The following is a 60,948-nucleotide window of genomic DNA, read 5'->3' as shown; positions in this document are numbered from 1 at the left end:
AACCTTCTGCTGCGGTGGAGGTTGCTGTGAGCTGAGACTGCGTCACTGCATTCCAGCCTGGGCAACAGAGTGAGACTCAGTCTCAGAAACACAAACCAAAACAAAACAAAACACAGACTGCTGAACCCCATCCTAGAGTTTCAAATCTGGTGGGTCTGGAATGAGGCCTGAGAATGTGCATTTCCAACAAGCTCCCAAGTGATGCTGATGCCACAGGTCCAGGCACCACACTTTAAAGATCACTGTTTATATGTAAGAATAAACTGAGAAAGGTCGACCATGTGACGTACTGCTTTGCTACAGTCCCAGAAGTTAAGCCTCACCCAGCAAAGATATGGGCTAGGGCTTCTTGAGACACAGCCTGGGCAATGGAGTGTGGGGGCTGGTGTCCTGCAGGTGAACCCACTTGTGAACCCAGAAGCCAGACTACAGCCAGGAGTCCATGAGTGTTCAGATCGGCTGATGCTTGGGTGGCGGGAAAACTTTTTGAAATACAAATTTAGGGTTTCCCCCTTTCCCACAATTCCTATTACTCTAGAAGCTGCCCTACCTGTGCTTCTCTCCCCCAACTCTCTCCATTCCAGGCCACAGCTAGAATAGCTCTGTTCTCATTGCATCAGGGAAGGGATGATGTAGTACAAGTGAAAGAAGAAGTCTATTCCCTGGCTTTCGTATATCTAAGTATGCAGGCAAGTTGGCTCATGACTGTATGGACAGGGCACCACACTCAGAAGGGCTCTGAGCCTGGGGTTTAATGCTCCTTGGTGACTGTCTGGATATTTTTAATACTTTAATCTTTGATTTTCTGTCTTGTAAAATCCAATGGGACAATGGCATGTGCTCCAGGGGCTTGGAGCCTTGGCTTTTCTTCAGTCCTGCCTCCCACTTCCTCCAGGAATGGGTTCTCTGCCACTCACTCCCCTGTTTCTGGGTGCCACAGGTCCTACCTCTCCTTGAGTCCTTCCATGCCTGTTAGTGGCCTTTTGGCCCCAGGCTGCTGGTGCCACAGCAATTCGGTAGACAATTCTGCAGAGTCTCTTGCCATTTCCAACCCAGGAGCTAAGCGTGTGCAAGCAGGAAGGTTGCGATCCCTTGGTGTTGCCTGCCTGTCCCGGGTTGGTGCTGTGGGTCCATGGGAAGGGGAGACTGATTTTGTAATCTCCAACCTGAAATTTTCATTGTTCACCAGTTTCAAAAATGGCATAGCTGGCCTGAAACAGCCTCAGGAAACCTCTGCATTTTAGAGTGGCAGTGACGTAACAAAGTGTCAGCAATAGCTCGACTGAGATTTTTCACTCTTCCTAGCATTGCATGGGAACAGAAGACTCATCCTTTTCACCTCAAAGAAGTAAAGAAATGAGCAGAGAGAGAGCTGGAACTAGGGAGCCTGGGGTCAGAGATGACTTAGCCAGACCAAAGGCAAAATAGAAAGAGGGATGCCTCAGGGGATGCCAGCATGGATAGATAGTGACTCAGACTAGGTGAACCCCACAAGTGTGTGCATGGTATAAATTCCATCTTGACAGATTAAGTTCTTGCTATCAGATGAAATGGGGGTTTGAAGTAGAAAATAAGTTGCATTATAGAAAAAGAAAGAATATTAAATTTCTTAGCCAGGCATGGTGGCTCATGCCTGTAAATCCCAGCACTTTGGGAAATTGAGACAGGCAGATTGCTTGAGTCCAGGAGTTTGAGACCAGCCTGGGCAATATGGCGAAACCCCGTCTCTACAAAAAATACAAAAATTAGCTGGGCGTGGTGGTGCCTGCTTGTAGTCCCAGCTACTTGGGAGGCTGAGGTGGGAGGATTGCTTCAGCCCAGGAGGTGGAGGCTGCAGTGAGCTGCAATCACACCACTGCACTCCAGTCTGGGTGACAGAGCGAAACTCTGTCTAAAAAAAATAATAATTTCTTGCTTCCTTTTTCATAGATTAAGGTTTGCAGCTGCCACACTTGCCGCCAAAATGGGAAGAGGAATTTGCATGTGTTAAGAGCATGCAAGAAAAGGAAACCTCTTACAGGCATGAGAGCTGGGAGAGATTGGTCAGACCTGGCAAGAAACCACTTTTCAGGGGACTTAAAAGAGGGCTCTAAAAGTCAGCCACAAAGGCCAAATTACCCTAGGGGTCAAGAAACATAAAGACTGAGGCTGGTCAGAGGAAGCCTACCAAAGAAGCAGTAAGTATGGACGCACAGCTTTCTTATAAGAGAGCTGTTTAAATTGCTCTTTAAAATATTTTGTTCTATTACAGACATATGTTCCTTTTGTACTTTATCTGGGAGAAAACTTTCCTTAAAGCCACGTAGATAAATGGTTGGGAAAAAAAAATGCTGGTTGCTAAGGGCAATGCCAGGACACAGGGGAAAAACATTTGATGAAAATTAACAAGAACTGAGTTTCAGAAAGACTGAAAAGAGCGAAGTGACCAAGAAGCCTGATTTTTATTGGAGAAGATTGATTTTTTCTTTTGATCAATATCTTCTAATTTTTTCTTTTTATTGATATCTTCTAATTTTTCTACAACAAACATGTTTTAGTTGTGCAATTTTTACAAGTAGAGAGACCTCCACAGTGCAGGGGGACTCATAGTGCTTGTGGTAAAGAGGCATTTATGATTCTAATCTCCCCTTCTCTGCATTTGAGAGAAAAGGAGGAAAAAAAGGAGGAAAAAAAAAAGAGAGACAAAAAACCATAGTTTCATTTTCTTCCTCATTAGCTGAATCCAGACATAAATGAAAGAACAAACATTTCCAGTGAGGAACCAGGAAGAAAGCAGAGGCAGGGAGGTCCCAGAGGGGACCAGCTCTTTAGAGGCCCAAAGCCTAATAGGAGTCCTCTCAAGGAGTTACTGCAGACTCAATAACAGCCTACCTGCAGGATGAACCACAGCAGGTTACTGTGCTTTTGGGATTGTACTGGTGGTGACAGGAGGTGCATTTTGTGACCAGACTAATTCCATGCCAATAAAAATTCTCATATAACCAAATATGTTCCAGATTGCAGTAAATAATACAAAGCTCAGATAAAACAGAAACCACTGCATTGAAAGTGCGGGAATGGTTCCCTGGAGCTGCCTGGAACTGGATTTGACTTATGGAAGGTTTTAACTTCTCCATTGGGTGCCAAACCAGCCATAAGAGAGAACTCCTGATATGAATGCAATGCATACCTGTGATAGATCAAAACAGAATAAGCCATTCCAAAAGCCGAAGCACCCAAGGAAAACCAAAAGAGAGAAGAGAAATACAGACTCAGAAGAAAAAAAAAAAAAGGCACTTGATGACTCAGAGTAGATAACTGATTTGTTCTTAGGAATCAGGTAGGGTGAAAAGAGGTTCTTCAGAAGGGGGTCAAATCCTGACTCATTTGAGAGTGTATGCCCTACTTGGCCAGGTGCCCTTCTGTATTGGGGTGGCCTCTATGCAAAAAGAACTGGATTCTGACTCTCAGAAGCTCATGTTTCCTCTCTGTCAGGGATCTTGTTTAGCTCATGATGGAAATTTTGTCCTCATCAGCATCAGTTTTCAAAATTCTACACACTGATACAAAATCAAGAGGGAGGGAAGAATCCCTTTGGGGTGTTTCTTATCATGAATCATCAGTCCCTTCCTAACTTTCCTGGGAATTTCGTCCACATACAGAGGTCCCATTGACTTCTGTGGTTCTTGTCAAAGCCAAATTCAAGAATGGAAAAGATGAGCTGGAGTCGATTTCATGTTTTGGACTCATCAGCTAAGTTCTGTTGCAGTTGGGGGTCAGAGCAGCTTAGCTTTAAGGAGGCAGAAATAGAAGAGCTTGCTATTCAAGTAGCTGGGGGTTTCCAGCCCTCTGATTGTAAATGGATTCGATGATTTATATGCAGACCATTGAGCAGGGGATGAATGAACAGCAGAGCTCTGCGGTGTCCTTTTTAAACATGCAGTTCAGCCTGTTTTGGTGGTAAATGTAAACATGTGCAACTAAAGGAAGTGCTGGTGTCAAAACGCCTTGCCAATTTTATTTTATTTTAATTCTACAACACACAAGGGAGGAACAGAGTTTAAGAAAGTTCACTCAAACCTGTGCAATCCAAATGCTTTCTAGAGACATAAAACATTGGGATTTTGAAAGACTTCTCTGACTTAAAGATTCAATAAGAAAAGTTATAGTTTTTTATTCACTTAGGCTAAAGCCTCTCTGTATAATATTGCTCACTCTTCCAGGAAGAGAATGGAGGAAAATTGACCATAGTATAATTATCAGAAATTCGTTCCTTGGAGGCATGAGTTGTTCCGTGTTATCTGTAAATAAGTCATAAGACTTTGCTTCATTCACTCATTCATTCATGGATTCACTTTGTTCATTCAAAGAACATCTATTAAGTCCCTTCCATGTACCAGGCACTGTGCTGGGCACAGGACATAAAAAATTAAATAAGATGGATTCAGTTTCATGTAAGGTAGAGTAAATAATATCTCTCCCACCAAATGCAGCTATAAAACCTGGATACATTAGGCAGATATTTAAGTACCATGAGAAGTAAATATTAGCAGGTAGATTGAGGAAAAGACCATAATTTGAAGTACCACTAAACTGATGGTGAGCTTATGACTTTTTTTTCTTCTGGTACTCCCTGGCCTAGATTTAAGGCAGCCTAAAACCTAGACGTGAGCATTGCCAAGAACAGAGAGAGAGCTCCAGGAAAACCTTTTAGTCCTGACATGAGGAGTGCAAAAGGAGTCTCCTAAATTTTCCATTTTCTTTTGTCCTTCTTTTTCTTTTTTCTAATCTCTCATGTCACCCAGCCTGTAATGGCCCATAGGCACCTAAAACTCAGGGAGAGGAACTTCCTTTCTGACTGGAAGAACTGTGGTTCCCAAAGGGTGGCGCAAATGCCTGTTGTTTTTTTCTCTATCCTCCCACCACTTGGCGCCTGTATTAAAGAGTCTGATTCTATTTTTGATGTTTGACTGCTGACAGCTTTCAAACCTCACCACTCCCCCTTCCCCTTTGGCCCCACATCTGGGCAGGCTGATGTAAGAGCTCAGATACTCCCTTGGCACTGGATGGAAGTTCAAACCATGTAAGCTCCAGCCCACATGCAGAAACTCTCACCCCAGCCTCGCCCGCTAGCCATCATAAAAACAAGCCAGTACTCTTTGTTGGCTCTCTCAAGCCATTTTCAGATCAACTTGGTGACTCTGCTTTCCCCAGAAAGCTTCATCATGTGAGTGATAAGCCTCTTCTTCCCCTCTTGTTGCATGTGTGGCATCATTGATCTCAATATCCAAACTAAATTTTGTTTTGGGGAGGGGCCCATTTCATTTTGGTTGAGTGACCACAACAACCCCAGACAAGGGCCCAGTTATGGGAAATGCAGAGCAGATTAGGCTCAAAATGGGACTTTTAGGCTTTAGGGAACCAGAATGTACCAGGGAGATCTCAGAGAGGAGACAGCTGGGAAAGTGACCCCATCGAGTTGTTTTAAAAACTTGAGGGTGGGTGCAGTGGCTCACACCTGTAATCTCAGCACTTCAGGAGGCTGAGCAGGGAGGATCCCTTGAGTCTAGGAGCTCGATACGAGCCTAGACAACATAGTGAGACCCTGTGCCTACAAAAATTATTAAAATTAACTGGGCATGGTGGCGTACATCTGTAGTCCCAGCTACTTGAGAGGCTGAGGTGGGAGGACTGCTTGAGTTCAGGAGTTCCCGGTTGCAGTGAGCTATGATCATGACATTGCACTCCAGCCTGGGTGAGACAGCAAGACCCTATCTCAGAAAAAGAAAAGACAAGAAAGAAAGAAAGAAGGAAAAAGAAAGAAAGAAAGACAGAGAGAGAGAGAGAAAGAAAGAAAGAAGAAAGAAAGAAAGAAAGAAAAGAAAGGAAGGAAAGAAAGAAAGGAAAGAAAGAAGAAAGAAAGAAAGAAAGAAAGAAAGAAAGAAAGAAAGAAAGAAAGAAAGAAAGAAAGAAAGAAAGAAAAAGAAAGAAAGAAAGAACAAATGAACGAACGAACTCGGGCTTATTCCCAAATGGTGCATGTGTAGATCTGACCATAAAAAGCGTATCTTTAGACTTTGAGAACTGTACAATGGGAGATACCATTACCCACGTGCCAGACTGGCCACTAGGTGGCATAAACATCAGCTGGATCTGCATTGCACTGCAAAGCCTTTGCAGACAGAACTGACATTGCAGCTGCAACCCACAGAAGGTTGGTCAGAACTTGGAGCTTGAAATCAGCTGGTTTGACTGATGGCTAAAGCAAAAATGTCAACATTCCATCTGATTTAAATAACACCAAGAGTCTCACAAGGTAATATTCAAAATGTCCAGGATGTGATCCAAAGTTATTCAGCATACAAAGAACCAAGAAAATATCAATTTACATGTGTTAAAATTCACAAACTGTACACTAAAAAAGTCAGTTTTACTGTATGTTAATTTAAAAAATGATGCCATTTCCTTGCAGGGAGTACACAATCTAGTTAGGGAGATAGAATCATAAATGAATAACAACATGATGTTTAATACCCTATGATGATTTAAAACAGAAACATGGATAGGATAATAATGCGGGAGCACAGAGGGATACCTAGCCCCGTCTGGGGAGTGGGGATCAGGAGATTGAGATTAGTTTCCAAGAAGAAAAGATGTTTTAGTTGATTCTGAAAGAACAAGTAGAAGAAGTTAGGTAAAGTGGAAGAAGGTATTCACACCTAAATAAGGGGCAGTCTGAGCAAAGATATCAAGAAAAGTAGAGGTGGGAAGTATAAACGGTTCTATTTTATTGGATTATTAGTTGACAGGCAGAGTGGCAGAAAAGATGGTGGATTTCCCAGGACCAGGTCATGGAAGGCTTCAGATACCATCTTATACCCCATTTAACCCTATTAGAAATCCTATTGGGAATAAATGCTTAGTTTTGTCAACATTAACACGATGGTCACAGCAAAATCATGGCACCCCTGTGGGCCTTGATCTCTTGTGGCAGAAACTATTGGTATGTACCAGCGTCTGTTTGGTCTTCCCTGTTTTGCAGCTTCCCTCGCAATGAGGTTGGCTGTGTGATCAATCCTGCCTATGGGTGTGAGGGAAAGTGCTGCATGCCATGCTCTGGGTTTAGATGTTAAGTGTCCAGGGTGCCTTTCCAGAACTCTGTTTCCCTTTCTCATTGACCTTAAAGGCCATGTGTTGAAGAGCCATGAGACAAGATGGAAGGAACCTGGATCACTGAGTCATCACTTGACTGACCAGGAACACCTATGAAGCGGTTTGCACAAGTGTGCAATAAACTATCCTCCTGTTAATCCACTGAGATTTCATACTTTGTTTTTTAATACGTTATAGCCCAGCTTATTTGACTAACAGTTTCTCCATCTCTTTATCAAGAGCATGAATACCCTTCCTCCAAAGTCTTTTCCAGCTCCATAAATCCAACTTATTCTAAGGAAGCCCTCCTCCAGTCAGCTGGCTCCTTCCTGGTGCCTTGCTCAGGCTTCTTGGGATCTGTCCTGCCTATGTTCTTCCTCTCCGGGATAGTTCTGTATCTTACCTTGGAGAAGGATCATGACAGCAGAGGCACTCAGGATTGGAAAGGTTCTCAAAGCTCACCTAGGCTACCTTACTTTCTAGTGCCTGAGTCACCTCTACAACATCCCTGCCAAGTGGTGGTCCAGGGTCTGGTTATTGAAAACCTCCAGTACCTGGAAACTCATTGCTTCGACCACACAAAAGTTCCTTCTTTCTCTATATTCTAAAAAGCACATTGCACTGCCCATAATGACTAACCCCCAATGGACTGTGCCTAAGTTCTCCCTATTTTATTTTTTAAATGAGTAAGTAGGGACTCCATTTAAACGAATGAGTAGTAATTGCACTTAGATATCTGAGCCTTTTTCTGACCTCTTCCCATTATGGTGACATTTTTTTTTTTTTCTTTACACAATGGCTGTTTCTGTGATGAATTTGTGTAGCCTGTATGTGAGTTGAGAAATTATCCTTATGTCCATCATCTCCATGTGCCCACTAGCGGAGAGCTCTTTCTTTGAGAAAATCTTGTCTGTAATGTCAAGGACAAAGTCTGATAATAAGTCATAGCTGTCCTGCAGTTCAAATCTTAGGAATCTTTAAGTCTCTATATGTCCACAGGGAATCTCTAAAACCACAAACGTCTTTAAAAGGTCAATATAATGAAAGAAGAAAACAAAAATGAATATCCTTACCTGGCTGGAAAGTTTTAACATGAAAGCTTTTTGTAGTGAGGGACTTTCTGATATAGAGGCTATTCAGTTCATAACGCTGGATAATCAAACACAAAACTACAAAAGGAAAAATTGACCAATTTGACACATCAAACTTTCAAATTTTACCTTGCAAAAAGACTGCTGAGAGCATGAAAATACAGACTGGAAGAAAACATTTGCAAACCACATATGACAGAGGACTAGTGTTTAGAATATATAAAGAACTCCCAAAACTAAACAGTAAGAGAAAAAAATCCAGTTAGAAAATGAGCAAAAGACATTAATATAGTTTGGATATTTTCTTCCACACATGTTGAAATGTAATTCCCAATGCTGGAAGTGGGGTCTGGTAGGAGGTGTTTGGATCATTGGGGCACATCCCTCATGGCTTGGTGCTGTCTTCATGACAGTAAGTTCCCACAAGATCTGGTCATTTAAAAGGTGTGTGGCACCTCCCCCAGCTTGCTCCTGCTTTTGCCATGTGAAGCGGCTGCTCCTGTTTTGCCTTCCACCATGACTGTAAGCTTCCTGAGGCCTCGCTAGAAGCTGATGCCAGAGCTATGCTTCCTGTACAGCCTGTAGAACCGTGAGCCAATTAAATCTCTTTTCTTCATAAATCACCCAGTCTCAGGCATTTCTTTAAAGCAATGAAAGAACGGCCTAATGCAGACATAAAGAGACATTTCACTGAATAGTGGCAAACAAGCCCATGAAAATCTCATCGTTAGCCATTAGAGAAATGCAAATTAAAACCAGGATGAAGTCTCCTCATAGTGCAGCTGCCATTACCGCTGCCCTCTGCCCTCCGGCCTGTCAGTCTACCTGCAGCATGAGCAGCCTGCACCTCTACAGCACATCGGTCACTGGCTCCCACAAAATCAAGTCCCAGCAGAGTGAGGTGACCTGAATCCTGGATAGGAAGCGCATCCAATACCAGCTAGTGGACATCTCCCAGGACAACGCCCTGAGGGATGAGACGCGAGTCTTTGTGGGCAACCCCCAGGCTGCCCCACCCCAGATTGTCAATGGGGACCACTACTGCGGGGACTTTGAGCTCTTCACGGAGGCTGTGGAACAAAACATGCTGTAGGAGTTCCTGAAACTGGCCTGAGTCAAGCTGGCCCACAGTGCCCCTGCTGGATTCCATCACCACACTCTACTTACAGCTCTCACCTGGCTATGAAGGACCTTGTGACCAACTCCCTGTCATTCCTAACTTGACCTTAGAGTCCCTCTCCACAACACAAACCATTTCTCCTCCCCCTTTCTAAATGTAGTCTCCTCTTCTCTATTCAAAGGCAACATTCCTTACCTACTAGTCTCAGAAGTTGTCTTATGCGACAGCCCCAAATGCTGGCACCTCTGTTGGTTCCATCAGCCAGAGCTTTGCCAAAAGCCCCACAATCCTTCTCCCAGGAGGACCCTAAGGACAATTAAATGTCCTGTTCCATTGGAAAACACACACACACACACACACACACACACACAACAAAAGAGAAAACCATGATGCAATATCACTACACACCTAGCAGAAGGGCTAAAGTATAAAGTAGTGACACCACCAAATGCTGGCAAGAATGTGGAGAAACTGGATCACTCATTCATTGCTAGTAGGGATATAAAATGGTACAGCTTACTCTGGAAAACAGTGTGGCAGGGTCTTAAAAAACTAAGCATGTACTCGTTATATAATTCCACTCAGAGACATTTATCTCAGGGAAATAAAAATGTATCTTCACAGAAGCGATCTGTATACAAATGTTTATAGCAGGTTTATTCTTAATAGCCCAAACCTGGAAACAATTCAGATGGTTAAACAAACTGTGGCATATCCATACCATGGAATACTGCTTAGCAATAAAAAGGAATGAACTATTGATAGGTGCAACGACCTGGATGAGTCTCCAGAAAATTATGCTGAGTGAACAAAGCTAATCCCTAAAGGTTGCTCATGGTATGATTATATTTATATAACATTCTTGAAATGACAAAATTATAGAAATGGAGAACAGATGAGAGCTTACCAGAGGATAAAGAGAACGTTGCAGTGGGTGGGGAAATGGGTGTGGTTATAAAAGACCCACAGGAGGAAAGGATCTTGTGGTGATGAAAATGTTCTGTATCTTGACGGTATCAAAGTCAATGTCCTGTTTGTGAAATTGTATTAGAATTTTGGAAGATATTAACACTGGGGGAAACACCACTGAGGGAAACTCTTTGTGTTATTTCTTACAACTGCATGTAGTTCTGCAACTATCTCAATATACAAAAATTAATTTTAAAAACACTCCCCTGCCGGGCACGGTGGCTCATGCCTGTAATCCCAGCACTTTGGGAGGTGGAGGCGGTGGGGGGGTGATCACCTGACGTCAGCAGTTTGAGACCAGCCTGGCCAACATAGTGAAACCCTGTCTCTACTAAAAATACAAAAATTAGCCGGATGCGTGGCGGGCGCCTGTAATCCCAGCTACTCGGGAGGCTGAGGCAGGAGAACCACTTGCACCCAGGAGAAGGAGGTTGCAGTGAGCCGAGATTACGCCATTGCATTCCAGCCTAGGCAACAAGAGCAAAATTGTCTCAAAACAACAACAAAACACTTTTCATACCTAGGTTGCAGCCCGTAGCAATTAAATTACAATGTCGGGAGAAGGAGCCAGACATCAGTATTTTTAAAAGATGTCCAGGTGATCCAACAGGCAGCAAATTTGGGAACCACTGAATTAGGCATCTCAGAAGCCTCTGAGATGTTTAAGAAGAGAAAGAAACAAAAGTCCTAAAGTTCTCTTTATAGAGATATCTTTGTAAAAAGGAACAACATAGATGCATCTTATTACATTTTGGCCACAGCGTCAGTCAGTATGAGGGAGAGGCCTTGGACATTTCTTATTCATCTGACTTCACTAATGGAAAACTTAAGCCTAAAAGCCAACATTACTAACTACTTTGCTACTGGAATAATTTACCAAAAATGTTTTACTTATTTATTTATTTATTTTTTTTTTGAGATGGAGTCTCACTCTATTGCTCAGGCTGGAGTGCAGTGGTGCAATCTCTGCTCACTGCAACCTCTGCCTCCCAGGTTCAAGCAATTCTCCTGCCTCAGCTTCCCCAGTACCTGGGATTACAGGTGCATGCCACCACACCCAGCTAATTTTTTCTTTTTTAAATTTTTAGTAGAGATGGGGTTTCACTATGTTGACCTCAATGCTGGTCTCAATCTCCTGACCTCAAATGATCCGCCTGCCTTGGCATCCCAAAGTGCTGGGATTACAGGCGTGAGCCACCACGCCTGGCCCCAAAAATGTCTTAAAAAAGCCATTTCATGAATAATGCAATTTCTTCCCCTTCATCTTCATCATAATACGGTAGATTTACAGTTTCACTTTCTGGGGTTTCAGCCAATGGTTGTCCAAAAATATTAAATGGAAAAATTCCAGAAATAATTAATAAGTTTTAAATTGTGCACGATTCTGAGTAGCATGATAAAATCTCACACCATCTGCTCCAGCCCACTTGAGATGAAAATCATCCCTTTGTCCAGCATATCCGTGTTGTATATGCTACCTTTTGTTTAGTCACTTAGTAGCCCTCTTGGTTATCAGATCAATAAAACATACAGTTCAGTACTATTCAGTTTCAGGCATCCACCAGGGGTCCTGGAATGTACTCTCCATAGATAAGAGGGCTACTGTAATCTTTATGAAATGTGGCCTGAGAGGCAAGCTATAAAAATGCTCCTAGGTGTTCCACAGCCTGCGTAAGGTGTTACAGGTGTGTTGTTCTGTTTTAAAAGTAACACTTCATCTACACCTGGCTGGCATTTCAGATCCCTTTAATATTCACTCCCTTATTTCCAAGAATTTTTTTTTCTTTTTTTTTTTTAACACAGGGTCTCTCACTCTGTCACCCAGGCTGGAGTGCAATGGCACAATCCTGGCTCACTGCAGCCTCATCCTCCAGGGCTCAGGTGATCCTCCCACCTCAGCCTCCTAAGTACCTGGGACTACAGGCGCATGCCACCACACCCAGCAAGTTTTTGGTATTTTTTTGTAGAGACAGGGTTTCACCGTGCTGCCCAGGCTAGTCTCAAACTCCTGGGCTCAAGCCATATGCCCTTTGGGGGCTCAGCCTCCCAAAACTCTGGGATTACAGGCGTGAACCATTGCGCCCAGCCCTTTCTAAGAAATTTCTTAGAGATCCTGCTTAAACTTGTTATAACGAGCAGCCCTCTTAGAACAAACTATAAAAAGAAAGGAGAGAGAGAGGGACTGAATCGTTTCTCTCATTAAACTTGTACCCAATTTGACCTTAACAGTGAGCGTGTCCCATTGCATTGTTGAGAAGATTTCAGAAGGTTCCTGAGTTGCATATTTTCAAGTATGATCATGCTCTATTTTTCAGTGTAAGCCTTCTCTTGGGATTTTTTCTTTTAAATTAAAAACATTGTTTAAAATGTGTTATCAGAGTAACATTAATGTAATGAGAAGAGGCAACCTTATCAGATAAGATAATCTGTTTTTCCTGAAGGATGCCATTATCATTGCATTAGGTTGTTTGCTCACAGAGACCTGTAGACACATAGATTAACCCTCACATCGTCTTCTTTCTCACCAAGCCAATTTTCTGTTTCATTTTCACCCTCCAAGAATCACAAGTACAGTAGCAGCTCCATGGGGACAAACAGAATAGGAAAGATTGAGTTATCTTTAATATTTGTTTTTGTTTTTTATTTCCAAGAAAATCTCTTTTAGAAAAGATGAAGTTGTCTTGTCCATATATGCCAGTGAATGCATGTAAATCCATTTACCATAGAGAAGAACACAATTCTTTTACTGTTAAAGCCAAATAGAAGAGTCAGTAGTCATGTCATCCAAGACAGAGGCTCTTCTGGCCTTCAATGTACAGAGACATGTAGCATTAAATTCAGTTAAGGGCAACCAATGAAAAACAAGCTACACGCAAAGATTACCTCTCACCCCATCATGCAAAGTTTCCATTCAGCAACATCTGGAGACTGCACAGCCCATTTGATTTAAATAGAAGACTCAGAGGCAGAAACCATATTCAGCCCAGATTCTTGGTGAACATAGCTTGTTGCTGAACCAATTCACTCTGCTTCTAATTCACAAATCTTCAGCCCTAAGTAGCCTCATTTGGTCCTTATGAGGCACAGAGCCCTTTCCCCACCTACGGCCTTTGCTCGGTCCATTCTTGCTGCCCGCATTGTGGCTCCCCTGGCTCTTGGCCTGCTGGCTCCCTCTCAGACTTCAGGTTTCAATTAAAATAACAGGCCTTCCCACTCCCCTTACTTCAGAGTTAGTCTCTGACTTGGCACTCTGTTGATTTCTGAGTCCTATTCCAGGGCTTGACATCTCATAGTTACTTGTTGAATTAATAAATGTTAACTCCAAAAACTAATAATAAATGCTTTCTCCCGTTAAAAAAGTAGATATTACACCATTTTTTAACAGAACAGTAGTGACAAATAACAATTGATCATCTTAGCTGGGTGTGGCAAGTATCAGCCACTTGGGAGGCTAAGGTGAGAGAATCACTTGAGCCCAGGAATTTGAGGCCACAGTGAGTTATAATCTTGCCACTGCATTCCAGCCTGGGCAACAGAGCGAGACCCTGTCTCTTAAAAAAAAAAAACAAAAAGAGTATATTTTAGTTAAACATACATATGCCTGTGATCATCAAATATCAAGACTGTAATGATTAGCTCAAGCCGTTGAGAAACAGAAGCTGCCTCCTAATGGTGACATGCAGGATGCTCAGGCAGAATTTTAAATGGGTGCCACATTGAATACCTGACCACTCTATTTCACAACGGTTCCTCCTCTGGATGCTTATATGCATTTATTATCTATTCCATTCACCCATCCAATAAGCACTACTACTGCTTTAAGACTCTTATGAACCTCCTCCACTAAAGTTTAAGCTTCTGGAGCCCAGGGACAACTCTTTTTAATAATAATGTCAAATACTATTGAGTATCTCCTACGTGCCAGTCATAATGTTATGTGTTTTCCTGTATTAATAATGTATGTGATGGAGCTTTGACTTAAACCCGGACAGAATGACAGCAGAGCCCGCAAACCTACACTTTTCTTAAACCTGGATCTGGGCTGGGCATGGTGGCTCACGCCTATAATCCCAGCTCTTTGGGAGGCCGAGGTGGGCAGATCACTTGAGGTCAGGAGTTTGAGACCAGCCTGGTGAAACCCCATCTCTACTAAAAATACAAAAATCAGCCGGGCATAGTGGCGAGTGCCTGTAATCCCAGCTACTCGCGAGGCCGAGGCATGAGAATCGCTTGAACCTGGGAGACGGAGGTTGCAGTGAGCTGAGATCGCACCACTGCACTTCAACCTGGGTGACTGAGACTCCGTTCTCAAAACAAAAACAAAAAACAAACAAACAAACAAAAAGCCTGGATCTGACACTTCTTAGCTGTTTGCATGACCTTTGGTGAGTTGCCTCAGTTTCCTCCTCTGTAAGGTAGGGAGGATAGAGTATCTAACTCAAAGATTGTTGTGAAGATTAAGAGAGTTGATACTTGTAAAATGCTTAGAATAGTTCCTGGCACACAATAGGTACTCATTAAATGTTTGTTGTTTGTTGTTGTTGTTGTTATTGTAACCATTATTGCTTATAGGAAAGTCCCTTGTCTGGGAAACCCTCAGTCCTGGTTTTAGCATGGAAAGTCCCATGGCCTTGATAAAAGTTCAAAACGGGTCCATATGGCAGGCGGAGGACAGAGAGTCAGCCTGGTGCTCTGGTGGTCACTCTCTACTGTCCTGCATCTTTTTCAGAGCTCACCTCTGAAAAACTGCCCCTTAACGCTTTGTAATTGCCACCCTCTCAGTATTTCAGGACACTGTACTACTTAGCCAACAGGGTGTACAGAAATCATATACCTTTTTCACACATTCTTCTATGTACTAAGCTTGTCCAACCCGCCTTATTCTGTTGTTGTTGTTGTTGTTCTGTTTTGTTTTGTTTTGTTTTGTTTTAGGCTTTTAGCAGCCTGAAGCCGTGGTTTTTAGTTTCTGTCTCTAATGAAGCTGAAAAGAGGGTTGAGGAAGGGGTTTTACTGGCCCAGCCAGAAACAGAAACTAAGAATCTGTGACTGTATTCAGTCTCTTTAACATCCCTGATTGTAGACCATCACTCTATTTTCCCCACTTCCTGTTAACTTTTATAACTATCTCTGAACTTTAAGACAACACTATTTTGTGTTTGCAAATAACTTGCTAAAACGTCTTTCCTAGCCGAATGAAACCCTAGCATCTAGTGCCCCCTGCTGCCCTTTCATAGGAAAGGCAAGAAGGATGAAAGTTTGATTCATTGACAGTAAAATTTCTACTTGTCGAGATTTCAATAGGAATCAGTATAAATATCATAAATTATATTCACGTTTCATCTTTTCTTTGAACCTACTCCTTGACTTAGTTTTTTGTCTTGCCTTTGCGAACATTCATTTTTGCTTAATTATATTTTTCTCATTTATATTTGCTTTCCTTGAATTTCCTTTTGGTTGTTGTGCTTTTGCGATTTGAACTTGTTTTGTCTTGGCTCTTTCTCACTTTGGCCATGCCTTGACACGGACGCGCGGGAGCGAGAGGCTGCGGGCTCGGCGGGCGGAGGGCGCATGCGAGCCTCTTGGCCCTGGGCCTGCCCCTGCAGTCCTCCCGCGGGATCTCTTGGACCCTCTGGAGGGTCCTGGCTCTGAGACATTGCTAGAGGACAAATCCGCAGGGATTTAGAGCGCAGCCAATGGGACAGCGGTGCATGGCTGAGTGTCAGGCAAAATTAGCCAATAAGCATGTAGTTTGGGCAAGGTGGGTCCGTCCCCTAACTCGGACCTTATAAAGTGTGCCCGCTGTTCCCACAGAGCCGGGCTGGCCCAGGCGGAGGCGGTTGCACCCATGCTGGGTGTGTTAGAAGCAGGTTAGAGGAAGAAGGTCTTGGGGACGACGGGCGCCACCGAGAACGCATACGAGGCCGCCCCCGATGGCGGGTCGCCAGGGGGGACCAGAACGGCGCCGAGGCCGACCAGAAGAACGGCGGCAAGAACGAGGGGGACGCGGGGCAGGTGCTGTGGAGTTGGCTGGACCTGTGGGATCCACGTCTGCGCCGTCCAGGAGCCGCCCAGGGGAGAGAGCGGAGACTCGGGAGGGGGATGTGCGTTCCGACCCGGGCAAGGCTTCCCATCCCTCCCTTCCTCTTCTCTCCTTCCCTCCACCTGGGCTCGGAGTCAGGATCTGACCGCGGGCTCTGCCCAGGAAGACCGAGTTCCTTGATAGTGACAGCTGGGCGCCGGGGAAGACAGGGATAGAAGCCCTTTGATAAGAGAGTTTTTAGACTAACTTCCAGCTGTGACGAGTGCATGGGGCCTGCGCCCTGAGTGGTTGCCTTTCCTTTTCCTCTCCCAGCCTGGGGGTTTGTGGTGATGTTAAGTTCTGGTAGGACCAAGGTGGATCTCAGTAAGGAGGTAGAGTAGATTTGTGAACAGCTGTCGGAGGTAGAATCTTTGCAGACCCAGAGTGGGTGGGTGTAGACACTTTGCCATGGGTGGTGGCTTTATTTGTAATCCTCCCAGTGAAAGCTTTGGGAAATCCAGCCCTCCCAAACTCTTGGCTTTCTTGTAAGACTTTCTAAGCGCATGGCTTCGTCGTAAGACTTCTCGTGGCCATGTGTCTCACCCTACCGTTCGTCTCACCAATGAACCAGAGCTGGGATACCAGCAAAAAGGACCCCAAAGACTATTTTACCGCAATTGAAGAGGTCGTGGACCATCCCCCCAAAATGAATCCCAAAACTGGAAGACCAAGAGGGTTGACGTTTGTTATCTTGAAAGATGCAGCCCGTGTAGAGAAGGTACGCTGTATATTCCATCAAAGGTCTGTGTGTGCGGGATTGCATTTCTAAGAGAAGGCATTCCTGGATCATGATCATTTTGTCTGAGCTGCATGTGGCCAAGTGCACTGGGGGAAGCAGAGTTTAGGAACTTGTTCCTGTACGGATTAAGTGGAAAGTGAAAAGTATTAAATATATGGGCTGGAGTGGTCCGGGAAGAGGAGAGTGGACATTTAGTACCTGTTTGGGCCCCTGCACTAAATGCTTCACATATGAGGATTAGAAAAACCCCCAAAGATGCCTGAGATAGGCATTTCAGTGCCATTTTACAGAAGGAAAAACTAAGATGCAGAGAGGATTAAGCAACTAGAAGAGACCACATAGTGAGTAAAGCGTCGGACAGCAAGGATTCCAACCCCAGTAGCCCAGCTTTATGTCTGGAGGAAGCAAGTCTTAGACTGGGACTGTCAGGCCAGGAAGAAAACTCAGAGCATGGACAAAAGGCTTGGAGCGAGTGAGGACCGATTTATATGTGTTGAGGTAAACCAAGTGGATTTCTGTTTTGGAGAAAATTGGGAAGTCAGGCTTAGGTAGAGGGTGGTGTGTTCGGAGGGGGTAAAATATTTTGTGCACCTGTATTTTGTGTATTCCACCTGTGGTAGAATCTTGTGGCTCAGAAAGAAAGAACCTGCCTCGGGTAATGCTACTAAGATGCCAAAGAGAATTAGAACCAGAGTCTACTTAACCCCCTTCTCAGAAGAAATTGTCCAGGTTTTAGCACTGAAAGTCTTACATCTTGGGAAACTGCACCGTCCCAGTTTTAATGCTAAAAGTCCCTCATCCTGGGAAATCCTTTAACTGTGGTTTTAGCACTGACAGTCCTGCTTCCTAGGAAACTGCTTACTTCTGGTTTTAGCCCTGAAAGTCCCCAAACCCCTTAGTCCTTGGCAAATCTGGATGATTGATCCACTTACCCTTCTGTTGGAACGGATCCTAGAGCAGAAGGAGCACAGGCTGGGTGGCCATAGCATGGACCCCCAAAAAGCCACTGTCATGAAGAAATATCCTGTGAAGAAAATCTTTGCAGGGCACCTGAACTCCCAAAGCCACTGAGGAGAAGGTAAGGGAGTACTTTGGTGAGTTTGGGGAGGTGAGTTTCTCCCCAGGATATGGTTTATGCTCCCCACCAGCCACCAGTGGATGCTTTTTTCTTTCTTCCTTGGCTGGTGGAGTTGCCGGTGGAGCTGCTGTCACCTCCTTTCTTGCCTTTGGAGGGCCGCCTTTTCTGAGTTCCCTGTAGGGCCTGAGCCAGGGGAAGGCATTGGCCCTGAGCTTTGCCTGTGTTTCCAGATGGAGGCCATTGAACTTTCAGTGGATCCAAAGTCTAATAAAAGACAATGTCTTGTTTTCATCACCCCCCAAAGAAGAGGAACCTGTGAGAAATATTCTGGAGAAATGTAACACCATCAGTGGAAGCAAGGTGAGGAGTCTCTTCCTCCATGTGCCTCCCTTCCTACTTCTGGAGAGGTAGCCCTTTGGTTAATGGCAACCCCATAGGGTAACCAACAATCCCATTTTAGCATTGAGAGCGTTGTGTCCTGGGAGACCCTTCCCTGGAATGTAAATAATCCTGGTTTTAGCAACAAGTGTGGAAGGTTGGAGGAAACGCACAAAACCCGTTAGTTTTGGAGGGTCTTAAAGCAACATTGTCTTTAGTATCAAATGGATGTGGCACAGATTATTCATCATCTTTAGTTGTTGTCACGTATTTGACCATCGATATTGGCAACCATAATTTGTAGTTCAGAATGGTCATCCATCCATCGTTGCATCATTCAAAGTGATGTGGCTTAAATGGATATAATGAATATTAACAGTTCATCTTCGACTTTGCCTGTGGATTAATTGGTGTGCTTTGTAACAAGATAGTGCTAGTTTAATTTTTTAACATTGTGAATATTGTGACCATGTTTTCTAAGAGGTCAGATAATGAGAATGCTGTAATACTAATGCAACCATAACCCCATCACTGAAGAAGAAGGCTAAACAACTATGTAATTTTAATGATGGATGGAAGGACACATACTACTGAACTAGGCAGGTAAATAGCCAAAACAGAGCATACTACATAATATACAGAAAAAAATTTGAGATTGGACATGGTGGAGAAGGGGATGTGCAAGCACATATGGAGGGCAAATCTCACAAGTAAGATGGGACAGGTGAATGCTTCTAAACCAATCAAAAATACTTTTGTTTCCCCAAAAGACACCAATGTTCAGTCAAAAACAGCAGCTGCTGAATTAGCATGGGCATACCAGGCAAACAAGCATGCATTGTCATAGCATTCCCTTGATTGCTCTATGAAACTGAGTAAAGTTTCATTTCCTGATTCAAGAATTGCAGCTAAAATATCCTCTGGACAAATAAGAAGGGAAATTTTTTGATAACAGATGTGTTGGCCCCTTACAGTATAAAGCCGATTTCTGTCATATCTCACCAACAATCCTGGTTTCTATAGTACATCAGTTTTAAGTAATATGCCAAATCATGGCAGCAAAAATATGTTCCCTCTAGCTGTTAGGTACTTTGACTTGAAAACAGGAGTTTCAAATCATCTTCTTCATTTCTGTGAGGATTTTAATGAAACTGCTGAAATCATAAAATATTGTTGATATTTTGTCTAAATACAAACTAGACTTAGCTCATCTATCTGCGTATTCGTCAGACAGTACAGATGTAAAATTTTGGCAAATTCTATTCAGTCTACAAACTTCTTACCAAAGAAAATGAAAAGGTCTTATCCATTCAATGCCTTGTACATCTTATATACAACACTGCTAAAAAGGGATGTGAGTTGCTTAAATGTGACATGAGACTTTCATAATGAAAGCTTTTGGTTACTTTTCAATTTCCTCAAAAAGTGCAAAAGCACTTAAGGAGATTTTTGACTTCACAGAAATGGAAGGTAACCTCCTTAGACGTGTACCTGCAAGATGGCTGTCATTGCAGCGAGCCATAGAAAACACGCTAAAATGTTGGCCTGCCATAAGATCATATTTTCAAAGGACAAGAATAATGTCCTTTGACATTGTTTGAGATCTGAAAGGAGAAAAAAATCAAGAATCTGAAGTGGGCCTTAAAAAAATCAGTAAGTCCCTTGTGACTTTGATTTTTATGAATCTGTCTCTCAAAAGCCAGGGTGCCCCCAGAAGAACTGAGACGAACAGAGTTTCTGAACATTTGAAAATTAGGAGCAGGCTCAGGATCCACAGGGTGTAACCATCCCGTGAGGCCCTGCTTGAGCAGCCAGCCAGTCAGTGAGGCTCTTCACCTTGCTTCCGTTTCTCTGATTCCACCTATGTACAACTTATGAAAACTTGCATTACTATAGGCTGGGAGTTCTTAAATTGGAATATGTGAATCTAAAGGGGCCAGAGGATAGAAATCAGGAAATCTGAAAACTTCGATGGAAAAAAGAAGTTTTTATTTATTTCCATCAGGAAAATAGGCAACAAACCACAGCAGTATTAGTACCTGTGTCTCTGTCATAACCAGGAATCACAGATATCCATGTTACAGATATCTTAAAATATTTATGTACAGCACCACTCTGAAATTATGGTAATAATTAGATCCACCCCCCTAGGTCTTGTAATCTTTATATGTTAATAAAGAAGCACATCTATTATGTGACAGATTTAAATGTTTAAGAATTTGATTTCAATAAAATTGCATTTCAATAAAATTGGCTTCCTTTGCAATCCTGTGTATTTTATTTGGTGCATTTCTCCAGACTGCCAAAGGGGTTGGTGACACATTGAAAGTTAAGAGTCTCTGCTGTGGATCATACATAGAAAGCTTTACAAAATGGTTGAGGGGAATAGGCTTTCCTGCATCCTTACCTTGGGCTGCAGCCTTTCCATTAGCTGGAGAAGGCAGCAGCCAGTGCCTATGAGTTGAGAGGGCAGTGGTCCCTTTGCCTAAGAACCATGCTGTTCCCACATATTCAAGGGTATGGAATTCCCATAATATTCAAAGAGTTTTTCTTTAGTTTTAGGTGATACGCCTTGAGTAGGAATATCATGAGGCTGTTTCCAGCTTCGAGTATGTTAGTAACAGGGTGTAAGGGATCTCAGAGCATCTAGTCTTGGCCATATCTTAAATCCAGGCACTGAGGTCCAGAGGGGAGTTATTTACCCAGGTCCCATCAGATGAAGATACTGAAGTATTCCAAGAGGATTTTAGTTTTATTGCAAATAGGATAAGTGTTCTGAGAGTGTGAGGAGAGAGGGGAGGAGGCTAGGGTAAGGATGGGCATAGAAGGGGATGGAAAGGAGTGCTGAGAGAACTCAGAACCAAATTTCAGGCTATCACTTTCTCCATGCCACATTCCAATGCCTTGCCATCAACTCTTCTGTGAATCTTCAGGAATTGTATTAATTCCCCAGGACCAACAGACTTTCATAAGTTAGATGTAGTTATATTACTTCCCTGAAGCACTTTTATGCACAAAGAATAGATGTAGCAAACAAACTTCACAAGATTTAATTTTTGAGGTTCCTTTTTTATTCTGAGGAATTCCGCTGTAATTCTCAGTGGCACAGAACCTCTAGAGCTACTTCACAATGACAGCCTTCTTCAAATCTCCGAAGGGCTGTTACATAAGGAAGAGGGTTGGAGTTCTGTATACAGTCAAGAAGGCAGAAGAATGAGATGATAAGTTGCTACAGGGAGGCATAATTTAAAGTCAATTTAAACTGTAATCCCAGCACTTTGGGAGGCAGAGGCAGGAGGACTGCTTTGAGCTCAGGAGTTCGAGACCATCCTGGGCAACATAGTGAAACCCCGTCTCTACAAAAAAAAATTAAGAATTAGTCGGGTGAGGTGGCACACACCTGTAATCCCAGCTACTTGGGAGGTTGAGGCTGGAGAATCGCTTGAACCTAGGAGGCAGGAGGCAGAGGTTGCAGCGAGCCGGGATGGTGCCACTGCACTCCAGCCTGGGCGACCGACTGAGATCCTGTATTTAAAAAAAAAAAAAGGTCAATTTAAGTTTCGTTCCTGGGATTGAGCGGATTGCCTTGGATTAGGCAAGGTTTTAAGTGCTTTCCAACTCTGGAATTCTGTACCTTTCCCAGTAGATATCTAAGCCCAGCAAATCCTGGGCCTGAAGTTTAAAACGAGGATCCTGATCTCCCAACCACATCTGGATGATCCCATAGGGTCATGAAGGGTGCTTGGGCTTGGACACCAGGCAGACTTGGATTTTGACCTGGGACAACTAAGCCACTTGACCTCACTGAACCTTAGCTCCCTCCACTGACAGTGGGGACAATCTGCTGGAGGGTGTGTAGAAGACCTCGGGTTGCCTTTTAGAGGTTCTGGAAATGTCCCTTGAAAGATGAATGGAGTTAAAAGTCTTCGCCTTCTGTAATTTTGGCTGCTTGCAAACACGCTTCCTGCCAGTCCCGCTCCGTCAGGCGGGAGGCAGCAAACCCCGGCCCTGGCTCTAGGACAGGGCCGAAGGCAGGATAGACGGAGCAACGGGTCCGGCCGCCGCCGGGATGTTGCAGCACAGCGCCTCCTGGCTGCCTGGCCTACAGGCCGCCCGGATTCAGCCGGTGGGCATAGACCGGGCGGAGCCCTACAAGTCGAGAAGGGACATAGCGCATGCGCGCGGCAGGGAGGGCGTCTCCAGGAGGGAGAGGCGTCTGCTCAGCGCGAGACGGCGGGGCGCCGAGTGGGACGGCGCTGGTGCGGAGGCTGCTTCCGGACTCCAGGTACCGCGCGCTTGGCGGCAGCTGGCCCCTGACTTCTGTCTTTTCAGCTGCAGTGAAGGCTCGGGGCTGCAGGTGAGCTGTGCATCCCGCAATGGAGACCTTCCTGCTCTGAATTTTCTTACACAACCGCAGAAATATAAGGGGCGTTGCTTAGCGGGCATCCCCTCCCCCGCGCCAAACCTGTACAACAAACGATGATGCAGAGGACCTTGAGGGGATTTTGCAGGGCATCGATCGGTCTTACCTCCGCGGTATCATTTTTCTCCTCCTCCCGAGTTTCTGCCTTCTGGTATCCCTAAATATCCCACCTATCCTGCCTCCTACCTTCCTGGAACTGGGGTGGTGGGGTGGGCTCATGGACCATTGCAAAATGCTTGGCAGGATTTTAACCTTTTCAGCACCACCCAGACCCCACTCGAAAATGTGCCTTTTGTGCGCTCCAAGAGCTCAAGGGTAGGTCATTGTTATATCTTTATGAAAATGCTTTTTATATAACAGTTTACCGAAAATCTCTTAGTTCTCCGAATTTTGGAGGATTTGGGACGGGCAGCGAGGCTGTCCCCTGTCACCTTGTTTTGTACCTGGTATGGTAAATCGTTTTGCTGCATTGCATCCAAGATGCGTTTTAGTCCTTCCAAGGCTTGAGCATCCCATCTGTGATGAGAGCGTGTGATGTGCTGTGCACATCCTCTCCCACCTTATCCCTTCCATGTTAACACAGCCTCTGGCTTTAATGTGTACTTCTGGCCTGGCCACATGGCTCCGTCATGGAAAAGGTGATTCTTTTGTCTGAATATTCTCTGTGAGAACAGAATCTTCTTGCAAGCATTGGGAGTAGATTTATTTTGCCTCTTTAGAACAACAGTCAGTTCACTAAGGAGATTAAGGGGCTACCTGTTTCCTGGCAATAAAGCTGTATTGGGTAGGTCAGTTACAGTATGTCTTCAGGCAGAAGCTGTTCCTTTGGTTCACTCACTCATTTATTCATTTAACAAGTATTTTAAGTACCTGCCTTGTGCATGGCAGGGTTCTTGGTGCCGTGAGGAGGACAAAGATAAACTGAACCTTGGTTTGCCCTCAAGGAGCTTGGCTGGCTGAGAGTTGGGAGAATCCCAGCCAAGTAAAAGGGTATGGGTCCTCAAGAGAAGATCGCAGGAAGAGCTGGGGGGCTCAGGATGGAGTGGAATTAATCCTTCACAACAGCTACTTGGCTTTGGGAGAAAATTAGGTCTAGAAGTTACAACCGCTAATGAAAGAACTCTCATAAGCTTCAGATCTGTATGTAAGGGTGTTTTCCGGACTGTGTGTTGGGCGTCTCAGACTGAATACATTCTAAACACGTCCCATCATTCCTAGCCACCTCCCTCTTCCCCGCCCCCCCACCACACACCTGCTGCTGTTCCCATGTTCTCTGTCTCAGGGAATAGCATGAGGCTCCCCGACTCCCTACTTCTCCTAATGGTCGAAGCCAGATGCCTAGGGGTGAGTCATCTCTGATTCACCCCTGACTTTCCCTTCCCACCTCGAATTCAATTCTGCTGATTCTACCTCCTGAACTTCTGAAATCTGTCCACCTTCTCTCCATTTTCATTGCCATTTCTCTAGATAAGCTTACCGTTATCAACTAAGCTCTTGCTTACTTTACTGCAACAGCTTCCTGATTTATCTCCCTGCCTCACTTCACAACCCATCTTCACTACTGCAACTGGGAAGTGCTTGCTGGAATTTAAATCTGATTGTGAGGCTCCCTTCAGTGATCCTTCATTGCCCTTAGGACGGAACCAGACTCCCTTTACGGGGCTTATGTGGGTGTACAGCCCTGTCTTTCTCACCAGCACCCTCTCTTTTCACAAGCCCCTTGCACTTTTCATTTTGAGAACGTGCTTTCTTGTGCCATTAGGGCCTTGCACATGCGCTCCCTTCTGCCAGGAACACCCTTCCCTGCACCCTCTTCACTTGACTTACTCATGCTCCCCTGTAGGGTAAATGCACCTGACAGCAATAATTAAAGCATACCCTTAGAATGACCCCGTGTGGCAGATGAACCCGAATGTGTTTTCTGAACTAGGGAACTCAGGCCTGCCCAACCCAGAGATTTGTTTCTTGTCTATGAAGAACATCTGAGCCCCTGCCCCATCTGTCCCATAGAACAGGGGCCATACGGGGAACTGAGGCCTTGAATTTTGAGTTACATCAAGGTTGCCAGGTGGAGGTCATTGAGGGGAGAGTGTTAAGTGAAAATGCTGCATAAATTGCATGACGTTTGCAAGCGGTTGTTTTCCTGCCCAGCTCACCACCACTGGACTCCCTCCTCTGTTCGTAAGCCCCTAATGGGTCTCTTTTGGCCTCTTGAACCTGTTGCCTTCCTTATTGAGGTTACTAGGGGTTTGGCACAACATCTCTCCAAGTTCCCAGCTGGGACCCTGTTTTATCTGGGCATCCTTAGGCTCCCAGTCCTTGCTGGGTGCCACTCCTTGTTATGGTACCCACACCTCTCCTCTTAGGGCTCATTCACACATCTGCCTCCTACAGCTCTGTTGTACTGTAGTTCCTGGAGGACCAAGGCCATGTCTTAGCACTTACCATTGCTTCTTGCTGCCTTGCCTAAAGAAAATGCTAAATAAATAGCTGTTAAGTTGAATTGAGTACAAATATATGTTATAATACTATGGTATGATTCATTACCTAAATTACAGATTCACCCTACCTCAGTTTGCTCAGTGTGCTGAAATAGTAATAGCCTTACACACGTCAAGCTCAAAATAGGTGTAAGGGTGAATGAGAAGAATAATCATTATTATTGGAGCAGCTAATATTTGTTGAATGCTCAGTATGTGCAAGGCACTGTTCTAAGTGCTTTACAGGATTAACTCATTTAATTCTCAGAACAATCCTATAAGGTAGATATTTTTGCTATCCCTATTTTAAAGATGGAGAAACTGAGTTATTGAGGTTCCACAGCTAGTAACTGGTGGTATCAGGTTTGAAGATAAGCATACTTTATAGCATATGGTTGGCTCCTTTAGAAAGATAGTAAGTAGGACCAAACACGAGAAGTCCATGGGGCTGAACATTGTAAGTTACCAGATGGAACACAGTGCCCTGTGGTCACAACTTTAAGCTATGAAGAGCGTGTGATTGATCCAGAACTCAAAACTCTGAAGAACGTGTTTGGTTTACATATCCACTTTTTTCAGCAGCTAACTCAGTTATCAGAGGTGATGTTGCATAGAGGTTAGGACTGAGACTTCCCCAAGTCAGAAATCTTTGTTTTGCTGTATAACCTTCAGGCATTGCTTGCATTCTCTGTGCGTCAGTTTCCTCATCTTGAAAATGAGGATAATCATGATAGTACATACCATAGGGTGTGGTCATGATTACATGAGTTGATACATGTAAGGCACCTAGAATGCCTTAGAATGGCACCTAGCACATAGTAATTGCTCAAAAACATTAGAACCTCTCTATTATTATTATTTGTTTAGCCATCATTCAGTCAGCAAACGGTTTTTGGACCCAGGTTCTCCCTACAGGTTACATCCTACTATACCACTTCTCGGGCACAGATGAGCTCTCCTGTTTTAATTCTCCTTCTTGTAGATGCTGAGCATTTTTCAGTGTTGCCGCCTTTTTGGTGCTGTCATCTCCTGTGCCTCAGATTCCCTCCCCCCCATATTCTTCCTCATAGTAAGTTCTAGTGGATGACTCTGAGATCAGCTCAAAATTCTTCTTCTTCTTTTTTATTTTTTTTTTGAGATGCCCAGGCTGGAGTGCAGTGGCACGATCTCAGTTCACTGCAACCTCTGTCTCACAGGTTCAAGGGATTTTCCGGTCTTAGCCTCCTGAGTAGCTGGGATTACAGACATGCACTACCATGCCACGCCCGGGTAATTTGTTGTATATTTAGTAGAGACAGGGTTTCACCATGTTGACCGGGCTGGTCTCAAACTCCTGACCTCAAGTGATCCACCAGCCTCTGCCTTCCAAAGTGCTGGGATTACAGGCGTGAGCCACCTCGCCTGGCCCCTTTTTCTGTTCTCCATTAATTTATTACCAATTGATAATGGGAGATAAAAGGCCCATTAACCTAAATGATAAGCAATGAGAAAATTGTAAAAATATGCAAGGAATCTCATGTACCATTCCTCACATTTACAAAGATAATTGCCTTCCCTGTGGAGGAAATATAGATGTGAGAAAGCTCAGAAATAAAGGCACCACTAGAAGTCTTAGAACTTAAAAAGCTGTAAGGAACTCCAAAACTCTTTTCATCTATTCTCCTAACTTGCAGGGAGAGTTGAGGGTGAGGGAGGGGCATGGTCCGAGGCCCAGTGGCCACATCTCTAGCCTGTGGCTGGCACGCTATCTATTGCATCTGAGAGAATTGTGGACAGGGTTTCAGTGGAACTTCTCACCACTGGGTATGTTTCAGCTGCTGCTATGATGCACAGCAGGATGTCATTGTCATCCATTTAACTTCATGCTGGGTCTATATTGTATTCTTTAGTGATTTGCCATTGATTAAGTGTGGATGTCTCTGCTACCACAGGAGAGCTATCTTGCAAGGAAACTAATGACAAAGCCATTGTTTAAACTGTTCAATCTCCAAGAAGACATCCATCTGTAAAGAATGAGAGGACTAATATCTGTACAGACGTGAAATAATTATAAGACGGAGTTGTGGAAGTTAAGGAATTTAGAGGAGGAAGAAGCCATTTGCTCCAGATCACTTTGATAGTACAGACTAGAGTCAAGGAAATTAGGAGGTAATTAATAAGGGTAGAAATCAGGGGAGAAGGTTCAAAGGGAAGTGGGATACAGGGGATAGTCGGGCTTTTGGAGGTGGACAGGGAGGGAGGACATTTCAGTCATGGAAGTGAAAAGTGAAGATTGTAGTGTCACAGTTCAGTGAAGAGACCTGGCTGACCAGAGCAGAAGTTTTATTTGGGGAAGTAGAAAGAATTGAACAGCTGAGAGTATGGCAGATCTTGAAGACAGGCAGAGGAGAATCAGCCTGAGGTATCCCCCAGAGTGTGCTTAACAGTGATGATGATGAAGGGGAAAGTAGAGGGTTGGGAGAGGTGAAGTTTGAACCTCTTTTTTCCCTTGAGACAGGGTCTCACTCTGTCATCCAGGCTGGAGTGCAGTGGCACAATCACGGCTCACTGCAACCTCAACCTCCCGGGCTCAAGCAATCCTCCCAACTCAGCCTCCTGATAGCTGGGACCACAGGTGCATGCCATCACACCCAGCTAATTTTTTGTATTTTTACTAGAGATGGGATTTTGCCATATTGCTCAGGTTGGTCTCAAACTCCTGGGCTTAAGCCATCTGCCTGCCTTGATCTTCCAAAGTACTAGGATTACAGGCGTGAGCACCATGCCTGGCTGAACTTCCCTTTATTTAGTAGATTAGAGAAATTAATTTCTGTAATTCTGTGGAATGCCTTTGTATTAGTCATTCTCACACTGCTCTAAAGAACTACCTGAGACTCAGTAATTTATGAAGAAAAGTGGTTTAATCAACTCAACTTCTGCAGGCTGTACAGGAGGCGTGGCTGGGGAAGCTTCAGGAAACTTACAGTCATGGTGGAAGGCAAAGGGGAAGCAAGCATGTCTTCATGTGGCGACAGGAGGGGGAGAGAGCATGAAGGGGGAAGTGCTACACGCTTTCAAACATCCAGATCTTGTGAGAACTTTAGATTATGGAACAGCCCTAGGGGGATGATGCTAAACCATTAGAAACCACTCCCATGATCCAATCACCTCCCACCAGGCCCCACCTCCAACACTCAGGATCACAATTCAGTATGAAATTTGGGTGGGGACACACAGACAAACCATATAAGCATATCATTTTTAGATACATTCCCTCCCCAAAACTTTTTATTTTGTATAATTTGTCCTTTCCCCCTTGCTTTAGAATTGCAACCTTGCCAATGGACCTGATCGGTTTTGGTTATGCAGCCCTCGTGACATTTGGAAGCATTTTTGGATATAAGCGGAGAGGTAAGCCTAACCCAAATTTTCATGAAAGGGAATTAGTGGGGGTTTGGAGGTTGTGCTAGGTCATCTGAGGCTCTGTAGGTAGGATGAGAAGCTAAAGATGCCTTAGAGGTGGCTGAAGACCAGCGTGTCTTGGAAGGGACTCATGAAAGGAAGAGGCTTCTGTGGGGTTGGGCATGACAGAGTGTTCCAAGCTGGGGGTTCTGGGCCTCTCTTCCACCACAAAACTCTCACTTCACTTCATTATCAGTTGCATAGTTAATTGATTTAATCTCCCTCCGGACCACTGCTTATTATTAAATGAGGTTTTTTTTTTTTTTTGCTTTACATAATCGTGGTACCAAAAAACTGAGTTATATTGATCCTGTGTTTGCAATGAAAACATTGTTAAATGTTCAGTTACCATATCCAAAGTTGTCTCTTCACCTTTGTCCAAAGGGGGGGGCGGGCGGAAAACCTCAGGTAATCAATTAAAGGGTTTTCATGGAGAAAAAGGAAAGGTCAAATTTTTTTATTTTTTATTTTAGAATCACTTATAGTCATGATGTCTCCTAGTTATCTTTCATACATATATATATATGTACAACCTTTAATCATCTTTCTGACAAACTGTCTCTTACATTTTAATGAAATTTTTTAAATGAAGTTTTTTATTTCAGAGGGTATTGTATTTGTGGCAGTGGCTGACATGAATTTGAGTGAAAAAGCCAGGTCTACATGGTTACCAGTTAGCTTCCTTCCTTAAAGGCTGCTAAGAAGTCAAAGACCAGAAGCACAGTATAGCTCTTGTAGCTGGGGGGCTGGCAGGTAGAATTGACCATCATCTACGATTCCTTAAAACCTGTAATTCACCTTGGAGTTTTGTTCATTGCTTCTGTCTTAATGTATGTATTAGAGATATGTATTTGAAGGAAAAAAAAGATGATGGCATCAAAGTAAGACCTGTAAACCAACTACTCAGAGGTTGATGTTTCACAATCTACTTTAAGAAGGACTCAGTTTAAAATGCTGATAAGATTTTTTTTTTTTATTTCATTGTCAAAGACGATGTCTAAATAACTTCTATTACAGAACAGAAAAGAACATCTGGGCATTTTTGCCTGCCTTTATGAGAGGTGGAAAGAAAGTGGGGAGAGAGAGAGAGAGAGAGAGTGTGTGTGTGTGTGTGGTGTGTGTGTGTGTGTGTGTGTGTGTAAGGAATCATTTTCTTCTAACTCACATCTCTTCATTGTTTACCAGCTGGTGGGAACAAATGAAATTACATTAGCTGTGAGGTCTCTGATTTCAAGGGCTTGTTGTCCACCTGCACAATATGGTTCCTTGGCCTCCTGCAAGAGCCCCCCACTAAGTGATCCTGGAAACCCCCAAGGGTATTATGGGTTCACAAGGAAGCTCACTTTGTAGTATAATATGGGTTAAAAGCATGGGCCACAGAATCAAGCATTCCTGCATTCTAGTCTTGACACTGCCACTTACTAGCACTGATACTCAGGTGAGGTGTTTCAACATCTGGGCCTCAGTTCCTCACCTGTAAATTAATCTGTTAGGATTAAATAAGATGATGCATGGTACACATTTCACATCGTGCCTGGCATAGAATAAAGTTTTAATATTCTTATTTTTTTCTGCTGCCACTGCCCTGCCAGTGGGAGGTCTGTGAGCCATGAGGCATAATACCTTTTTCTAGTTTTGTACTCTAGTTTTGTATTATGTTCTAAGCTGCCAGTGGCTCAAATGTCTTAGAATGTGTGTGTAAAGTGAGTTAACTCTCCTTTGACTTAGAGCTTCCCTAGATATGAGTCCTGTGTAGCTGGGCCAGGAGACCCTTCTACGGGACAGTTATTGAGAATAATCTTGGGTGGGAGAAAGATGTGATGTCGAAATGGTGTTTGGTGGGAGGACACAGATGTATGCAAATCCTAAACTAGACCAGCTGTGAGACACAAGTTGGGTTAAAGGGAGAAGCTGATAGATTTTTATTTTGATGGGGGTACAGTGGGGAGAGAGGGCAGCCAGTGTCGGGACACAGGATGCTGAGCACTGTGCTTGCCTGGGCTCACCCCTCCTCCCAGGTAGGTCTCCAGAGAGGTGGATGACCAGGAAGATGCTATGATATGGAGACTCTTCCGAGGCCAGGTAACACCGAGTGCCCAGAGCGAAAGAGGGCCAGATGGCATTCCCTGCCTTGTCCCACACTAGGGCTGAACCAGACCTTACACCTTCCTACTCCAGTTGAAGGGAAGGGCACTAACACAGCAATCCCTCCAGAGAGGTGCAGGTGCGCTTGCTGGGCAGGCAGCTATTCTGAGGACCACAAGAGCACCTGCAGGGAAGCTCCCAGATGCGTCTTTCAACTCCTTTTAAAACTCCTCTTCCAAGACTGCCCCACCCAGATCAGACATCCCAGGAAGTGGGAAGGAAAGAGCTTAGAGCTGCTTTTCTTGTAGCCCCCACTATGGGGTACTGAGCTTGTTCTCAGGATCTTTGCTTCCTTCCACCAGCGTGGCTTTCTTGTAAAACAGCCCATAGTCCTGCCGCCTTCCTCAGGCAAGATGAAATTTCTCAAGAACCTTCCTGGTTCTCGCTGCTGGTGAGCCTGCCCCTGCTGTTTGCTATCTGATCTCATCAAGACTGAGGTGTGGACACTGCCACTTTCTCCACATACCTAAGTGTGCATGTATGGTGGTGGTGGGAAGGGTGGGGTGGGGTGATCCTAACAGTAAAGAAATCTTCAGGGTATACAGAAAGAGCATCATAGAATCTCTAGGTGAGAAGACACCTTAATGGTCACCTGATTGTGCATTTCAGAAGGTGTTTTAATCTCCTTAACAATATCCTCATCTGGCATCTTCTGCTTGAACATGACCCATAACAGGGATGCGTTCAATCAGTATTTATCAAGTGCTCCTATGTACCTGGCTCTGTGTCTTGCCCTGGGGAAAAAGCAATGAGCAAAAAGAATGGCGCTCACAAGTGAGTAAGGGCCGACTGACATTCAATCCATGAACAGCATATAAACATACGATCAGGAATAGTGGAAGACTATGATGGGGGCCCTCCTTCAGAATGGTGGGTCGGAGAAGACAACACTCAAGCAGACATCCGAAGGTGAGCTACACTTGGCCAAGTGAACAGTGCAGAGACAAGCAGGCTGCACAAGGAACAGTATGTCTAAAAGCCATGAGGAATAGAGTTTGGTATATTCAGAGAACTGAAAGAAGGCCAGGGTTCCCACAATATAGCAAACTGGATTATTTTTCCTAAGAGCTTTGGGAAGCACTGAGGGTTTTTAATTAGGAGAGTGACCTGTCCAGATGTATGTTTTTAAAAGATCATCTTACTGTGTTTGAAGAATAGCTTTTGGGGGAAACAATGTGTAATTTAACATTATCTCCAACTGTAACATTCTTAGCCATTATATATATATATGGCATAGATGATTAACCCTGTTTTACAACTGCTAAAACTTAGAGAGTCTAAGTGACTTAGCCAGAGTCCTTTAGCCAGCAAGTGAAAGAATTAGGACTAGAACCTAGAGTGTTTGTCTTCTCATTCAGGATGCTGCTCTGGTGTGTGTGTGTGTGTTGTGTATGTGTTTGTGTGTTGTGTGTGTGTTTGTGTGTTGTGTGTGTTGTGTGTACGCATGCATGTGCTGCAGTGGTTCTTAACCCTGGCTGGACATTTGAATTTCCAATGGATATTTTAAAAATAGAGATACTTTGACCCTACCCCCCAGGGATTTTAACCCAATAGATTCTAAATAGGGTGAGTTCCATGAAGCAAGGATTGTGTGTGTCTTATTCATAGTGTCACTGGCATGTAACCCACTGTCCAGTGCACAGAAAGTGCTTGGTGTTTGTCACAGTGCTCTGGGGCGGGTGTGTGGGTTGGGGGCTGGGAGTGTACTGGTGGGGTGAGTGCATAGGATAGGGACTGGGTAGCTGGGGTCAGTACTCTGATTCTTCCTCTTTCTTGGTAGGGCCTCCATTAGTCCTTGAGTCCTGACATCTTGAGGCTTGAAGGTTTGTTAATTATTCAGGATGGAACCATTGCTTGGTTTGTATAGCACTTCTGTCTTTACCTCTATAAACTAAAAATGCCTTTGCATCTTAGTTTTTATCATCACAACCTCATCGCAAAAAGGAGGCAAAGAGAATAGGAAAAATTTAAAAAGAAGGGCTTAAGGAAGTTAAATAATTGCTCAAGATCATGCAATCAATGTTCAAGCCACCAGCACAAGGCAGGTTTTCTTATCCCCCCAAGTGACATTTAACCCCGCTGCACTGCTGTGCCCTCAGGGCTCCTCTGCCTTGCATTTGGATTCAGCAGGAAACAGTCATCTCCTAGAAAGTAGTATCCATGAAGAGGCCTATTCTTAATTTGGCTTTGTCCAGTTACTGTGCCCAAGTAGGGATACATTTGAAGGTGCCTGTATCATACTAGAAGTAATGGAATGAATTCCTTTCATTTTGGGATTCTCATTGTAAGCCCATGTTTTTTTCCCATCCCAGGTGGTGTTCTGTCTTTGATTGCTGGTCTTTTCGTTGGATGTTTGGCTGGCTATGGAGCTTACCGTGTCTCCAATGACAAACGAGATGTAAAAGTGTCACTGTGTAAGTAAGGCATTTTTCCTGGTTACAAAGACTCAAACATTGGAGGTGATCTTTTTGATACCCTATGCTAGATATACTAGAACATATTCAGTCAAATGGCAAATGGCCATATGCATGTGTTGAGGCCGAATACAACACTTACTCCTTTCTAGAAAGACCTGATAAAAAATGATAGTACTGCTACCAGGCCTTCCAACTCAGAAGAATATTTCTATAAAAGCTTGTTACTAGAAAAATTGAATTAGGAAAAGCAAGGAATTATTTTCAGATTTTCTGCTAACTCTCCTAAATGCATATTTAGCATAGTTTTTACATTGCTATGAAAATAACTAAAAAAGAGACAGCCTTGCATTATTTCATTTAATTCACAAACAGCTTTTAGATTCTGCACTGCCTTAAGACTTAACCTAAAAAAGCAAGGCTGATGCTTTTTTAGCTTCTTCCCTCGTTAAGCTTAATGGGAGAATATCCACAGAAAAAATGGAAACCTATGTGTTTAAAGTCACCAGGACACTTGACTTTCAAGTGAGATACACAGTGAAGGTTTAGAAAACGATACCAAGGACATTTTCTCCAGTTGCTTTATTATTCAAATGCCTTGGTCGTGTATGGAAAAAAATATAAATGAAGACAAAATTGTTCTATATTTGAAGGAGAGAGAGAGATTTGGATTTTTTTTTCTTTAGTTATTTTTATAAGGGGCTAGGGATATTTTTAGTAATGAGGTTGTGTTAGATGTATCAGCCAGCTATAGTGATATTAGGATTTTTATCGATATGCATTTAAATAGTTCACAAGTATTTATTGTCAGTCATTTTATTTTTTATATCAATAAGCAGTTTTTCTTTGAAAGCTGTTTTTAAATTGTGGCATTGATGTCCTAATCTCTTACATAAAACTGCCTCTCCCTTCATAGGTACAGCTCCAAAAAGGCTGACATGATGATTCTGAATAAAATACTATTGTTTAGACTATTATTTAGTCTCCAGGAATCAAATTCTCCAAAATGGAATGCTACCAAACAAAACCAATCAGCCTTCTTTTTAGTATTTTTTTTATTAATCAGATCTTACTTGTAAAAAGATACATTAACTATTTTCTTTATATTCAGTTAACTGAACATTAATGAGTGTCTCTTGTGGGTTCAAGTGTGCTACTTAGCGTTTCTGAGGGAAGTTGAATAAAGCTCAGTGCTAGCCTTCAAGGAGTGTTCTTTGAATAGAAATTTAGAAAAAGACTTTCTTAGCTAGGCGTGGTGGCTCATGCCTGTAGTCTCAGCACTTTGGGAGGCTGAGGCCAGTGGATCACTTAAGGCCAGGAGTTCAAGACCAGCCTGGCCAACATAGCAAGACCCTGTCTGTACTAAAAATACAAAAATTAGCTGGATGTGGTTGTACATGGCTGTAATCTCAGCTACTCGGGAGGCTGAGGCAGGAGAATCGCTTGAACCCGGGAGGCGGAGGTTGCTGTGAGCTGAGATCATGCCACTGTACTCCAGCCTGGGTGACAGAGCAAGACTCTGTCTCAACAACAACAACAACAAAACAAAAAGAAAGAAAAAGAAAAAGTCTTTTTCTTTTTCTTTCTTTTTGTTTTGTTGTCTTTTCAAGAGAAAAAGTCTTTTTCTTTTGAAGATATTTCAGGAATGGATTTTAACATGTTTGTTTACCCAGAAACCTTTTTGACAAGGTAGATGATGGGAAGTGTTTTCTTGTTTGTTTGTTTGTTTTTTGTTTTTTTGAGACAGAGTTTTGCTCTTGTTGCCCAGTCTGGAGTGCAGTGGCGTGATCTCAGTTCACCACAACCTCTGCCTCCCTGGTTCAAGCGATTCTCCTGCCTCAGCCTCCCGAGTAGCTGGGATTACAGGCATGTACCACTATGCCCTGCTAATTTTTTTTGTATTTTTAGTAGAGACGAGGTTTCTCCATGTTAGTCAGACTGGCCTCAAACTCCCGACATCAGGTGATCCACCCACCTCTGCCTTCCAAAGTGCTGGGATTATAGGCGTAAGCCACTGGCCCGGTTATGAAGTGTTTTAATAGAGCACTTTGTCTTTTCAAGACAATGGCAACTCAGTACCCATCCATAATAGTTGTAATGTTAGAAAGCTTTAAATGGTACCCACTGTTTTCCCACAAGCATTGATAACATGTTTGAAACTCTGGTTCATGAATTAGTTTGGTTTTCAGTTACAGCTTTCTTCCTGGCTACCATAATGGGTGTGAGATTTAAGAGGTCGAAGAAAATAATGCCTGCTGGTCTGGTTGCAGGTTTAAGGTAAGTCAAACTATTTTGATCAATACTTTCCTCTGCTGTTGTTTTGAAATGCTGAATTTTTGGGAAACATCAATTTTAATTTGAAAGATCAAAGTCCTTTTTGTTATAATAAGCATGACAGTGAAAACCTTAAGATAGCATGGATTCAGTGGGTCTTTGATATTGATGTACCCATGAACATTCTTATCGGATATGCATAGCGTTGCTGTAGTATCTGGTCACATAGGCATACTTGCCTTTTTCAGAAGAAAGAGCTAAACTCAGCCTCATTTTTCCTCAAGATTCACCCATCTGCAACAGTAAATGTGTTCATTTAAATCTAATAGTCCCTTTTAGAGAGTTTGACGGAGTGACAGTGTGATACAGTTATTTCAAGTTTTTAAGGGAGAGAAATTTAATATTTTTAAGAGTTTTTAAGAGAGAAGTTTTAATATTTTTTAAAAGATAAACAGAGGGTCTCATGTTTCTCTTAATTTGATCCAGTAATTCTATCCATGAGATTAAGCATATTACCAAATAAAAATTTAGAGATAACATTTTAAAAATTTCTCCAGAAAGCTAGCTTTATATGTTGAAAAGCCATAAACATGTTTATTTCCTTTGATAGACATTTTCACCTTTTGGAATTTATTCCAAATCAGTGAGATATGCACAAAGACTGATATTCATTGTAACTTTATTTCTAGTGAAAACACAATAGACTGAAAAATTAGGAACAACCTAACAGTTCACCAGTAAGGAGATGTTTGAGAAAATGTTTTGTCCATTTAATGGAATATTGAATGAGCATTATATTTTTATGTTTTCAAAAATGATTTGTTGGCATTGGAAAATCTTAGTGACATAATAAGGTATAAAAACAAGATCAAAACAACCAAATATAGTGTGATTAAAAAAAGTTTGTGTATAAAAAAACAGGAAGGAAATATTTCAAACTGTTAGTAGTGTTTTTCTGTGGGTGATAGTGTGATGAATAATTGTAATGTTCCTCTTTCTACTTTTGTGTAGAATTTTCTAGTGTGACTATGTATTATGTTTCAGGGAGGGGAGGAGGAGTGTGATTACAAAAGACAGCTTTCCAGTTATAGGCCTGTTCTAAAAGTGATACTTGGTGGTGGGAAGAATCAGAGGTAGGGTTTATGGGCTGGGTGCGGTGGCTCATGCCTGTAATCCCAGCACTTTGGAAGGCTGAGGTGGGTGGATCACTTGAGGTCAGGAGTTCAAGACCAGCCTAGCTAACATGGCAAAACCCCATCTCTACAAAAATTAGCCGAGTGTGGTGGCAGGCACCTGTAATCCCAGCTACTTGGGAGGCTGAGGCAGGAGAATTGCATGAGCTCGGGAGGTGGAGGTTGCAGTGAGCCGAGACTGCGTCACTACACTCCAGCCTGGGTGGCAGAGTGAGACTCCATCAGAAAAAAGAAAAAAAAAAAAAGAAGAAAAAAAGAAGTAGGGTTTATGGATCCAGAAGAAGGCCTCAGTTAATAGAAAGTAGCTGAGATTGAATTAGTAACTGCCTCAAGTTGGTCCTCGATTATTTTTTCAAGTTGCTTTATTTTACTAGCTTTTGAAAGTTTGTTTCTTCCCAAACTTTTCTCTTATAAACCCTCATCCAAGGTTTTCAGGACAGCAGGTTCCGATTTTTCCTTATTCATTTAGCGAACATTTTAAAGTGGCTAATTCAGTTATGTCTGGGATGTTTTAATCCTCCAAGGGGTTGAGCTGGGAGAGCCCCCAAGCCAAGGATTAGTAACGCTACCGGGTAGGCGAGTGCCTGGCTCTTTCTGTCTTATGCCAGATAAAAGTGACTCTCCCTTTGTCTTTGTTTTATTTTAAATCCAGCCTCATGATGATCCTGAGACTTGTCTTGTTGCTGCTCTGAGCATCTGGAGGAACAGAAAACTAAGTTCATGTCATCCTGCTGTAATGGGCAGAGCATTTTTTCTTGTATTTAGAAGATAAACTTCAACATGGAATGCTAGAAACACAAATAGCACTGTCACCTCTAATATGAACATAGTTTGAGGTAGTTTTTTTCTAAAGCAAAAATTTTAACTGTTTTCTAATTGTCAAGCACTATTTTCATTAAAAGTGTCTAATGAATCATGATACACTCTTCCATTTGTTGTGTCTATTTTTTATATATTTGGTATTTTTTGAAAATTCCAAATACTCATGTCTCAAGTAAGCTTAAACTACAACTTGTCACATAAAGGAATTCTTAAGTGGACTTCACAGAATGCTAACGTATCTATTTGTCATTTGTGTTATATTTGAAATTATTAGAAATTATGCTTTTTCCATTTTAATTGTATTGCTGCCAGTGCTATTTTTTTCTTTAAAAAATTTTATTCTTAGCACATTCTTCTGTCCTAACTGAATGTATTCAGTATTCAAATAAAAGACATTTTAGTTCAAACCTGTTTCTTTCATGTTAGTTTTTCCTCTGAATCCTCCAATCATCTTTGACATTTAAATATTCAATTATTAATGAAAAGAGTTGAGAAGGAGGGTTTATTTAAGCCAACATTCTACTTCCTCAGGAGTAGATATTTTTTCTCTCTGAAAGAGTAACAATTCTGAAACAAACTGATTTTGTTTCAAATTACCACTTTGTGTTTAGGCATAGTTATAACTTTTAATGTCCAAGGCACTTTTAGGGCCCAAATTGAACATCGGGAGACCTGAATCCCACCCCAATTCTTCCACCCACTTGATGCTCTTTGGAAGGTCATTTCCTTTCCCTCTGACTCGGTTTCTCATTCTTAAGGAGGAATTGAACTAAATGATCAACCCTTTAGAGCTCTAAAAATCTACAGTTCCTATCCTGTTGGTTATGTGCAGTGGTGTCATATTTCAAACCCTTTCTTTAAGTGAAAGCGTAGGGTCCTCAACTGATAACGGCAGAGTTCATATGGTTCTGTTAGATTGGTTACCTTTCCCAACTGACTTTCAAGGAAATTGTTAAACTTTCAGTGATAAGTAATTCAATTAAGGGAAGAAAAAAGCTGTACCAGTTGAACCGAATAGGAAATCTAGATAAAATTATTTGACATACTTAAAAAAATCCCAATTTAAAGAAGAAGAAAAAAAATCCCGTAAATCCTAATGGTGGCAAAGAGGTTGTTACCACAGGCAAGGCTGGAAAAAGCCATCATTATTGAGGTGCACTGCTCACTTGCTAGCTGTCAGAGATGACTGAGGAGAACCTTCAGATTCAGACTGACAGCAGCTTATAGTCAAAACTGATTATGATACTGAAGTAGAAACTAACTGTGAAATTGATCCTAGAAATACATGCTGTGTCTGCAGAATACTCTAGTGATTGAAAGTTTAAGAAACTGGTTTGAAGCCATGCTGTTCCCTGGAATTTTCCCAAAAGGTTGTAGAAGTGAATGATAGTGATGTGTGTGCTTTTTTTGTTTTGTTTTTAAAGAAATCTTTGGCATCCATTTACATATTTGTGATTCTACTCTTTTGCAATACGTAGAATCCAGAAGGATTCATATTTGGATGGCTCTGATTAATTGGTGTTTTCTTGTTTTATGAAAAGTAGAAGAGGCTCTCTAACTTACAGGTATTAGGCAGTTTATTTCCTCATGTTTTAGTACTTTATTACATTAATGTGGCTTTATGATATTTTTATGGGTCTGCTGCCAATGCATAGTGAAATATTTACTACATTTCTTAGACTTTGTTTCATTTGTTAATACTCAGCTACCGTAGTGCTCATGTTTTTAAGAAACATGCCACGTTCAAATTTAAATATGTTCTTCACAGTCTCAATGGATTCTTCATCCAGTGGAGGCTTCCTTTGGCTTCCAGGTTGGAGAAATTTATTAATTGTGGGGATGTGGCTGATTTTGGCCTTGAATTTCTAAAACGCAAAATAATACTATCCAAGAGAGAAGAATATACCAAAACAAAGTAAAATGCAAATGAGCCACATTCTGGTGGAGGTGGGGCATAATTGGGATTTTCATACATTGTGGACATTGCAAAGTGATACTGCCACTTTGCAAGTTAGCAATATTTCTCAAGAACCACAAAAATGTTCATAGGCTATTATGAAGTGATTCCATTTTAAAAATTGTGTCCTAATGATGTAATCTTAAATGTGGAAAAATCTATACCTACAAAGATATTGTTGCAACATTATTTATAAAAACAAACATTCTAAAGCATCCTGGCATACAATAAAGAGAAGTCCTCATTTTTCTTATGCCAGAAGCATTTTTCATGTTATGTAATCTTTGAAAACTTTAAGTGGGTGCATAGAATTCTATCCAACGAACATATCCTCATTTATGTAGATGTTTCTCAGTTTAATATTAGACATTTAAGTTGTTTATGATTTTCACTATTTAAAATCAGGTTAGGCTGTGGCACGGGTGAAAGTGGCCACTTTGGCGGTGCCTCGTCCTCGCAGCTAATGAAAGGAGGAAGCATGTTCTAGAAAGCCAGAGTCTCCAGCGACCCCTCTTACCACCATCATGGCAGTCCCAGGTTGCAACAAGGTCAGAGCAGGCTGTAAAAAATATGGCTTCCTGGTCACCTGACTTTTGAATGCTGCAACTTTCTCCAAGTAGACCCCAAAGGGACATAGTTTTGGATGTCAGCAGTGCAAACAGTGAAGACTGATGAATAAAATGAAGAACTGAATAAATTGCAAGCATTACAGGAAAAAAAGAATAAATGAAGAGGAGAAGAAAAAGCAAAGAGAAAAGCAATTTTTTTAAAAAAGGAAAAGGTCTTATTCATCCAGTTCCACTGAAAAGGACATTTCAAAAGAAACAAAAATATCAGAACAAAGAAAAGAAAAAAAAGGCCGGATGTGGTGGCTCACACCTGTAATTCCAGCACTTTGGGAGGCTGAGGTGGGTGGATCACGAGGTCAGGAGTTTGAGACCAACCTGGCCGACGTAGTGAAACCCTGTCTCTACTAAAAATACAGAAAAAAAATAAAAATTAGCCGGGCATAGTGGCAGGTGCCTGTAATCCAAGCTACTTGGGAGGCTGAGGCAGGAGAATCACTTGAATCTGGGAGGCAGAGGTTGCAGTGAGCCGAGATTGTGCCACTGTACTCCAGCTTGGGGAACAGAGCGAGACTTCTGTTTCAAAAAAAAAAGAAAAAGAAAAAAGGAAAAGCATTCTTCAACCCCTACTTGTTATGAATCCTCCAAAAAGTAACTGAGGCTTTGGCTTAAGCCATTAAATTTAAAGATTTGTTTAAAAATTATTTGCCCTTTCTTGGAATTTGCTATATATTATGCTTTGCAATAAATCACAGCCTTTTCCATATAGACATTTTTCATGTGTGGGACCATTATCCCTCTGGCAATATATTTTTAATGTGCTATGACTGTAAAGTATTAAATCAGTCTTGTTACTTGATAGCCATGCCCCAAGTATAGCTATTTGTACATACTAAACATATCATTTTTGATGTTTGTGTCTCTGTGTGTTTGGCTGGTGTTATTACTTCCTAAGTTGATTGTAAAATGGCTTTACTACAGTCAACACAGGTCATCTACCTAGCAGTTAATGAGTATTGCTGAATCAGGTGTCCACCTTCCAGTGATGAAGTGAGGTATGGGGTAATGTTTCGCTCTTGACACTGAAAAATTTAATAGCTTTATAAGATGTAATATATAAAGATAGTGAAATTCTTTACTGTTGTTTTTTAAATCTCTAGGTTTTTTTTTAATATCATAGAAGATGAAGCTGCTTAATAGTCTTGACTAGGACTTTTAAAATAAATGGTGTCTGCGGAAAAATGATCATGAAAACATTTAAACAAAGTTTCATTGTTTTATGAAATGCAGAGTTTCTAGTATCTGCCTCCTTTGTTTTTGTAACAATTAAAATATTTCTTGTTAAAAAAGGTTATTCTGAACACAATAAATGGAATATACATATAATCAAGAAAAGGTTCAAAAATAGACTACATTGTAAAGAAATGAGGCAGACTAACAGTGTCAAAACATGTTTATAATGTAATATGGGTCAGGTGCAGTGGCTCATGCCTGTAATCGCAGCACTTTGGGAGGCTGAGGCAGGAGGATCATTTGGGCCCAGGAGTTCAAGACATCTGCTTTCTTTTATCATGTTATGTTTTAGTTTACCACATTATATTGAAGTTACCAGTCTATACGCTTGGTTTCACCAGGAGATAGCTGCCTTGAGGGCATCTTTGTATTTCTAGCACAGGCCTTGGCATAAAGAAGTTAGTAGGTTCATAAATGATGGTGAATGACTGAATGAAAGAATAAGTGGATAATACAAATTCATTCTCCCTGCAGTTCTTGGGAGCTATTTGGATAGCATTACCTGTAGCAGAGGAAAGCCCAAGAGGACACTGGGTTTGTACCCTTCAGTCATTAAGATGACCTCAGGTTGCTGCGTATCAGCCCAGCTCAGCCGATTGCCCACAAGAAAATCTTGTCTGTGGTCTCTCAGTGCCTGCATGATGGTTAATAAGGAAAAGGTAGAAGATGAAGGACACACCTAACATATAATTTAAAGTCAGCTTGATTTGGCAGAAAGTCTTCTAGAAGTTAAGAGACCTGGCTTCTCATCTGTTCTTTGCCACTGACTAGCTGTGTGAGCTCATGCAAACCCCATTTCTCTTGGGCTTCGTGAGGTGAAAGGAGTGGAATAGCTTAAATCCTCCTGACTTATTCTGAACATAGGAAACAGCTTTATCTCATGTGCTTGTCTTCTTTTCATCTCCTCTCCCTGTACCTATCCCGTGAACCTCTGTAGAGTGATTTTAGCACCAGACCCTCCATTGGTGGCTCTTCCTGGGATGATGCTATTTTCTCCTTGCACCATCTCAGGGTGGATTCTTTAGGTGTGCTGCTCTTTGGAAGGTACTGTGTCTGCAGGGAGAGTGTCATTCTCAGAGGGACCCAACCCTCATTTTTATAAGCAAATTTTCTTCAAATAGGGCTGTAATTATGGGTCACTCTGAGTCAAAATTGATCAAATACAAAATGAAATGTAAGTTTGGAGGAGGTGGTCCCTAAGGTACATTCTAGGCCATAGACTTCATGATGTTTTGATACTTGGGCATAGGATCAGGACCTAGAGAGACCCAAGTACAGGTTCCAAGTTTATTAGTTGTATGACACTGGGCAGGTTACGTTGGTTCTTTAAGATATAGTTGCTTCATCTGTAAATGAGGAAATAATTTATCCTTATTTACAGATGAAGCAACCACATAGTATCTTATGGAGTTATTATAAAGATTAAATGGATTAATGCATGCAAATCGTATAGCACAGCACTTGGCACTCAGTAAAGGTGAGCCATTATTATTATTAGCACTGTTGTTAGTGCAGTTACAGTCACATTTTTAGTTATGAGAAGTCTGCACTTCATAGTATCTTACAACAAAAACTTCATGCATTAGTTTACCACATGGTGGTGGTAAACATTCACTCTGTTGTCAGTATTTGTGTGATAAAAGATCTTAAGTTACATGCTGATTACAAAGGAATATATTATCTTTGAAACGCTCTTGAAGGAAACAGTATGGGGAAAACCGGGGGGTTTAGAATATTCACAATTTGATCCAGTTGGAGCTAGGAACTCACCAGGTATAATTAAGGGAAAAGTCTAACCGAGGAAGTTAGGGTATCTGTCATCTATGCCAAATACATAAGTATTAACTAGATAATCTATGTTACATGATTAGGCTCTAAAACTGTTGATCATGATAAATATATTCAAATATATGTATTAAATCACTTAATGAGAACTATTGTTATTCAACCCAAAAAGGATAGATTAAATCAGCATGGCAGGTGAGTTTGAAAAACTTATCTGGCTCTTTTTTTCTTTGTTTTTACCAAGCCCTAACATTTTTCATCATCTTTTCCTAGACTTACTAACATTATAATGACTGCACCTGGAGATGAAGAGCATTAATAACTAAAGAAGGCATCCAACCCTGACCAAGTGCAAGCTTTCAGACAGCATTTTACAGCTGTTAAAAATGCAGAGACATGAACGCTAAAGTATTATGTTTAAAACAATTTTTTAACTTTTAGTGTACTGCTTAGAATTCTAACCTTACAAACAGCCCTGAGCCCCAGGACTGTCCAGTGTATTTTAGAAATAATATCCATCCCCTCTCCCCTAGCTCTTTCATTAGTGTGAGATTTCCTCCCTTAGAATCTTATTTATAAGGCCCTATTTTAAAGCAGGTAACTGAAATTCTATCAGCACCAGAACCACAAATAGTGCTGAAATTATGCATAAAATAAAAAAAAATAAAATCCAGAAGACCAGGGTGGGAGGAAGGAGAGCAGATTTGTTGTATAACTGCAAGTGGGGGAAGAATTTTGAGCTTTCACAAAGGGTTTGGAGATCTTTATTGATAAAATTCTTTATCTATTTTTAGTTTCATTTGTTTTTCTCCCCCTTGATCCAAGTCATAAAGCAGGGCAGGAGTTTGTTGCTTACCTTCTCACAGACGGAATAATCTTGTAGTGGCTCTTTCAAGGATGTATACAAGATTCATCTCCTTCTCTTCAGGCAGAGAGAGTGGCCAGAATATAATCATGTCACTCAGGTCCTTCAAGCTTTCTACATACATGTGAATCCTAGAAAAAGGGTGTTAATTCAAAAAAGAGTTACAGATAAAGGGAACTCTCATTTAATGGGCCAAAGAAACATTTTAAGTAGTGCCTCAGTTTTACCTGCTTAGTTATCAGGTGTTCTCATGGAACATTGTTCCAGGAGCTAAAGCCAAGTGTTTTCAGTGGCATGCTGTTCCTTTGAAATATTAGGGAAGATCTATCTGGGAGATAGAAAAGTTGTAGGATCAAAGTGTGTGAGCAATTGTATGTGTGTGACTATCAGTTATGTAACACTAGTGTTAATAAAATACATACACACAAAGTATTAATCCCAAAACAGCAAATTGGGCAAATATCATTTATGGCTATTTAGTTGTTGTAATAATAGTGAGATCACCCATGCTGCTACTGGTGATGAATGTGGAAGAAGAGGTAATAAGGACCTCTGCACTGCCAAACACATCTCCATCTGGATTGAAGGTTCTCAAACATGGTAGAGCAATTTCATAGAATACAAAACTTACTCCACAAGTTCCCACTTGCTACCACCCACATCTCTGTGCCAGAATGTATGGAAACATAGATGTTATGTTTGACAAGACACCATGACATAATGAGACTACTGGTGTGGGCCTTGGGAAACTTCGGTCTGGGTCCAAGATGAGTCTCTTAATCTTTTTGAACCACAGTTCCTTTAACTTTAACCTACAATAGCAGTGCCTGTCTTGAAATGGCCTCAGATTCTTTGCTACTTCTCCTATTGAGAGTATGTTTCATTCTCCCCTTGAATCTGAGTGGGCCTTGGAGACTTGCTTGGCCAATGGAATATGAGGAAGTAATGTCCTTAGACTTGTATATCTAGGACATAAGCCTCACAGCTTCCACGGGGTCCTCTTGGAACATTTGCTTAGAGGCCATCCAGCTACTATGTACAAAGTCCAACTACACTGAGAACCTCATGCCATGTGGAAGCCCAAGCTAGTCCTGTGAAGAAGGCATGTGGAGAGAGACAGATGCCCCACTAGGCCCATATGGTCCAGCTGTATGGCAGATGCATTTGATAGCAATACCCTGAGAATGGTCCTGTGGTCTAAGAAGAATGTGTGTTTGGAGTTCCAAGCTAAGGAATCCAGGAGTGGCCAACCTAGAGATTCATTCCTTATCTATGGGGATCATCTGAACCCCTGGCCCATCCCATGGAATGCAGGCCATGCAAGGGATTGAGGCCCTTTGTTCTGGGTTACATAAAGGTTGCCAGGTGGAGGTTGCAAGGGAGAGGGTGCTAAGTGAAAATGCTCTATAACCAGCATGCTTTTTACAAATGGTTGTGGTTCTCCTGTCCAGCCTGCCACCACTGGACCGTGTTGTATGTAAGTCCCCTCAATAAATCCCAATTCTTGTTTGCTGGCTGTAGGTCTCTTCTTCAGACTCTCAAACATGGTGCCATCCCTACTGAAGTCAATAGGGATGTGTCATGACACCAGCCCTCCCAACCCAAGTGCCAGACACATGAGTAAAGCACTCCATGAGAGACTTGGAGCGAACCACCCGCTGAGCCCTGTCAACTCAGCACCGTGAGAGATCATATTCTATAGCAACAGATAACCAGAAGAGTACTATTCTTAGCATTAGGATTGTTGTGGGTTTATACATTTGAAAGAGTTTTAAAATACAAAGTTTCTAACATGTACAAGGTTTTATCACAATAATATACCAATGAAAACACTAATAGTAAATAATTCATTTTCAGTTTATATGAAAGATCTATTTAAAAACTGTTTTTCATTGAAAGGAACCAGAGCTTCTTAGAGAAATGACTGAGTCCAGGTCTGGAGCAGGAGATGTTCAGAATTAATTGGGATTATCATCTTATACCAGATAATAAGGAAGTTATCAGAGACCACTCAGGTCAGACCAAAAATTCCCATTGGCCAAAGGTGGGAAAATTTGAGCATAAATAAGAATGACACCTGAAATAAATTGAAACACATCAAAGATGTTTTAAATTGATGAGTTCATAATGATATGAAAATAACACTAACTGGTCACTGCAAATGAAACAACTCATTATTTGGAAAATTGGTAAACAAAGGGAAAGAAGCATCAGTCTTGAAAACTGTATGTCCAAGTAACCAGATAGTAGATGAAAGGAAGTTTTTTCTTTCCTTTTTCTTTTTTTTTTTTGGGCCATAGAGTCTCATTCTGTTGACCAGGCTGGAGTGCAGTGGCACAATCTCAGCTCACTGCAACTTCTGCCTCCTGGGTTCAAGTGACTCAGCCTCTCGATTAGCTGGTATTACAGGCGAGCACCACCACACCCAGCTAATTTTTGTATTTTTAGTAGAGACAGGGTTTTGCCGTATTGGCCAGGCTGGTCTCAAACTCCTGGCCTCATGTGATCCACCTGCCTTTGCCTCCCAAGGTGCTAGGATAACAGGCATGAACCACCGTTCCTGACCCTTGCTTTTCTTTTTTGATCTTTTATTTTTCTTGTTAGCCACTTTCTTGTGTTAGCAGAAGCTTTTCTTTATAGAAATATTTCAGGCCGAGCACGGTGGCTCATGCCTGTAATCCCAGCACTTTGGGATGCCGAGGCAGGCGGATCACGAGGTCAGGAGTTCAAGACCAGCCTGGCTAACATGGTGAAGGCCTGTCTGTACTAAAAATACAAAAATTAGCTGGGCGTGGTGGTATGTGCCTATAATCCCAGCTACTCGGGAGGCTGAGGCAGGAGAATTGCTTGAATCGGGACCCAGGAGGCGGAAGTTGCAGTGAGCCGAGATCGCACCACTGCACTACAGCCTGGGCTACAGAGTGAGACTCTGTCTCAAAAAAAAAAAAAAAAAAAGAAATATTTCAGATAATAGATGCAGAAGGAATGTTAGCACTGAACACCAATGGCTACTGATATCGTAAAGAATAGACAAGCAGATATTTTATGTTTCCTAACAGAGGAACACAATGACACTGAAAGTAGCCTTGCAAAACCCACTAGAACCTGAATCTGATAAAGCCTCTAAACCCAACCACCAATTTATAAAAATACGGAGACAGGGGAACATGTTAAACTACACTGCAGGGATGTAATTTGGTTTCAGCATAAATTTGGTTTCAAAGTCAGTGAGAAACTGCTAGAAAGCAAGAGAAAACTTTTGTTGAGATTTAAAAATACGAGATCAATTTTAAAATTTTTACTACATTGAAGGGTTTAAAGCTCAGTTTCTGAAAACACATGCATTTTTGAAATGAAACAATGGCTTCAGAAATTTATTTAAAACACATCTCGTTTAGTAAAGGTGGATTATTTGTTGTTTACCAATTAATGGTTTTCTAATTCTGTGCAATAATTTACAATTTAGGGTTGCTGTTATAAACCCCAGGTAAGATAAGACTATTTTGTCAGTTTGTAGATGGGTCTGCCTATTGTAAAAGGACTGATGTCTGCACAAGGGAACTAACTACTGTCTGGGAGGCCAGGGGGCAGATGTTGGTGTGACCAGAGATTAATGAGGTAGTTTCCAACAACCACTTCTAGAATCAATTGCGTGCGGATAGAATGCCCCTCCCCTGAAAATGTTGGGTCTGTGTTCTGGTTATTTACTCTGGGTGCCACTTCCAACTTGTGGAGGAAACACAAATTCACAAGAAAGTGGTAGATGTACTTTACTAACGTCTTTGCTTTAGTAAATAAAGAAACAATAAATAGCTAATAAAGAGCTAAATATAGAATCAGAAAATTAAAGAAACTGTTTAATTGGCCATGAATTAGTCATTCTCAAAGGTAAACTTTGTACATTTTGTACATAGGGTTTATTATACTAGTCTCTCTCCTTTGATATGTTAGATTTTTCTATAATAAAAAGGTAACCAGAAAAGAACTTTCTATTAATCTGTCAAGAACTACGCTACACATGACTGCTAATAAGCTTAAAACTTTTTTTTTTTTAAGTTTTATTCTATGAAAGAAGCGATTGTTGTACCAGGCTTGTTCCTTCATGTTCCTTCCATACAAGTCATATTTTGCAGCTATGTATCTTAGGATGGCTCTGGTTTCTACCTAATTCATTCCGTGAGTTTTGACCATGGGCACTTGTCCATACATCAGGGTTCCACCTTAAAATACACAAAGGAAAGTTGGCTTATTTATTGTCTGTGATAGTAATAACTGTTTTCTTTAAAGGTGCTACAAAATAGAACTATGTAATCAAATATTTTTAGAGGCCAAGTAAAAGGAGAAATATTTACCCATTCACTCATACAAAAATGTGTAGGGTGCAAGAAAATGATGTTGAGTACTCTGGTAGGCACAAAGCTTTCTGTCTGGCCAAGAATTGTCCTTTGTCATTCCTTACTCTCCTTTCCTACAGTCACCCTCTTTTTACCTCTGAACTACCACAACATTTATCTACCCAACATGCTCTGCCTGGCTGTTTTCCTGAAGCCATAAGCCTCTGCCTAAAACCTTTCCGTTATTCCCCATTTTCTTATAGGAAAATAAGCATAAATATTTAAACTGCCTGGAATTCAAAGCATGTCTTGACATTTGCCTCCCTGCACCTTCTTCTACACATGGTTTCCCACCGTTCTCCTACATCAACCTTCCATGTCCTACCCCTCCCTTCGTGGAATCCCAGTGATCTTCCTTCCAGCTGACAGCTCTCTGCTATGGGCTTTTTCAATCTTCCCAAGGAATCTTTGCATTAAAACCAACCAACCAATCAACCAACCAGCCAACCAACTGTAACTAGAGAGAAGAATCATTTAATTTAAAAGACTAGAGGGACTTTCTCTCTTTCTCTCTCTCTGCCTTCAAATGGCAACAGTAAGGCTGGCTCTGCCCTTTTCCCATTTAACACCTGAAGTTGAGGCAGTTCTCCTTTCCGTTGTTTCAGGGTCTAGCTGGGAGACAGAACCACTTCAGGTACTTTAGCACAGAACATTAAATATAAAGGAATGAACTATATCTTGGAGAGCTGAAAGCAACAAAAGAACAGTGCAGTATCATGAAGTTGGCAACTGTGAAAGCAGACATTATTCCTAGGGCAACAAAAACAAAGGAAGGGGGTTGGAATTATTACAGCTTAGAGGCTTGGAGGCAGGGCTCCTCCTAGTTGCAAGATCCAAGCACTGCCTTCCTTATATGGAGATAGGATATGGATAGATACTGTTTACATAATTTTCACTGCTCTTATTTAGAATATGAGGGAGAGAGAGAGAGAGACTTTCATATTAATGGAGACACCATCTCATCTCTTTGGTCTAATGCAACATCACGAATAACAAGGCGTTTATCTCACCTTGGATTAATTTCTCAAATTCTTCGTCTGTTTCAAAAAGGTTTTCTTCAAATTGAAAAATGAAAGAATATAAGAATATGTTGCTGTTAACATTTTTATTGTTATTACTGTTGATATCACAGAAAGGAATAGAAAGTAAAAGGCCTAACCACCAATTAAACCAATATTTCAAGTAAGTTATTGAACCCATGCTGTCGTTTTCTGGATCTTATGAAAGCAAGGAAGTTTTTACATAAAACCAAAGCAAAGGGTTTACTGAACTCAGTTGATTGAGAAATATCTATAGTCTACTATTGTGCAGATATAACTTGCCTGGTAAACTTTTCAGCCGCAATTTGAATGCAGGCTACTCCCCTTAATAGGCTCAGATAAGTTACTCTCTTCGAATTTCAGTTTCCTAATATGTGAAATGAAGCTAATATCTAATGGTGGTGCTGTCATGATGGTTAAATGACATAATGTATAGTAAAGACTAACTCCCATCTTGGCTCAGTATTTGACCATTGTTATTTTTTTTTCTCATAACTTTCCCTTGGGTGGTGTTTGTTGCCCCTTATTCCCAGTGCTAAAGAACAGGCAAATGTTTGATTGTCTCATTACATACCTTCTCTTCAAGCCAAAGAGGCTTAGACATAGGAATTAAGTTGCAGCTAATCTTAGAAGTTACTTGGTAACAATCTAACAATAAAACAAAATTAACTTAAAAGATTCTTTGTTGCATATTTAAGGAAACATAAATCAAGCTATCTTTTCTTACCACTCACAAGAGTTTTTATCAGTGTTATTGTTAGATTGTCACCAATTAACTTCTGGATACTTTCGCTTTAAAATACATTTACCAATTAAATGTGTGCATTTTGTATAGTATAATTTTAACATAAAATTGAAATACAATTAGTTTTCCTTTATTATTAATATTTTCTAGCATATAGATGTAAAAACCCAACAAAACCTGGAAAATATTATTTTTCCAAGATTGTATTCTATCCATTTTACAATAAAAAATAATTTGAAATGTTAAGTTTTACAATTTGGAGTAATAAAAAGTATTCAGAGAAGATGCCAATACATAGCTTCCTGGTCATAATTCCTAAGTACTTAATGTTAAATAGTGTTAAACCTTGATGTCCTATCACTTTCATTCCTATACCTGAAGACCAGCATTAACTTCAACTCTCAAATACAAGAGCAAGAGACATTTCAGTCTCAGGGAATTCTGCCATTTTTATAAGACAAAGAAGATGAATGTAAAGCTCTCTTCCTCTTATTTATTTAAAAATATTTTCAATATTATTGCAGAAGTGCTAAAACTCATTGTAGAAAAATTAGAAAATATGGATAAAAATTTTCAGCCATCCATATTGGCCTTTCTCTAAAAATGAGCAGATGTTTAGTAGCCATATTATTTTCCTTATGACTACGTCTTAATGAACAGAAATGTGGCATTCAGAAGTAGAAATTGGATGCTTATAAATTTTAAAATAATCTGTATGCAAGGGTAGAGTGTGAGTGTGGATATGGGGAGGGAGTTCGTCTTTATCCCCTCCGCTCTTTGTTTTTGCAAAATAAGTTCTCTCTGGGTCTGCTTTACAATCCCCAATGCTAGATGGTTTTCTCTTCACTACCTTCAATGCTCCAAAAAACTTCCATGGTTCAGAGAGAGAGTTGGTGGGTCTCTTTTTCTCTCTCATGTTTTCACCAGGAAAAAAGGAAAGGCAGCGGCTGACATTATAATATTGGAGCTCTCCTTTTTTTTTTTTTTTTTTTTTTTGAGACGGAGTCTCGCTCTGTCGCCCAGGCTGGAGTGCAGTGGCGCAATCTCGGCTCACTGCAAGCTCCGCCTCCCGGGTTCACGTCATTCTCCTGCCTCAGCCTCTCCGAGTAGCTGGGACTACAGGCGCCCGCCACCACGCCCAGCTAATTTTTTGTATTTTTAGTAGAGATGGGGTTTCACCGTGGTCTCGATCTCCTGACCTTGTGATCCGCCCGCCTCGGCCTCCCAAAGTGCTGGGATTACAAGCGTGAGCCACCGCGCCCAGCCTGGAGCTTTTCTTAACCAAAGCTTCCTTTGGTTGCTTAGGAAGCCCAGAGAGGTCAAGTGACTTGCCTGAAGTCTTTCAGCTAAATGATAGAAGAACCGGAGCTAGGCTGCCCTCTCACCAAGCCTACTACATCTTCAATATTATCATCTTGGTAAATGTGTAATTTTATGTAAATAATTATTATAAAAGGAAGTCATCATATTCCAAAGTTAACAAATATGAGAATATGGACAGTGATTACCAAGGTATAAAACAAAGCTTTCCAGAAAGCAGCATTTTTTGCCTAAACATGCTTTACTTTACTTATTTTTTTCCTAAACACTATTTACTTACAACTTACAATATTTATGAAGTATGATGAAAAATGCATATGTTTGTGATTTCGGTTTCTCCTACAATTTTTCATGTCAGGAACTCTGAGGTAACTTAGGCTATCTGATCCGGCCAGGCTCCAAGAACTCAGAGAGGCAGAGCTCAATCTCCAATTCCAACAAGGGCTTTACCAGGGTGAGCCCTGAGAGGAGGGGGGTGGACCGCGGGAGGGTGGCAGGTTGGAGGGAGTGGTAGGGTTGTGGGGAATAGGAGGCAGGCCAGCCTGCTGGCATTCACAGTTCTAGGTCTGGACATGAAACTGTATGGGGTACATCCAGATTTCTCAGACTAGATACTACCTGAAGAATTTTCTGCTACGTTTTGATTGAGTTTCGCCAGATCACACCAAAGAGGTTTCCCTCCTGAACTTTTAAAAATCTTCAATTTTATCTTTTGCTTAAACGCTGATTGTGTGAGGAGCTGTATTAGGTACAGCAGGGGCTCCAAAGACAAGCAAAGCACAGCCATTTCAACAAAATTGTATATCTTAGAGCATAATTATTAAACTTTTGAAAATTTACTCTGACTCATAACACAAGGAAATTTCAGGCACAGGAGGTGGCTTTTGGCTACGGTCATGTGCTACATAATATTTCAGTCAACCATGGACTGCTTATACAATGAGAATATAATACTATATTTTTACTGTAACTTTTCTATGTTTAGATACACAAATACTTTTTTTTTTTTTTTGACACAGTTTTGCTCTCGTTGCCCAGGCTGGAGTGCAATGGCACGATCTTGGCTCACTGCAACCTCCGCCTCTCGGGTTGAAGTGATTCTCCTGCCTCAGCCTCCCAAGTAACTGGGATTACAGGAATGCACCACCATGCCCCCTAATTTTGTATTTTTAGTAGAGACGGGGTTTCTCCATGTTGACCAGGCTGGTCTCGAACTCCCAAACTCAGGTGATCCACCCACCTCAGCCTCCCAAAGTCCTGGAATTACAGGTGTGAGCCACCTCAACTGGCCTCACAAATGCTTATTATTGCATTACAGTTTCCTACAGTATTCAGTACAGTAACATGCTGTACAGGTTTGTAGCCTAAGAGTAATAGACTGTACCATAAAGCCTAGGTGTGTAGCAGTCTTTACATCTGGGTTTGGAAGAATAATCTCTATGTTGTTCACATGACAAAATTACCTGTTTATATATTTCTCAGAAGGTATCCCATTGTTAAGTAATGCATGACTGTCTAGAATTTCCATCTAACTCTGACAAACGATAATAATACCAACCCTAAGTCTAAAAAATAGTGAGGAATCAGAAGACCCAATAAAGAGCTTCATATAGCTCAGAAAAGAGAATTGGCCTTTTATTGTTTTGTACAAATTAGGTCATCAGAAGAAGCAATGACAAATTCAGCTTTTTAAAAAATTACACTAAAAATATTTAATGCCCTCCAAAGATACTGGAGTGTTTTTGATAGGTAGGTTTTGGATTCACATTGTCTTCTGTGCATGTTTTATCATATTTTATTCTGATCTAATTCTAATGCAACAATACCTAAACATTGAAATTTTGAAAACAATTATAAAGGAATGAACCGGAGTCTTCCTCCACCCCCTCTCTTTCTCCCTCTGTCTCATCATTTGTCCATCTGTCATCTATCCATCTCAAAAAGGACGAATGGCAAAAACATAATATTGATTGTAAAGAGGAAAATACAGAATAGTACACAGAAGGAGCCGTTTATGTCAATTATTTCCAAAGGCCCACAAGTCAGAGGTTGGTGAGCACACATAGTAAGTGCAAAAATATAAAGACTGGACTGACTGGACAGAAGTTGCTTAAGTGGAGATGGAGGTGATGGTTCAATTAAATTTTAGACTTATTTGTTAATGTTTTATATTTTAAACAAGATTATATTAATATATTAACTGTGGAGTTTGTTTCTTGTTAGAGACAGAGTCTTGCTCTGTTGCTCAGGCTTGAGTGCAGTGGCACGATCATACCCCACTGCAACCTCAAACTTCTAGGTTCAAGCAATCCACCTGCCTCAGCCTCCTGATTAGCCAGGTCTACAGGCATGTGCCACCATGTCCAGCTAATTTTTAAAATTTTTTTGTGGAGACGGGGTCTTGCTATGTTTCCCATGCTGGTCTCCAACTCTTGGCCTCAAGGAATCCTCCTATCTTGGCCTCCCAAAGTGCTGGGATTACAGGTGCGTACCACCACACACAGTTCTGTCTGTGTGTGTTTTTTTTTATATATATTGAAGTTAAACATGACCAAATATTAATAATTACTCAAACCAGGTAGTGAGATCATGTTTGTTTATTGCTATATTCTTTGTACTTTTCTTTGTGTACTTTCAAAAATTTCATTTAAGACTTAAAAATTCAAACCAAAAGATTTTTAGAAAAAAAATGGTGAAGAACCTTCTACAAAGATTTTTTTTGCATTATTGTAGCACTATCAGATTGCATAAAATTGTACATTTCACAAAATATTTAAATATAAACCATGTTCTGGGCTGCATTCATATAAAGTATCTTCATTTCTACAGAACAAATGAACTTAGTGCCTCCTGTCAGGGGTAAAACAGTGTATAGAACATTTTAGTGAATATCAAGTCACCAGGGTTACTTGCTGTCCCCATGTTAAACCACAGTGGAGCTGGACATAGGCTTAAAGAAAATTCCCTGCTCCTTCATCTTTGAATCTAAGAGACCATTGTGGAATGACTACAGAAATTTTTTTGAATGGGTTACAGAAGAGGCTAATTCCTTATATTTACAATTAGTATGCATATAGACAAAGATTTATTTTTGAAAGGTCTTTATGAACTTCGATAGCTTAGCTTTTAAGTATGTTGAGAACAGAGTTTTTAAAAATCCATTAAAAAATAGGAGACATTTTTGGCAGTGAATGCTATGCTCTTGTGTCAGTACCTACAAGATTGCTCTATACTTTTAAAGAAAATGATCTGTTTCTTATTATTCTTGAGGCAAATGTAGTTAAATGAATGCAACACCTGGCTGGTAAGAATGAAGTGAGAAGAAGCAGACTTCCTTCCTTCCTTCCTTCCTTCCTTCCTTTCTTCCTCCTTCCTTCCCTCCCTCCCTTCCCTCCTCCCTTTTCAAATTCTTCCTTCTTTTCTTTGCTAACCATATAGAACTTTATTTGTATCACCTTGGATGAGCTTAGTATCAGCAACCAGTTATCACAGTATTTGGGCATTTATTTGAAAGAACTATGTAATTCACAGCCCAATGTTTAAAGACTGTGTGGTGAAAATTGCTTTTTTTTCTGGGAATCATATAAAGAGTTTTCTACAACTTTTCCCTAAGTGCTCAATGACCCCAAGACAAAATAATCGGAATAAATCCACATCTTACCTCTACTCTAGCTGCAGCCAAGAGCCATCGGATGGATTCCATCCTGCCTCTTCCATTGAAGTAGTAAAGCTTGGGCTTCCCCTCCATGCTTCAGGATTTCTGAAAATCAACATAGAGAGACTGATTGAGACTCTGCTGCACAGAGAAGGATAAATACAAGCTTACAGAGCAGCACAAGGTTGATCACAAAGCTGTGGACTTGCAACTTATGCCCCAAATTAAAGCTGCTTCTCAGCTACAAGGCTGCTTGCATTCTGTGTTCTTTCTCACAAACGGAATTTATCCTCACAAATTGGTGTTCTAAATTTCTTGAAAAAAAAAAACAAAAAACTAAATGAACAACTGGTATATTACTTTTAAATAGAAAGAGAGTGAGGAAGCCAGACGGAAGGAATTGAAGAGTAAGGCTGACCAGCTTTTCTTCCTGTAGGAAGGGGTAAGGTTTTAGCATACCAATCTTTTCTCTTTTTGTATGCGCATCTTCCTCCCTTTCCAAGCAAGGCAAGCCCAGCCTGGAGAAACTGGGTGGAGTTAGGGGAGGCTGAAGTTTCACTTCCCAGATTAATCTTGGTATTTGAATTATTGCATCTTCTGAAACCTAGAATCAGCATTCAAGAGGATTTTCAAGGAGTCATTGGGACTTCAAATGGAAGCACAGAGTTAGGCAAAGTGTGCCTTTTCCTACTTTTTTTCTTCTTTGTAAAGGCTTTTTTTTTTTTTTTAGAAACATAACCCATGGTCATTTTGAAGAAGTTAAAACAGTACAGAAATATGGAAATTAAAAGCCCCCCATCCCCACCCCAGAATAGTCTATGAGGCTTGTGGGGAATGAGGGGTAGCCTTGGTTGGGTGCCAGGCTCTGGACATTCAAAGGCAGCTTGAGGTACCTGGAGAGGGAATCCCGGAAAGCACAGGGGACTGTGAAAAGGGGTAGAGTGGCTTTAGAGGTAGAAGTGGGCCAGGCTTGGTGGCTCAGGCCTGTAATCCCAGCACTTTGGGAGGCTGAAGTGGGAGGATGGCTTGGGGCTAGGAATTTGAGACCAGCCTGGGTAACATAGTGTGAACCATCTCTACAAAAAATTTGAAAAAATAAAAAAAACATTAGCTGAGCATGATGATACATGCTTGCATTCCAAGCTACTTGGGAAGCTGAGGCAGGAGGATCACTTGAGTCCAGGAGGCTGAAGCATCAGTGAGCTAAGATCATGCTGTCAGAGGTGTTTGAACCAGAGCAACTCTATCTTGAATGGGGGCTAGCTAAAATAAGGCTAAGACCTATTGCACTGCATTCCCAGACGCTTAAGGCATTCTAAGTCACAGGATGAGATAGGAGGTTGGCACAAGACACAGGTCATAAAGACCTTGCTGATAAAATAGGTTGCAGTAAAGAAGCCAGCTAAAACCCACCAAAACCAAAATGGCTACGAGAGTGACCTCTGGTCATCCTCACTGCGACACTCCCACTAGCGCCACGACAGTTGACAAATGTCATGACAACGTCAGGGAGTTACCCTATATGGTCTAAAAAGGGAAGGCATGAATAATCCACCCCTTGTTTAGCATATCACCAAGAAATAACCATAAAAATGGGCAAAGAGCAGCCTTTGGGGCTGCTCTGTCTATGTAGTAGCCATTCTTTTATTCCTTTACTTTCTTAATAAACTTGCTTTCACTTTACTCTATGGACTCACCCTGAATTCTTTTTGCACGAGATACAAGAACCCTCTCTTGGGGTCTGGATCAGGACCCCTTTCCTGTAACATCTTTCTGGAATGCAGATGGGACTATAGTGTGGAAACCCCAACCCAAAGGCTAACTTTGGGTAAGTGGTGAGGTCCGGTAACATCTTTCTGGTGGCCCACAGAAGGAACAATACTGAGGAGACCTCCGACCCAAAGGAAATCAACTGTAGCACTGATTGGCTGACTTTGGGTAAGTGGTGGGGTACCTGGGTAAATAATGGGTTTGGGTTAGAGGCCCAACTTAGGGGAGTTAGAACCGCTCCTAAGACAGAGTGGGTTAGAGGCCCCCCTTAATAAAAGACAAGGATGCTTGACTGACCTTGGGCTAGAGGTCCAACTTAGGAGGGTTAGAGTGCCTTCTAAGATTTAGGGGGTTAGAGGTCTCTCTTGGTAAAGTCCCTTTTGGCTAAGAATGGGTTTGGCACTATGGGACGTTAACTGCTATTCTCTTTGGATTAGTCTGTCTTGCACTCTTTGCCGATGGCTGTGGGTGACAGGATTAGGCATGTACAGGATCATGGGACATGGGGAGCTTTTTCTTCCGTAAAAATGGAAACTTGAGAGCTGATGAAACTGCTGGAAAAAATCCCTTCACTGCTGACAAGCGGCCACCTGAACTTCTCAGTGTCAGCTGCAATGGATGGCTCTTTCTCTGGCCTCCCTGAGCTCTTCGCTCTTCACCTTCCCCATCCTACCTCAGGCAGTGCTCTTTCTCTCTCTCTCTCAACTGGATAAATGAACGGTAAAAATTACTGTTCATCTTCTCTGTAAAGTTTTGATTAATGGGGAAAAGGATTTGCAAGGTTAATCTTAAGCTTCAGTAAATCTAGTGTGCTTTGTGTGTCTTTCTGCATTCTATAATGGAGAGGAGTACTTTAGGATAGAATGTGGGCCTAGGATCCCTATGAGTCTGCTGTTCAAGACACCCCAGCAAACTTGTCCTTATGACCAAGTTATGTCCTGAGCTTGACCTTATAACCATGTGGCCATGCTTTCTCTTTTCACAATGGTGGCCTGGGTTGAGAGTTCAATTTCCAGCTTAGGGAATAAGTCCTTTATCTTTTTCTGTCTCTCTGTCTCTCTCTCTCTCTCTCTCTCTCTCTCTCTATATATATATATATATATATATATATATATGGCATGTGATATAAAAGAGCTTTAATCATTTGGCTTAAAAATAAGTGCTTTAAATCAAATTTTTGTCAGAAGAGTAAAAAGTTTAATGCCTTTTATTTAGTTCATGTAACTTAGGTAATCTTTGGGAAATAAAGGCAGTTTTAAAGATTATTGGTAAAATAAAAATATCTTCAAAAATATAAACATTTGCTCTAAATTATGCAGGTCAGATATTAAGTTTGCTAAATGCCTTAAGGTCATAAACTGCTTCTTTGACTTTTGAAAATTGTTCAATTTACTTACTTTGAAGCATTAGATTCTAGATAAGGCCTGGGGACATGTGGAAAGCCATGCTCCCTCGCTGTGCTGGAAAGAGTCAGCGCTTATCTGCACTTCTGCCCGGTGTGTCCTAGGCTAGGCTCCACACCCAGTGCATAATTAAAATTGCTTACTTACCAGGTTTTTCACCATAAGTGAATATTGCTAAAAGTTACATTGAATTTGTAATTAAGACAACTGAAGAAACAGTTCTACACACAGGGCATATAGAATAGTGAAAGGTGTTTTTGGTAAAAAAAAAAAATTATAACAAGCCATGAGAATGTGGATTTTTTTTGCCTAGATTAGAAGGTTAAAGGATTGTTTTCAGTTAGATAGAGTAAAGCAGAAGGTTTAAGCAGGTTGTGGAAGGTTTGTGAAAAATTAATCTCATAAAAGAAATTCTGTGTATGAACATATCGGCTAAAGTTAAAGGGGTATTATTCAGTTTTTCTGTAAACTAAACACTGGAATAAAAGCACAGGTTTTTCTTAAAGCAAAAACTTGCTTATGATCTGCTCCTTAACAAAAATTTGTAAAGGCTTATAAAAGCTTTATGAAAATTTTACCTTATGGTCAAACTGATTGAGATTGAATACATTTGTCTATAAGATTTTATTAACAATTGAGATTGACATCAATAATGCACTAATGCAACAGTGACATTTGGCTTATTTGGTGTAAAAGTCATACAGGAAGCATTGTCAAATATGAAAAGGTGTTTGGTTTTCTTTGGGCTGTATTTGTATAAATGTGTTATTGGTATATGTACCAAAATTATGGAAAACACCTATACTTCTTATATGACTTAGTGTATCTTATTAATAATTATAATTGTCACATAAAATCATTTGTGCCACAGAGAAAACCAAATTTCTTTGTCAATCATGTTTCTGAATGTGGCTATCCTAAGACATTTTGTCATCCACAAACAATTATTGTCTTGTTTTGGTCCTCTTTAAAAGGTGGTTTATAATCAACTATAGAACTCTACCAGGTGTTCTTAAATGCAAGTTTCTGATAACTTTGGAAATTGTGACATTAAAATAGAGGAAGCAACTTTCAGAACTCTTATGGAGGGTTGAAATGTTCACTAATATCAAGCAGAGCAAGAGAAAACTGCATGGTCTAAACTAATGGAAGTCTAAAGTAATCTTTTAAACTTTTTGCTTAAAATGCTGCTAATCTTTTGTTTTGTTTATCAGAATCAAGGAAACTTTTCTTTTTAGTTATTTATACCTTTTAGCAATTAAGGAAAGTATATGCCTATGAACAAAATTTGAAGCATTTTATTTCTCTCTACCTAATTTCTCCAGAATTTGGAAACTATTTGTGAGTATTCTTAATTTATGGTGATATAGTTATTTGCATAAGTGCAATAAAAATCTTTTTTCTTTTGCAACAGGAGATATTGGTTATTTTACCGAGGCTTTAACTAGAAAGCTGTGTTTTCCTTTAATGAATTAAACTTGACTTATGGAGCCAATAAAAGTCCCTTGGGAGAAATGGCCTTATACCTTGTCTACACAGGGTTTCTGACCTGTGGTAAGTAAAGAATGCCACTTTGTAACAGGCCCAGGAGCCCTTTTTTGAGTTTCCAAGATAACTTGGAAACTCACATTAGAGGAATTTACTCAAGTCTTTGGTATTTGAGGGGACAAACCCATGGGAGGGCTTAGCTCTAAAAAAAGTCTTATCTAAAAAAATTTTTTTTTTTTTTTGTGATGGAGTCTTGCTCTGTCTCCTAGGCTGGAGTGCAGTGGCATGATCTCAGCTCACTGCAACCTCCGCCTCCTGGGTTTAAGTGATTCTCCTGCCTCAGCCTCCCTAGTAGCTGGGATTATAGGTGCTTATCACCACACCTGGCTAAATTTTGTATTTTTAGTAGAGACGGGGTTTCACCATGTTGGCCAGGCTGGTCTTGAACTCCTGACCTCAAGGGACCCACCTGCCTCAGTCTCCCAAAGTGCTGGGATTACAGGTGTGAGCCACCACGCCCAGCCTAAGATTTTTTTTATGTAACAGAGTTCCATTAAAGCCAATTTAAAAAGAGCTTAGGTGAAAAATAATTATTCTTGCTGCACTTTATACAAAGAATCAGGCCAAGTATAATAAAGCAAATTGGTCTTACTATAGTGTGTCTTCAGTAAAAATGGAAAACTGGAGAGAGAAATATTGTTTCAAGAACTATGGTACATGTGTTATTAAATTCTAGTCTCATCAGTTGTTTTTCAGTTTGTTTCTGCAATTTAGGCTATCCCTACTTATTCCTGTTAACCAACCAGTGATCTCTAACTGCTGCTCAGAAAAAAACAAAAGGGATGGGCAATGTAAAAATCTGGATCACGGTTCTAAATCTGGGTACATTG

General features: G+C 41.3%; 1 protein-coding gene, 1 long non-coding RNA gene and 1 pseudogene across 3 annotated transcripts in view; all 3 read left to right on the top strand.

Annotated features, from left to right (window-relative positions):
- Window positions 1-9,054: 9,054 nt before the first annotated feature.
- LOC100585651 lies at window positions 9,055-9,336 on the top strand (annotated as a pseudogene).
- Window positions 9,337-22,758: 13,422 nt separating this feature from the next.
- TMEM14A (transmembrane protein 14A) lies at window positions 22,759-38,184 on the top strand. Of its 2 annotated transcripts, none has more exons than XM_003254151.2 (5): window positions 22,759-22,942; window positions 28,793-28,878; window positions 33,387-33,488; window positions 35,678-35,765; window positions 37,608-38,184. In XM_003254151.2, exons 1-5 carry the CDS (start codon window positions 22,761-22,763, stop codon window positions 37,645-37,647), a joined length of 498 nt encoding a protein of 165 aa, XP_003254199.2. In that variant the 5' UTR covers window positions 22,759-22,760; the 3' UTR covers window positions 37,648-38,184. The 2 variants fall into 2 exon arrangements, with proteins under 2 accessions (XP_003254199.2, XP_004092004.1); XM_004091956.2 differs by having other exon boundaries at window positions 22,771-22,870.
- A 16,003-nt stretch (window positions 38,185-54,187) lies between these two features.
- The window catches only part of LOC115832312, a 9,676-nt gene continuing 2,915 nt past the window's right edge, over window positions 54,188-60,948 (top strand). The window contains exons 1-2 of the long non-coding RNA XR_004027720.1: window positions 54,188-54,226; window positions 59,985-60,124. This is a non-coding gene — a long non-coding RNA (uncharacterized LOC115832312). The remainder of the gene's footprint in view (window positions 54,227-59,984; window positions 60,125-60,948) is intronic.

The sequence above is a fragment of the Nomascus leucogenys genome, chromosome 22a (genome assembly GCF_006542625.1).
Source record: "Nomascus leucogenys isolate Asia chromosome 22a, Asia_NLE_v1, whole genome shotgun sequence".
In the NCBI taxonomy this organism is placed as follows: domain Eukaryota; kingdom Metazoa; phylum Chordata; class Mammalia; order Primates; family Hylobatidae; genus Nomascus; species Nomascus leucogenys.
This window is presented reverse-complemented; position numbering and strand designations above follow the sequence as displayed.

Excerpts from the sequence above, each read along its gene's own strand:
- TMEM14A (XM_003254151.2), top strand. The coding sequence starts at position 22,761 with ATGCGCGCGGCAGGGAGGGCGTCTCCAGGAGGGAGAGGCGTCTGCTCA. Across the intron at positions 28,879-33,386 it reads TTTTGGATATAAGCGGAGAG|GTGGTGTTCTGTCTTTGATT; the intron begins GTAAGCCTAACC and ends TTCCCATCCCAG. Across the intron at positions 35,766-37,607 it reads GGTCTGGTTGCAGGTTTAAG|CCTCATGATGATCCTGAGAC; the intron begins GTAAGTCAAACT and ends TTTTAAATCCAG.